General features: G+C 39.2%; 3 protein-coding genes across 6 annotated transcripts; 2 read left to right on the plus strand and 1 right to left on the minus strand.

Moving 5' to 3' along the window:
* Positions 1 to 12,688: 12,688 nt before the first annotated feature.
* Positions 12,689 to 18,427, plus strand: LOC140819029 (probable methyltransferase PMT28). The gene is made up of 8 exons (XM_073179034.1): positions 12,689 to 13,947; positions 14,012 to 14,161; positions 14,454 to 14,724; positions 14,819 to 14,911; positions 15,730 to 15,904; positions 16,661 to 16,903; positions 17,425 to 17,622; positions 17,939 to 18,427. Exons 1-8 carry the CDS (start codon positions 13,102 to 13,104, stop codon positions 18,135 to 18,137), a joined length of 2,175 nt encoding a protein of 724 aa, XP_073035135.1. The 5' UTR covers positions 12,689 to 13,101; the 3' UTR covers positions 18,138 to 18,427.
* A 29,464-nt stretch (positions 18,428 to 47,891) lies between these two features.
* Positions 47,892 to 51,797, plus strand: LOC140819004 (uncharacterized protein At1g01500). 4 transcript variants are annotated; one of them, XR_012115183.1, is made up of 4 exons: positions 47,892 to 48,511; positions 48,636 to 49,421; positions 51,030 to 51,576; positions 51,657 to 51,797. XR_012115183.1 is itself a non-coding variant. In XM_073178986.1 (4 exons), exons 3-4 carry the CDS (start codon positions 48,720 to 48,722, stop codon positions 51,252 to 51,254), a joined length of 927 nt encoding a protein of 308 aa, XP_073035087.1. In that variant the 5' UTR covers positions 47,892 to 48,157; positions 48,294 to 48,511; positions 48,636 to 48,719; the 3' UTR covers positions 51,255 to 51,309. The 4 variants fall into 4 exon arrangements, 3 of the variants coding, with proteins under 3 accessions (XP_073035087.1, XP_073035089.1, XP_073035088.1); XM_073178986.1 differs by lacking the exon at positions 51,657 to 51,797 and having other exon boundaries at positions 47,892 to 48,157; positions 48,294 to 48,511; positions 51,030 to 51,309; XM_073178988.1 differs by lacking the exon at positions 51,657 to 51,797 and having other exon boundaries at positions 47,892 to 48,157; positions 48,363 to 48,511; positions 51,030 to 51,309.
* Positions 51,798 to 52,026: 229 nt separating this feature from the next.
* On the minus strand, positions 52,027 to 54,930 carry LOC140819005 (uncharacterized). Its single transcript, XM_073178989.1, has 6 exons — positions 54,681 to 54,930; positions 53,794 to 53,877; positions 53,146 to 53,322; positions 52,870 to 52,968; positions 52,541 to 52,786; positions 52,027 to 52,446 (listed from the first exon to the last, which is right to left on the minus strand). The coding sequence occupies exons 2-6, from the start codon at positions 53,857 to 53,859 to the stop codon at positions 52,156 to 52,158; spliced, it is 879 nt and encodes a 292-aa protein (XP_073035090.1). The 5' UTR covers positions 53,860 to 53,877; positions 54,681 to 54,930; the 3' UTR covers positions 52,027 to 52,155.
* Between the last annotated feature and the right edge of the window lie 17,159 nt (positions 54,931 to 72,089).

Genomic DNA, 72,089 nt, shown 5'->3' on the forward strand with positions numbered 1-72,089 from the left:
CATGTTTATACTGGGATTTGTTCTCACCGGAGTTTCCGGCTGTTGTTATGTCTGTATGTGTGCATAACAACAGGTGGGGCAGGATCTGGGTCGAGACAGAGATGAGATCGTGATAGCGTGGTGACTTCGGGCGCAGCAGAGGACTAGTGGTTTCTACTAGCTTGTACTACTTGTAGATCGTAGTTGTTTTAAACACTAGTTTGTATGAATGTTTAATAACCAGACTTGTATTTACATTCGATGAAATAAAGTAGAAATACATGTTGTGCTTAGTTTTATTAACATTTGATGTAATGTTAAAAGCAAAAATTTGATCCACATTTTCTCATAGATCCACTTAATCCCAAGAAAAGAATTAGAGCCCGGGTCCCCACAACAGGTGGTATCAGAGCCGTAGGTTCTGTATACTGAGATAGGATAGAATGAGCGGGGTAGATCGAGTCTTCTTCCTTGCTTTTGATGTGCTAGCATGATTTATTGTTTTCCCTATTACATGTTGTTGTGTTATCAGAATTGATTTACAGCATGTATTCGCCAAGACTGAATCAGAACCGATTCTGGATCAGAGGTAAATGATCAGAGTAGGACTGAGACAGCTTGTATAGACTGTATACTAATCTGTCTGAATAGCAGATACATGCCTCCTAGAAGAGCAGCCGTGCCCTTACGACCACTAGCACCAGAACAGGGTAGCACATCCGGAGATCCGATGGATGTGACTGCGACTCCGATGGAGACTCTATTAAAACGATTCCAGTCCTTTCGACCGCCAACTCTAAGAGGTACAGAAAATGCAATCGAATGTGAAAGCTGGTTGGAAGATATTGAAATGTTATTCGAGTCTCTAGAATACAGTGATGAGAAAAGAGTGAAACTCATTGGCCATCAACTGCAAGACATGGCTAAGAATTGGTGGTTGAACATCAAAAGAGCATTCGAGCAGCGTGGCACAGAGATTACATGGAAAGTGTGCAAGACAGAGTTTTATCAGCGATTCTTTCCTGTATCCTACCGTAAAGATAAAGGCGCTGAGTTTGCAAACCTAAGGCAAGGGCAATTGAACATTGAAGAGTACGTTGCTAAATTTTCTTCCTTGCTTCGCTTTGCACCTCATGTTTCAAGTAGTGATGAGGCCGTAGCAGATCAGTTTATAAACGGCTTAAACCCCGATATCTTTACCTTGGTAAATACTGGGAGACCCAACAATTTCGCCGATGCATTGAACCGTGCCAAAGGAGCAGAAGCAGGATTGCTTAGGCAACGGAGTGTTCCGTATGTTGCTCCGAGTCCGAGACCACCATTACCTCCAGTGCAACCTCCTCCTCGATTCGATAGTGGTGGTAGCAGTAGTGGGCGAAAGGATCAGCTGAAAGCGAAAGGGAAACAATTTAAAAGACCCGGGAGCAGTTCGTCGAGCTCCAGCGGATCAGGACAGAGTGGTTTTGATCAGAGTGCAAGGTATACGGGTGTATACTGCAATTCTTGTGGGGGTAGACATGCGACAGAACAGTGCCAGAGAGTTACGGGGAGATGTAACATATGTAGACAACCAGGACATTTCGCCAAAGTCTGTCCTCAGAGGAGTGGTGTACCGAGATTTCAGGGTGCAGGGTCATCTGATCAGTGACTCAGCCTGAGAGGCAAGCTTCATCGGTTCATTCCTTTCAGCCGCCACCTACACCGACCCAGCCTCGAGCTAGAGGTGGTCAGACCGGGAGTCAGCAGACCCGACAACAGGCTCAAGTGTTTGCATTGACGGAAGAGCAAGCACAAGATGCACCAGACGTCATCGCAGGTAACTGTTCTCTTTGCGGTTATCCTGCTTATATATTGATAGATACAGGTGCATCGCATACATTCATCTCAGAACGATTTGCGTTATTGCATTCCTTGCCTGTTGAGTCTTTGTTGGATGTAGTGTCTATTACATCTCCGTTGGGAAGTGGTTTGATATCTGTAACTACGGTTAGACATTGCATCTTACAATTTGATGGTCATGAACTTGATCTAGATTGCATAGTACTTGGGCTAGCTGACTTTGATTGTATAGTGGGTATTGATATGTTAATGAAATACAGAGCTACCGTAGACTGTTTTCACAAGATTGTCAGATTCAGACCTGAAATGACAGAGGAATGGAAATTCTACGGTAAGGGTTCCAGATCTCGGATTCCCTTAATATCTATTTTAACTATGAATAGATTCTTGCAGAAAGGAGCATAAGGGTTCCTTATGTATTCTGTAGATCTATAGAAGTCGAGCCCGGCTTTGGCAGATTTGCCAGTAGTACGGGAATTTGCAGATGTGTTTCCAGAGGAGATCCCAGGGTTACCTCCAGTGCGAGAGATAGATTTCAGCATAGATCTTGTGCCAGGTACTGTTCCTATATCTCGAGCTCCGTATAGGATGGCGCCTGTTGAACTGAAAGAACTGAAAGCACAATTGGAAGATCTTCTAGCCAAGGGATATATCCGACCTAGTGTATCTCCTTGGGGCGCACCAGTGCTCTTTGTAAGAAAGAAAGATGGATCGATGCGATTGTGTATAGATTATCGGCAACTGAACAAAGCAACAATAAAGAACAAGTATCCTTTGCCTAGGATAGACGATTTATTTGATCAGTTGCAGGGATCATCGATTTATTCTAAGATCGATTTGTGATCCAGATATCATCAACTCAGAGTTCAAGATGTAGACATACCGAAAACAACATTTCGAACCAGATATGGACATTACGAATTTATTGTCATGCCTTTTGGGTTAACAAATGCTCCCGCAGTATTCATGAGTTTGATGAACCGAGTCTTTCAGAAGTACTTGGATGAGTTTGTGATTGTATTTATTGATGATATCTTGGTGTATTCTAAGAATTTGACTGAGCATGTCAATCATTTGAGAATTGTGTTGCAAACACTGAGAAATGAAAGACTGTATGCTAAATTGTCCAAGTGCGAATTTTGGTTGAGACAGGTTGTCTTCTTGGGTCATATTATATCTGGAGATGGTATTGCTGTAGATCCGAGTTAAGTGGAAGCTGTGATCAGTTGGCCGAGACCGACTTCTGTGCCAGAGATACGCAGTTTCAAGGGTCTGGCAGGATACTATAGACGATTTATTAAAGATTTCTCCAGTATTGCGAAGCCGATTACCCAGTTGACACAAAAGAATGCGCCATTTATATGGTCCGAGGATTGTGAGTCTGGCTTTGTGGAATTAAAGAAGAAGCTGACCAGTGCTCCAGTACTGACGATACCTTCAGGTACGGGTGATTTCGTTGTATATTGTGATGCCTCTCACCGAGGGTTAGGATGTGTTCTTATGTAGCTAGGTCATGTGGTCGCATACGCCTCGAGACAACTGAAGCCACATGAAGTTCGATACCCCATTCATGATCTTGAATTGGCGGCTATCGTATTTGCATTAAAGATCTGACGTCACTATCTCTACGGCGAGAAATTTGAGATTTACTCCAATCACAAGAGCCTGAAGTATCTATTTTCTCAATCAGAATTGAATATGCGACAGCGTAGATGGCTTGATCTGCTGAAAGACTTTGATTGCGAGATCAAATACTATCCAGGTAAGTCAAATGCAGCAGCGGGCGCCTTGAGTCGAAAGGTTTGTTCCCTATCCTTATCGACGATAGGTGTTACAAAGCTAGTTGAAAATTGATGTATGTCTGGATTAGAATTTGATACAGATAGTAGGCCACTACGACTTGCTACCATTCATGTTGAACCTAATTTGATTTGGAGGATTAAAGAAGCACAAAGAACCGATCAGAATGTGCAGAGATCGATTCAGATGGTCAGATCAGGGCATTTGTCAGAATACCAGGTACGTGATCATGTACTGTATGTGAATAACCATCTTGTCGTGCCAGATGTTTCAGATTTGAGACATCAGATTCTATCAGAAGCACACTGTAGTCGGTTTAGCATTCACCCTGGTGGCCGAAAGATGTACAATGACTTGAAGACGCAGTTCTGGTGGAAGCAGATGAAGTCAGATATCGCCGAATTTGTGTCAAAGTGTTTGAATTGCCAACAAGTGAAAGCGGAGAGAAAGAAGCCTGGAGGTTTACTTCAGAGTTTAGCCATTCCAGAATGGAAATGGGATCACATTTCCATGGATTTCGTGACGAAGTTACCTCGATCATCTAGAGACTGTGATGCGATTTGGGTCATTATTGACAGATTGACCAAATCAGCTTGTTTTATCCCGTACAGAATGACGTATCGACATGATCAGATGGCGGAGATATATGTCCGAGAGGTAGTCAGATTACATGGTGTGCCGAAGTCTATCGTATCAGATCGTGATCCACGATTCACTTCACACTTCTGGCACAGTTTACAGCAGGCTCTAGGTACGACATTGCACCTAAGCACTGCATATCATCCTCAGACAGACGGACAGTCAGAGCGGACTATCCAGACTCTAGAGGATATGCTGAGAGCCGTAGTGCTAGATTTTGACACTAGTTGGCAAGATTCTCTACCTCTTTGTGAATTCTCTTACAATAACAGCTATCAGACGAGCATTGAGATGAAACCGTTTGAAGCTTTATATGGCAAGAAGTGCAGATCTCAGCTGTACTGGGATGACGTCTCAGATTTCCAGAACTTGGGCCAGATATGATTCGTGACATGACTGAGAAGGTGAAAATCATTCAGAAGAGAATGAAGACAGCACAAGATAGGCAAGCCAAATACGCCAATATCAGACGTAGACCGTTGGTATTCGAGCAAAGAAACTGAGTATTTCTGAAGATTTCTCCATTTAGAGGCGTTGTCAGATTTGGCAAGAGTGGAAGTTGTCTCCCAGATACGTCGTTCCTTACGAGATCTTAGAGAAGATTGGCGACCGAGCCTTTCGACTTGCTCTTCCTCCTTCGTTATCCGGGATACATGATGTCTTTCATGTGTCAATATTGCGTAGATATATGCCGGATATTTCCCATGTCATTCAGCCTGACGAAGCGGAACTTGATCAGACCTTGAGCTATGTTGAACAACCGATACAGATCCTTGATCAGAAAGAGAGCGGCTCAGGACAAAGACTATTCCACTTGTGAAAGTTCAGTGGAGTCGTCATGGCATCAAGGAAGCGACTTGGGAGACAGAAACGAATATGAGACAGAGATATCCCGAGTTATTTCGATGATGTAAGTATTTATTCAGTTTTGATTATATATATCATTTGATAGATTAACTTCGATTTCGAGGACGAAATCATTTTTTAGAGAGGGAGAAATGTAAGGCTCGAGATTATTAGTCCTCATTGACGTAATACTCGGAATATATGAGTATGCATGATATATAATGAGGAGTGTTAATTGAGATGAGAATAGGAAATACATGGACAAGAAGAGAAAATATTCAAATTAGGACAGAACAGTTGGCGCACATGCGCGAAGATAAGTTGCGCATATGCACGACAATTCCAGTAGCATCGGTGCATATGCGCGGCATGAAGTGGCGCATATGCGCGACACCTCCAGTAGCTTTGGCGCATATGCGCGAGATGAAGTGGCGCATATGCGCGAGGGGCATTGCCGAGACCAGTAGGTCTCGCGCATATGCGCGGTTGATGTCGCGCATATGCGCGAGACGTGCAGCACAAAGAAAAAGCCAAGTGTCCTTGCCATGCAAATTTAAACGAGTTGTCTTCATTTCCTTGCCATTTCAGAAGCTAAGGACGAGAGAAAATTCTGAGAAGTCTTCAAATTTCTTCAAGGCTTCATAGTAAGATTTCTTAAGATTTAACCTTCTGATTTGTGTTCCGTGTTGAGATTCTAGCTCCTCTTGACAAGAGCTATCAAAGGATGTAAGTTTCATTCAAATCCAGCATGTTTTAATATATATATACATATACATATATATATACATATACATATATATATATATATATATATATATATATATATATATATGTATATATTTACGTTAGGAGAATGAAGAATTGAGCTCTATGCTATGTTCTTGAGAGTATTGATATTGTAAAAACACAACCGGAACGAAGAAATGATATCGTACTCAATTGTTATGATTTTTCAGCATGTTTATTGTTGAGTTATACAGATTTTTGAGAGTATGATGTTCTATGAGGTTGATTATGGATTGTGGAAATTAGATATTGATATATGTTGAAAGTTGGATTGATCGGTATCGAGAAACTACGCCGTTATGCCGTCAAATTGTGTTTAGATGTACTAGTGATTTGTAGAAGTGTTGAATTGGGTTAAGAATTAATAGAAGGTGTATTGATCATTGCCATTTCAGATTCATTGTGCCTCACTTCGACACCGAGACCTCGACATTGATACAGGTTTAACAACGAAAGGTATAATGCATGTTTTGTTTGGGGAGATACAACTCAAATGAGATCCCATTTGAGTTTCCCAACCAAAATCACATACTAGATTTATTGTTTATATTGTAATATGATTGTAATTTGTTTATAGACTTGTATTCAAATCTTTTGGAGATGATTATGCTTTGTTTACAGATTGTTGTTCATTGCATTTAAGATAGGGATTCTTGACAGAACAGTCAAACTTCTAGATGTTCGGTGATATCACAGCTTAGGGGAAGATCATTCTCCTATTGTAGATGTGGATACAGATCAGGCCGAAGTCTAGGAATAAGACGTACAGTCACCCCGATTGGGAGGGTAGGTGATAGATCGTCTTATTCACACCGGGATCCCTAGAGTTATAGTCGAGTCGAGTCCAGACATGGTTTGATTCGCATTGCATGTTTATATGGATGTCATTCATTATAGCATGTTTCATGTTTAGATTGAGTTTATGCATGTATACATGTTTATACTGGGATTTGTTCTCACCGGAGTTTCCGGCTGTTGTTATGTCTGTATGTGTGCATAACAACAGGTGGGGCAGGATCTGGGTCGAGACAGAGATGAGATCGTGATAGCGTGGTGACTTCGGGCGCAACAGAGGACTAGTGGTTTCTACTAGCTTGTACTACTTGTAGATCGTAGTTGTTTTAAACACTAGTTTGTATGAATGTTTAATAACCAGACTTGTATTTACATTCGATGAAATAAAGTAGAAATACATGTTGTGCTTAGTTTTATTAACATTTGATGTAATGTTAAAAGCAAAAATTTGACCCACATTTTCTCATAGATCCACTTAATCCCAAGAAAAGAATTAGAGCTCGGGTCCCCACACAAGATGCTGCCCAACTTGTTCAGAAATGCAAGGGTTGCCAACACCATTCTAATTTTCATAATCGTCCAGCTGCTAACATGCAACCTATCTCTATACCGTGTCCTTTTGATAAGTGGGGGTTGAATATCGTGGGGCCCTTCCTCATAGCCCGGGCACAGAAAAAATTCCTTCTTGTGGCTGTGGATTATTTCTCTAAATGAGTTGAGGCCGAGCCATTAGCTAAAATTACTGAAGAAGAGGTCATGAAATTTCTCTGAAAAATATTGTTTGCAGATTTGGCATCCCAAGAAGATTGATTTCAGATAATGGGAGGCAATTTCAGGGAAAGAAAATCACATCTTGGTGTCAAGAAATGAAGATTATTCAATCCTTCACATCAGTGGCCTACCCCCAAGCTATTGGCCAAACTGAAGTGACCAACAGAATCATTGTACAAGCAGTCGAAGCCCGACTTCATGGAAAAAGAAAGGACTGGGTTGAAGAATTACCGAGTATATTGTTGGCATATCGAACTACACCTCGAACAACTACTCGAGAAAATCCATACAGCTTAGTCTACGGTTCAAAAGCAGTCTTACCTGTGGAGATCGGACGATCTTCCACTCGGATAGAATCTTATCTGAGCAACAATGATCAGATCCGGGCCATTGAACTTGATTTGGTTGAAGAAAAAAGAGATCGAGCAGCCATTCGAATGGAAGCCTATTGAAGCCGAGTAATGAAATCCTACAATAAACATGTTCGAGCAAGAGATTTCCAGGTGGGAGACCTACTCATGAAAAAAGTGAAGCCAGTGGGTGATGTGGGAAATTAGAAGCATGGTGGGAATGACCTTTCAAAGTAATCCAAAGAGTCAGCTCGGGGGTAGCTTATTACTTGGAAGATTCTCAGGAACATGCCCTTAAAAGACCATGGAATACTTTTCATTTGAAGAAATATTATGTTTAAAATCTTTTGTAACTATTGTTTCTACATCAAATAAAGAAATTGTTCAAGGAAGTATCTACAAAGTCCAGGGACCCATACCTTGGCCCAGGGACCCGCACCCAGGTTATCCACAAAATCCAGGGACCCATACCCTAGCCCGGGGACCCGTACCTCGGTTATCTCCTAAGTCCAGGGACCCGTACCCCGGTCCGAGGACCTGTACCCCGGTTATCTACTAAGTCCAAGGACCCGTACTTTTGCCCGTGGACCCGTACCCCAGTTATCTCCTAAGTGTAGGGACCCGTATCCCAATTATCTACTAAGTCTAGGGACCCGTATCTTGGCCTGGGGACCCGTACCCTGGTTATCTCCTAAGTCCAATGACCCGTACCCCAGCCCGGGACCCGCACCCTGGTTATCCACCAAGTCCAGGGACCCGTACTCTGGACCGGGGATCCGCACACCGGTTATCTACCAAGTCCAAGGACCCGTACTCTGGCCCGAGAACCCACACCCCGGTTATCTACTAAGTCCAAGGACCCGTACCCTGGCCCGAGGACCCGCACCCCGGTCATTTATTAGAGTCCATGGACCCTTACCCCGAGGAATTGTGCTTCATACATAGGTTTGATGAAAATTCTACAATTTACAAGGATATTCAAATGATATTTGAAGAATTCAAAGCATTTACGTAAACCGTTATCAAATGCCAGGGAGCAAAATGATACTTCATTAAATAAATAGGAAATTACAAGGTGCCCAAAAGCCCGGAAAAAAAAAAAATACAAGATGAATGGGTCCTAGTCTACACGGGACCTTGTTGCTTTTGTTTTTCTTCTTCCTTTTCTTCCGGGAGGGAAGCTGCAGCTTTTTCTAGATCAGGGAAGTCTTCTCGATCGGAGGGAACCAGGCCTGCCTCCTGGAACTGCTCGAGATACTTAGCGAAGCCCAGGTCAAAATAGACGAAGGCCTTATCAGCTACCATATTTTTGAATTCCCGAGACTTCAGGAATTTAGCCATGTCGTCCTCTCGCGAAGCCCTTGCTTGTTCCAAAGCAGCCTGCGCCTCCTCAGCTCGAACTCGGGAAGACTCCGCTTCTGCCTTGGCTGTCTGCATCTCTAGCCATGCAACTTCTGATTGGGCATTAAGTATTTTTGAGCCTCGGCCAGTTCTGCTTGGGCTAGGTCCATTTGTTGTTGCCAACCAGCCCTCTCCCGGGCTAAAACATGTTCACGGAGCTCATTCAGCTGACCTACCTCCTCTTGGAGTTTGGCATGTGTCTCTCGGGTAGAGGTGGCTTGGGTGTTGGCTCTTTTTACAGCTTGAGCCACTTGCTCAAAGGCTGACATAAGCATTTGCAAGCCCTGAAGATGTAAAGAAGGTCAGAAAATCGATACGTAATTAAAGGATGGAACGAGTGAAGAAACTTACGGAGAAGGAACTGGCTACTCCCTCACACAACATCACGTTAGGGTGAAGTCCTTGGAGATGCACCACCTCGTCCGGGCACAGAAGACCCTGGATCATCTTGACTAGATCCGAGCTGATGTCATCCTCAAAGATATTGGGAAGGACCCAGGATCTCTCGCCCTGCGGACCAGCGGATGAACCGGGATGAGGTGGTTGAACAGTCTATTCGGTTTCATCCTCCACGATAATCGTTTCAGTAACCGGCTCTGTCACGGCTTTTCTCTTGCGCTGATAAAGAGGGGACATGTCCTCCTCATCGGCCAGGGAAGTGGTCTCTTCCCAGGTAAGGGCTGTCTCTTCCCGGGCCTTAGCCTCTGACTCAGCCCGGTGCTCCTCTGCTTCCCGGGCCTCTGCCTCCGCCCGGGCTCGGCGCTCCTCCTGTTCTTAAACTTCTCGGGCTCTCTTCTCTGCCCGGGCTTTTTTTTGCTCGGCCTTTTTGTTGGCAGCCGCTTCAAGAAGACTCGCTTTGATCATATCTTCTTCAGCTGCACCAGATATAAACAGTCAGATGATTAATACAAAATGTACTAAAAAGAGAAACTAAGAAGAATAATTTACCAGCCTGCGACATGTCCTGGTCGAACTCATCTATTATCTGATCCACAGGGTCTTTAGGACGAGACCCGATCCTATAATAAATTAAGTTGTCCCCTCCGATCAGTATTGAGGACAGGTAGGATTGCTTTTCTAAAGCATCCCGGGCATGGGTGAAAGTGGGGAGGAGTTTGAAGTCAGGAAGGAGTTCAGGTTGAGGGGGCATCGCAGACAGAAAACCTATTGAACAGGTCGGGAGAGTTAGGAGTTGTAAAAAGAAAAATTTTGTTTTTCACCCCTTCAAAGAAGAAGGGATGTCAATCAAGAACTGGTAATGCATCCGGACCATAAAAGAAAAGACCCCGTCATTGGACCGGCAGGAATACAAATAATGGAAGATGAAAGAGTTGATAGGAATGATCTTCATGCGGAATAAAACAAAAGTGGCCGCCATTATCCTAAATGAGTTAGGGTGAAGATGATTAATGGGGAGTCCGGCAACCCCTTCAAAAAAATGGTGAATAGGGAATCGAAACTCACTTTTAAGTTGTTCCACAAAAAAAGTGTCTTAGCCTGGGGGTGGGGTGTCCGGGTGGTCATTTGGCCCGGGAATTTTAATCTTACATGTGGAAGGGATCGATCCTAGAGACCTAATCTCATCAGATGCCCCGACACGAAGGGTGGAAGTTACTGTTGAGAACCACAAGGGCCCTGCAACTTTATCCTTCCCTTTACCCTGAGTACCTGCAGGTCGGGAAGAAGAGGCTTTGGGATGTTTTTCAGAGGGGAGTCGGGAGGAAGGGATTGGAATACCTATAGGGATATGAACAGAGTGTTCAGAAGAGGATGGCGAGTTATTCTCCAACTGTCCCGTGACATTCCTACCAGATGTTGAGGAAGTAGAGTTCGACATAACTAAGGAGGAATAAAGTTTAAAGAAACTTACTGCAAAGATAAGTGGAGGTGGTGACTGGTGACTGATAAACGTAGAAGTCTCCGGAAATACGATTTGTACGCCGGAAAGATTGAGAGAAAAATTTGCAAGGGTTTGGCCACTGAGTTGAATTTGCAATTGATTTTTCAAAAATCAGTGATCTACTATATATAGAGAAGAGGGTTGATCTACACCGTTAAACCAAATGAATCAGACAGATCAGATTGGCCTAGGAAATTTGGGGAGGGGGGGGGGGGGATATTTGAAAAGACATGCACGGGATTTGAGGCGCCATGCTTATCTATCTTCTCGGAATTCGAAGAGTTTCTGACAAGACTTTAATGCTAGGGCTTACGTCAGCAATGACAACGTAGTGACCACTTCGATTAACCCGAGAAATACTAAAACACAAATTGTTTCTCCTGACTGGACACACAAGACTAATCGAGACATCGAGTATGACTCTAGCCCGACTATTTAATGAGGGAGTGATGATATTTCGGGATGTTCCGGGACATGGATAACACCTGGGATGTCCCGGGTCATGGATCCGGGCCATGGGTAGTGCCCGAGTCAGGAGGATGAACTATTCCTGGGTCAACAAGGCAACGATTCTAATCAGAAGCCCAGACCTCAAGCCACCCGGGTCAATGAAGGTATAGTCCGAACACGGAGAATCTGTGAAGAGACCCGTCAAAGAGCCGGGCCGTTGAGCACTCGGAACATAACCTTCCCGGGTCATTGGATGCCCGGGCTCTCATATAATTTCCCGAGAGGCCGTGTACTCAAGCTACTTCGATATAAGCACCGCATTTAATTGCGCAGACGTAGTAAGGTGTGTGTAGCCGACCTATCTCTGACACCAATGCAAGTGGTTGAAAAAATCAGGTAGGCGGGATGTGACTGGTATAAGATTTGACATATCAGAACAATAGAGTATAATCAGCCGCCTTACTATAATTAAAGCTCAACACAAAAAACGAGGTCATCATTACATCTCTCACTATAAATATCAGGTTCCCTCCTTGCATTTACTCTCTCTTCAGATATTGAATACCCTCATTTATTGTGCATTTATCACTCACCTTCTACACCAATCTCACAACCATCACTTGGTTACATTAGTTTTTTGCTTGAGTTATTCACTGACTTAGGCATCAGAGTGGTTACGTCGGACACCCCTCCGGCGCTCATTCACGTGGTTACTCTCTTGATTGCAGATCTTCACATTTATTTCGGGAAGCAAGCTCTTGATCCAGACGTTCTGCTCTTATTTTTCCAAACATCGTGATAAGAGATCCGGTGGAGCACTCGACCCGGCTCATTCATTTCACGCGACTCGCATCAATTTACAAGGACGAATCAAGAAATTTAATATATTTTTTCCATTTCGTGTGCGAATTCTTCTGGCAACAGCCAAATATTTTCAAGAACTAACGAGTTATATATTCAAGTAGGTGGTAGTAATACTTATTATATTTCAAAAAGATTATATTTTTATGACCAAAAACTTTTTAGAATAGAATTTTTCTTTTATTAAAAGAAGAGAATTTTTCTTTTATTAAAAGAAGAGAATTTTTCTTTTATTAAAAGAAGAGAATTATTATTTTTAATTCGAGCTTCAAATGTCTTCGCTGTTTACCATGATCAGTGTAATGATCGGACCAAAACCAAATCCGTGATTCTTTGAATTTTTTACTACAATAATATGAGCTGAGATTCTCAAAAAGTTCGTAAAAACCAACCAACGAAAACAGAGTGTTTTACGGTATCCCGACTTGGGATTTTTTCATTTGTTTGAGAGTGATTTAGTTTAGCATTTAGTTAATTTAATGAATCGGAACAAATTTTCTTGGATCTTTCTTCGTATTTACTTTATGCAGTTAGAACTACATTGTCTGCTAATTATTACCATCCCAAGTACTCTACAGCCAAGTTAATGCTTTGTCTCGATGGTTATTAACTTGTTTTAGCTGAATCTGATCCAGAAGTTTGTATTTTTGGAAGGAAATTTCTGGGTTTGGGGATAGAATTGCGATGGCTATTGCAAGATTCGGTCGCCAGGTTAAACGCTCGTACCAGTCATATGGGTTCTGCGTGAAGTTGTCAGTAGTTGTAATCTTGGGTATGTGTTTTGTGTTCGTATGGTCTGCTTTTTCAAATTTCTCTGTTACTTCTCGAAGGGAGAGCTTTGATGATATTGTTGAGCCAGTGTCTGTATCTCGTGGGAAGGTGGGTAATTCACAGATCAATTCTGGACCGAAAAAAAGTCAAGAAAGTGACGAGCAGAGATTTAAGTCTGGATTGGATGATAAAGACAAGAAAAATGTTAATGGGTCTGTGGTCTTGAAGCCTGAGGAGAGGCCGGAGAAGGTGGAATCTGCGGGTGTGGAGAGAATAGATGATGGGAATTTGAAGCCGTCGAAAGGATCTGGCGAGGAGAAAAATGAAGAAAATGATGGATCTGAGGCGAAAGAGGTGGCAAAAGAGGAGGAGGAAGATGGAGGAAATGATAAAGAAGGTGAAGAGTTGGAGAGTGATGGCACTGAAACCGAGAAGGTGGAAGGGGATCCTGATTTGGTTAATGCAGAAAACTTGGATCAAGAAAATCTAGATGAAGAAATTGAAAGTTCAGTGAAGAAGAAGAAGAATAAGAATTTGGGTCCTCTATTTGATCCTAAAGCAAGATATACATGGAAATTATGCAACACTAGAAGCAAGTATAACTACATTCCTTGCATCGACATTGAAAGTGGTACGGGAAAAATACAGAGTTATCGGCATCATGAGAGGAGTTGTCCTAGATCAGCTGTTATGTGTCTCGTTCCGCTTCCCCGTGACGGTTACGGTGAGCCCGAGCACTGGCCGGAAAGCAAAATGAAGGTATATATTGTTCATACATGGTATAGGACATATATGGAATGTAGCTAATCTGTGTTGCTTGCAGATATTATATAAAAATGTGGCACATCCGAAATTAGCATCATATATTAAGTCCAAAGATTGGGTGGTGGAAGCTGGAGAATATCTTACTTTTCCGTTGAATCAATCTGTTTTCAAAGGTGGAATTCAGCATTACCTAGAATCAATAGAAGAGGTAATCTGTTCATTTTGGTCTGCACTGCTCTGAAGTGTGTCTGTATTGTGTCTCTCTATGTATAGACTTATAGGTGGCTAAAAATTGAAATGGTCAAAACTATCGAAGACGTAAATGTATAGATTCTTGAGAGTAAAGTAGATATGACCTTAATAAAACTAATGTTAACCATATTGTTATTTTTGGCTAATTGCCACCTCAAATTTGTTATATTTGATGATTTGGTTGCAATTCTTTCTATAACGGCATCTTTGCATATTTGAAGTTCAGTTGGATTTTGTGGACTTTATAGATGGTACCTGACATTGAGTGGGGAAAAAACATACGAATAGCGTTAGATATAGGCTGTCAGGATTCAAGCTTAGCAGCTTCTCTACTTGAGAAGGATGTTTTGACACTTACACTCGGGTTGAAAGATGACCTGGTGGACCTGACTCAAGTTGCCCTTGAACGTGGTTTCCCTGCGTTAATCAGTCCTTTTGCATCTCGGAGACTTCCTTTTCCCAGTGGAGTCTTTGATACAATTCATTGTGGTGATTGCAGTATTTCATGGCATTCAAATGGTTTGTGCCATCATCCTCAATTTTTTCGATAGTCATCTTTCTTCGTTTATTAATATCTAAATTCAGGACAGTATAAACCTCATTTAAATTTCAGGAGGTAAGCTTATCCTAGAAATTAATCGGATTTTGAGGCCGGGAGGGTATTTTATTTTGTCTACTAAACACAGCACTATTGAAGCTGAAGAAGGTTTGCTCACTCTTCCCATTCACAAGTGCAATTTTGTTTTCTGCTGTTGTTTGCATTGTTAGGTCAGTGCTTCATGCTGAAAATATCTGTTATGAATCCAGAACCAATGGGCCCAATTAGCTCTGAATCACTATGACCCATTGCTAATGTGAATGAAAGGCCCCGGCCCAAGATTGTAAATGTGTATTGTAGGCAGGGAAAAGGGGGAAGGAACACATGAGGGAGGATATAAGAAATGAGAGGGGTTGGGTAGAGGGAATCATATTCTGTTATTATTCTTGTTGAGTGAGTTACTAGCATTCTGCTAGGAAGAGGGATTGTAAGAGAGATTTAATACTGTGGGATTTTTCTTTATTAACTCAATGCAATATTACATTTCTGGTTCTCATTTTTACTTGCATAATTTGCTAGATCATAACAATATCTCCATCCTGAATGGAAAAAATATCCATGCACTTGTATTTCTTGTTTTGTAGTGTTACATGATCCAGTCGCTTCTTAATCGAAAATAGGCGACAGGTTCTTTCTACTTTGTTTTATCATGCTCAGCTTATTATGGCACATTGTAATGCATGCCACAGTTTATTTGCATTGAATCCCATGATGAGAATGTCTCAAATCCTTGTTGCTGTGCTTTCCTTGTTCTTGAAATTGATTAGTTTATTGTGATTTCTTTTGCATGATATGTCGATGAAATTTTAGTCCCAAATACCAAAAACACATGATTTCGCGCTATTTTGTAATCTCTACAAGCTTGTGTTTATCATGTGTCTCGCCATGCAAGGATGTAAAATTCCTCCGAATTTCTCCTCTACCAGCTTTGTCCACATTGACATCCTCGATCTGTTGGAATATCCTGGCTGATAAATCCGACGAGGTCAGTGACATAGGTGTCAAGATATATCAAAAACCGGAAACAAATGACATATATGAACTGAGGAGGAAAAAAGTTCCAGCTCTATGCAAGGAAAATGAGAACCCTGATGCTACCTGGTAAATCACACGAGATCAATTATTACATATATATGGCTTTTCTTAGATCACTTGTCAGACATCTAAATTTTCTCTGCATTCAAGTAAGATACATTTATGCTAAATTGAGAAAAATAAGTTTACAATCCGTGGCACTTGGTGGGAGTGATGGAGACGATCTAATGCACTGATCAATGGCGGAGCCGGGCAGGCAGGGGCCTCGCCCTTCCCTCTATTTCTAATTTTTCTGTAAATTTCTCCCAAATTTTTTGACTTGAAAGATTCAAATTGGAATTTAATTGTTCACTATTTAGCTGTTAAGAACAAAATTTAACGGCGCATTTTGAAGATCATCACACTCACCAAAATTTAATGATTAAAAAATTACAATATAAAATATGACAAATATTTTGATTTCATTTCAAAAAAGAAATAAAAGAATTCAGCAAGAATTTAAATGATATAATTCAAGTAGTTTAAACTTATCTAAATTAAGTTGGTAGGTATATTCGGGACCTTAAAACATAAGACGGATACGCAGTTCCGATTCAAGTTTCTTATTTTTAAGAGTGAATCTGTTTCTAGAAACTGGAACTAAACTACAAGTCTTCTTTTCTGGTTTCTGTTAACGGTTAGTAGAGAACCATAGTCGGGTCAACCTATTAGACTTGTATCACGTTCAGGATCTCAGGTTTGATTTGTAAAATATTCATATAATGTTGTTATTTTCCTAATCTGATTTTATTTATGTGAGAGCATGAATTGTACTTGATACAGGTATGTTCCATTGAAAACTTGCTTGCACACTATCCCTGAAGGAATCGAACAACGTGGGACAGAATGGCCTGCAGAATGGCCGAACAGGCTTAATGTATTTCCCGAATGGATGAACGATCGAGAGAAATTGATTGCTGACAGTGAGCACTGGAAAGCTATTGTGAACAATTCGTATCTTACAGGAATGGGCATCGACTGGTCGGTCATCCGCAATGTAATGGACATGAAAGCAATAAGTGGAGGGTAAGCAAAATAGGCTGTTAGATGTATCTCTGCTTGTATTTCACGAATCGAGCTCCAATAGCCTCCTAGGCATACTAGGCTAAGAAGAAACTCACCACTCGAACTCACTTTCAAACTCTGTATGGTGGTGAATTTCGAGTTGGAGCTTCATTTGATACTTTTCAGTTTCCTCGAGCTAGAGCTCAATTTTCAGTGTATCTATCGATCCGGGGCTCAGTGTTGGACAATGCCATGGTTAATTTTATTTTAAGAACAGTACTTAATGAACAAAATAAGGGTGAAATAATAAATTTATAAAGTTACAAAATAAGTATTATATCTGGAGTTCAAATAGTTCGAAGGGTGCTCGAGCTTAATTCAATCCAATAGTCGAGCTACTTGAGCTCATTTAAAACTGACTTGAGCCGAGTTTTAACTGATCAACGAGGTGCACAAAGTGCTTAATCTAATGTCAATCCACCCCCATACAATTGGTCGTCCAAATTCTATCTCAAACTTTTAATTTTCACTTTCAATAACAGATTTGCTGCTGCGCTTTCAGACGAGAAGATTTGGGTTATGAATGTTGTTCCTGTTCATGCACCCAATACACTTCCAATTATTTTCGAGCGAGGCCTTATTGGTGTTTACCATGACTGGTGTGAATCTTTTGGTTCTTACCCAAGATCTTATGACCTACTGCATGCTGATCATCTCTTCTCAAGGCTTAAGAATAACAGGTGCGACAAAAATTTCGAACTTCATTCAGCAGTTCACTTGAATTCTGATTATCATCTATGCAAAATATCATTTATCATGCTTGAATCTGGCTCTTGTCTTTGTATAAGTCCCATGATCATTAAATTTTTGAATTCAAAATAGTTTGCCTCATCTCTTTTAACACTTTTTGTGTTTGATTCTGAAGTTTTTGAAACCCGAAGGATTTTTCTCTTATTTCTTTTTGTGTCATTTACATGTCATATTATTCAATAAGAAGCTCTCTTACCTGAGTTTGTAAAATATTTTTTATGCTTTACCTTTCGCTGTCATTATCAGATGCAAGCAAACATTAACAATCATTGTTGAGATGGATCGACTGTTAAGGCCGAGTGGTTGGGTGATCATAAGGGACAGGGTAGAAATACTCAATCCGCTCGAAGATATTCTTAGAAGCTTGCACTGGGATATCCGGATGACGTTTGCACAAAACAAAGAAGGTATCCTTTGTGCCCAAAAAACCATTTGGCGACCCTGAGCAAGGGGCATCACTTCCTTCCTGAAAAAAATTTGAAATTTGTGTAATTTCTGAAAACTACTAACTTGGCCCTCCCTGCTAACTCTGAGTGTTGCCTTGGTGCTATAGTGTATATCATAGAGCCTTCATCGTCCTCTCCTCGCTACTATTAGTGATCGTTTTACAATGTATACAGATAAGTATTGTTTCGTGCCAATGTTCTATAATCAGATCATTGGATTTTCCGACTTCTTTTCCCCTTTTTTTAGGTTTCCTCACTAAAGTCGAATGGACGAATATTTTTAATTTTACATTCTTTTGTAGAGGCATTTGTGACATTCTTGAATAGCGAATTCGAGTTTGTACATCAAGGTCACGAGTTCATTTAACGGATTTCATAGTTAGTGAAATCATATTGGTGATTAACAGGGAGTAACTATAGAATGCTTATTTGTCCGTTCTTCTTAAGTCAATGCAGTTTGTTATTTGTGGGTTGAGCTTTTCAACAGTTTTCGATTGTAATTCATTATTCTAATATTCTATTTTTTATATTTCTATATAAATATAACATAGCATAAAATTTTCCACTTTAATTACTACTTTGAAAAGTAATATACAATGGAAATATTGATTTTCGTGAAAATTGTGAGGCCTATGGGGAGGTTGGATCTAATTTGGAAGCTCGGGTTGAACTTTCGAATCTGGAAGCACAAACAGGAATGTTAGAAAGGGGCTGAAGGTTGTTTCGACAAAGTTCTTCCGATACTCAAGTCAAAAAATAGGAAAATTGAGAGAGTATTTTATGTGTTCATAATGAATGAATATATGAATGAACAACCGGAACCTGTTATTTATAAGAGAAGAGTCCATGTGTGAATAGAGTTCTTTGATGACTAAAGCTCTTATGTTTGTAGAGTTCTTCGTCTGTTGGACTCTAAATTCTCAGAATCTTAGATAAGGTCAGCTTAAACCCCTGCAAGCTTTATTTCTGCGGATTACATATTGATATATCGGAGTGGGAGCTCATTGAGACATGAGCTCGTATGACGCGTACTGAATGAGTTCAAGCTTCCCATGGGAGCTCGGCTCGAGAGGACAGCTGAGACTTTCTCAATTGTTGCAATAATATATGCTGGGAGATCAGCCAAGACTTTGCTGGGAGGTTGGCCACACTTTGCTGATCGACGAGATTATGAAAGCAGGGAGGTGGGCTGTGGTGAGCTCCCAGATGACCTCCCAAAGAATCTAGGTTAATAGTGCCTAAGCTGGATCCGGGTGAATGAGGTGACATTCTGGTGAACCCTAGCCATTAAGATGATCTCCTGGAACTATCTAGATATTGGGCATGAATTCTCTCGAGCTACCGAGAGTGGGCCGAACCTATCTCCTAGTGTATCACGACTCCTTCCCTTAATTGAGCTGACATGTGAGACTAGAAGCTCGCTGTGGTCCTAGCTCTCGGAGTCCCGGGGGTGGTGCTGAGGTGTGAGACAGAGCTCTTAGCATTGTTTGTCTCTGCCTTGAATTTGAAACTTCTCTCTCATTTATTACCCTAACGGTTATTTTTATGTATTTCGAGACGATCTTGACAGTTCAATCAATTTGAAATCAACGGTCCGATCTCATTTTGGTCTCCTATAAATACTGGTGACCCCTCTGTATTCATACTTTACATTTCCATCATTTTCACGTCGGCTCCGACCTTAAGATTTTCCATCCCTTCCTAGCTTCCAACTTCCGACCTTTCCCTCCTTGGGTATGTTTTAAACTTATGACACCCCCCAATATATCCTCCAATTCGACCTTCCGAGGAGATCTTCCGTGAGGTGGATCAGTATGATCCTCGAGCTGATGTCCCTAGCGGGTCAGTGAGCACCTTGAAACCGAGGGGTCAGCTCCCGCCTCTCTACTGGTAATGATGGCCCAGTTCGGAACCACCTCAATTTTTATCACATCGAGGAACTAGTTTGCGGTGCCCCAAATCTCGTCACGTAATCATACAATATGTGAAGTCATATGCAACGACGTAATAATATAATACATATACGACAAAATAGTGCAATCATCACACTATCTACATCAGTGTAGCAGAAAACACTATAATAAATATACACATATAACTCAAACAAGACAATGAGCTATATTGTCTCTATCCACTATCAACTACAAGACTGTTTGACTAGACACACCTAGTCCTTCACCTCTATCATGTCTCACGGCATAGTCCTGTAACATATCAACAGAAACAACCCCCAAAAGGTGAGCATACACAACTCACTTCATCGAAATACATAACAGTTATATTAACAACATATAATATATCTGAAATCATAAAAAAAAATACTCCTTTTGCTGTTTCTATAAAATCAAACCACCAACAATATCAACAATATCACTCATATACTACTGCAACAACAATATCAACATCAACGATACGTCGTACCCCTACTTCGACGATAGCAATATCGTCGATCAAACAACATCAATGATATGTCGCACCCCTACTCCGACGACAGCAATATCGTCGATCGATACGTTGCTCCCCTACTACTATGACAAACAACATCATCGATACGTCTCCCAATAAACGACAGCCAACAACATCAACAATAATAAACAACAGATATAATATCAAATCACTCATTCCCGGTGATTTACCATCGTTCAACACAATAGTATTTATCAATATTAAACAATAACGACATATGCTTGTATGTCAACACGTACCTGATAATCGAGTATATATAAAATCTGGCTATTTCTTTGATCCCGATGCTTGTGATGTATCTAAATAATTCAACAGCAATTATCAGATCATTTTCACCGTATCAACACAATTATAATAACATCAATATATAACATCAAATAGCCAAACAACAATTATTTCAACAAAATATAAAACTCGTCTATACATCTTCATCGTTCAACAATCAATATTCTGGTGTATATAGTTATCAATACCAACATCAAATACACCATAATGAATTAACTTCAATTAATAGGCTATATAAAAACACCCGCTAAACTACAACATTTCATATCAACACACAACCTATACTCTGTAGACTCCGAATATATAATCAAAATTAATAACGGCTGACAAACAACTCCCCAATTTCAATCCAACTATTAAAATATCTAATTATAATAAATTGAGAATAATTCAAAATAACACCACTATAATCTTATCTTCTTCGTTAAAATCATACACTATTCAACAATCTTCAATTTCTGTATAATTTAACAATTTATCGGATTTATTTTAGAAATCGACAAATTTCAAACATCACCAAAAATATAAAATTATACCTCAAATCGAAGATCTCGTGCCAATGATTGCATAACTAAAATCGGTTTGTCGATTAGATAAACCAATAAATCACAAGATCGAAAAAAAATTCGAAATTGTATTATTTCTTTTCTCTCCTCTCTGCCTCACCTCTTTGTTCAAATGTCTTTTGTTGCGGTGGCCTCCATTTTCTTTCTTTTTTATATTATATTATATTATATTATATTAATAAAATAATATAATATAAAATATTTAACATTTTCAACGTGGATATTTCCGTTTGGACCAGTCAAACGATCAAATTTATCAAAACTCAAATCATGAAACTTCTATATCTTTGAATTTTCTAAGTATATCCAAATTTCAAATCATTTCAAATTCCGATTTGATACTTAAATAATCCATTTTGAACATGGCAGAACAAATAATCCGGATGAGCACTATATGATCCAGTCTTGAGTAGGGGTGTTCAAACTTCGAATAAAACCGAAAAAACCAAAAATCCAAACCGAAAAAACCGAACACCGAACCCAACCGAACCGAAAGCCGAATTTTGTAATTCGGATATAAATGTTAAAACCGAAGTTTATTTGGTTCGGTTTTGGATTATATATGTCAAAACCGAAAACACCGAAATTTCATTAAATTATTAATTTTTTTATATTTTTATTTATATTATATATTTTGATGTGATATTTAGTGAATGAAAAACCATTTTGAACAATTTTTTAGCTGAATGTTGTTTGTTTAATTAATTTAGACCTTATATTTAAATATTTTACTAAGAAAATATATATAAATTTAACATATTATATTTTACAATATATCTATATTATTAATTTAAATAATTATACCAAAACCGAATTAACCGAGCCGTTTTGGTAGAAAACCGAATCGAACCGAAGAAAAATAGTTCGGATATCGGATTATATATTTCTAAAACCGAAAAACCGAAATAAAAAACCAAAAACAGAACCGAACCGATCGATTAACACCTCTAATCTTGAGTAGTCTGTTTCTAGAATGAAATGTGTTGGACTTCTTGAACACCGGTCCTGTACCTACAATATAGGGAAAGGTGGTTGGATCCTATTACAATTAAGTATTATCAAATGAGATCACCTCACGAATCAATTTTTCGACGCAGATCTCTGACTCGACCCTAGACTCATGAAAAAATATTTGTTTTATGTCAAAAGTATTACTTTTCACTATAGATATGAATCGAGTCGACCCGTCTCATGGATACAGATCTATGAGACTATCTCACAATATAAATATTTATTTTATATATCAAACAATAATATCAAAGTCCAGAAATTAGTTTTAAAAAATATGTGAAAGGGCAATGGAACATGTCTCAATTGTTGGCAAATGTATGTGGCAGACATGCAATAAATGAAGGGAGCAGTCAAATAAAATAAAAAAACGTGGTGGACATTTGCATAGCATTCAATAAGGCTGACAGCAAAATTTGAAACGGTTTCAAACGCAGTTTCACACTGACAGGAAGCTCTATAAATAGAGCTCATCCCTTCATTCTGAAATCATCCCTTCTTCGAGTTTTTTTCCTCATCTTATAAACATTTTAGTGCTTAGTTCTATAATATTTGTGAGGTGTTTTGTTCTCCTGTATTAAGAGAGTGTGTATTCTCTTTGGAAACACAGTGAGTGAGTTGTACATCACAAAATATTATAGTGGAAATTCTTTTCATCTTGTCCGTGGTTTTTACCTTAATAATTTTTAGGAGTTTTCCACGTAAATTTCGGTGTCCAGTTTATTCTTTATTTTCGGGTTTTACTATCTCAAATTCCGCACGTGGGACCAACAAGTGGTATCAGAGCCTTGTTTAAAATTTCTTAAAATTCTGAGTATGCTCTGTGGTTGCAGCCTAGACTGATCTTCCACATCAGAAAAGATTTTTCGAGATTTTTTATTTAAGGCGGGATTATTTTGTCCAGTCTATAAAATTGTTGTAGACATAATGGCGGGAAGGTACGAGATAACAAAGTTCAATGGAAGAAATTTTATGCTGTGGAAAATAAAGATACAAGCAGTTTTAAGAAAGGATAATTGCTTGGCGGCTATTGGAGATAGACCGGTGGAGATTACAGATGATGGAAATTGGAACGAGATGAATGATAATATTGTTGCCAATTTACACTTGGCTATAGCTGACGAAGTTTTGTCAAGTATCTCTGAGATTAAAACAACCAAAGTTATCTGGGATACTCTGACAAAGATGTACGAGGTCAAGTCATTACACAACATGATTTTCCTAAAGAGAAGGCTTTATACTCTTCGGATGGCGGAATCCTCATCGATGACCGACCATATCAACACACTAAATATTCTATTTGCCCAACTCACTTCCATGGGGCACAAAATAGGGGAAAATGTACGTGCAGAGCTTCTACTTCAAAGTCTACCAGATTCATATGATCAACTTATCATCAACATTTCCAACAATATTCTTATGGGCTTTCTAAGATTCGACGATGTCTTAACTGCGGTTCTTGGAGAAGAAAGCCGGCGCAAGAATAAGGAAAGTAGACAGAGGCTTTGCCGATGATAAGAGGAAGATTCATGGACCGTGACTCCAGTGGGAGCCAAAGACGAGGTAGATCAAAGCCAAGAAGTAAGAAGAAAAATATTTACTGCTTTAAATGTGGCGATAAAGGGCACTTCAAGAAAGAGTGTACGAGTATTGATAAAAGTTCTCAAGGAAATGTGGCCAGTACTTCAGGCAGTGGTGAAATATTATTCAGCGAGGTAGCAACTGTTGCAGAAGGCAGACACAAATTTTGTGACAGATGGATTATGGATTCAGGAGCGACGTGGCACATGACATCTCGAAGAGAATGGTTTGATCATTATGAACCAGTCTCAGGAGGATCTGTATTCATGGGAAATGATCATGTCTTGGAAATCGCTGGGGTCGGTACTATCAAAATTAAAATGTTTGATGGCACCATTCGCACTATAAAGGAGGTACAACATGTTAAAGGACTGGCGAAAAATCTTTTGTCCTGTGGCAATTGGATGACATCAGGTGCAAAACTCGGATCGAGAACGGGATGATGAAAATTGTCAAGTGCGCGCTTGTGGTTATGAAGGCGGAAAAAGTTGCTGCAAATCTGTATGTTCTTTTGGGAGAAACACACAAAGAGGCAGAACTAGCTGTTGCATTAAATAGTTCAGGAGAATAATTAACAGTGTTATGGCATAAAAAGCTCGGGCATATGTCAGAACGAGGGTTGAAAATTCTTTCAGAACGGAAGCTGTTGTCGGGACTTACAAAAGTGTCACTACCCTTTTGTGAGAACTGTGTTACCAGTAAACAACACAGATTAAAGTTTGGCACTTCTACTGCCAGGAGCAAAAGTATATTGCAGCTGGTTCATTCGGATGTTTGGCAAGCACCAGTTGTATCTCTAGGAGGAGCGAGATACTTTGTCTCGTTCATTGATGATTTCTCTAGGAGATGTTGGGTGTATCCAATCAAGAAGAAATCATATGTTTTCCAAGTCTTCAAAGAATTCAAAGCGCGGGTTGAACTTGATTCTGAAAATAAAATCAAGTGTCTGAGGACTGACAATGGAGGAGAATATACCAGTGACGAGTTTGATGCATTTTGTCAACATGAGGGCATCAAAAGACAATTCACGACGGCTTACACACCTCAACAGAATGGAGTGGCGGAGCGGATGAACAGGACCATGTTGGACAGAATGTTGAGTGTTTTCACTACCGCAAGTGTACGGTGTCAAGTTTTAGTACTGGTTAGAGTACAAATATCGATCCCACGAGGAGTCTGTATAAAAATATATATCAGTGCTCGTAATTAAAATAGTCTCAACCTTATTTAGAAGAATCAAATAAAAGGTTAGTTTGTTTGATCGAATTAATTGAAAACAATGAATTAATTAAATCACCGAATTGAGAAATAATAATGAGAGAAAATATCTAGAGAAATGATTTCACAAAATTTCCACGATAAATATTCACAGTTGAATTTATATTCCTGAATTCCAATTATTTAATGGCCAAGAACACTTAGATTATTTTATTCCTTCTTTCCCAAGTGACGAATACTGTATCTATCAACTTCGATTCAATTATTCCTAATTAGAATCTAAGTTTCATAGATAATACGAACAATGTTCTTACTAAGCCTCGCTAAATTTATACGCCTTCCGAACGCTATAAACATTTAACGATGTGTTCTAATGATCTATAATCCTAGTCCCTCTCCCGAGTTGTAGAATTAATCAAACAACAAACAATTTATGGCCAGTAAATTGCAGTGCAATAAACACAGAGAAACACAAGTAAACATGAAATAGAATTCAATCTAATAAATAACCACGTCAAATCATCGTGTCCACTAAGCTACATCATTCTCTAGAATGAGAGATTAGTTCATCACGAAATCGAAATAAAAACGACGCATATTCAAAGTTTTAGACATTGACATATGAGAAAATAGAAATGCAAAATACAGATAACAAATCCGAAGTGTCGTCTATGTCCCCAGATTCGTCGCTCTTCGTCTTTGCAATCGATCTTCGCATGTCTTGCCTCCGTCTCGCCTTCGCTCCGAGACTTCCCTCTGTATTTTCGTCCAAAACGGCGTGTCCTCTCAGATTGACCTACTCGCACCTTCTATATTATTCTGAGACGCGGCGCGCACGCGGTGGCGGTGGAAATGGAGCGGTGGCGCGCGAGCTGCTGTGTCTGGCCGTGCATGTGTGCGCGCGGTAGCGCGAGAACTAGCGCGTAGGCGTCTGGTCATTCACTTGTATGGGTGCGCGCGGGTGCGCGAGAGTTGGCACGATGGCGCGCGATGTTCTGCTCGGGTGACTCATTTTTGCGCGCGCGGCGGCGCGTGATGTGGCGCGACCGCGCGCCCACTTCTGTCGATCATCTTGGTTTCATGCAATGGCGCGATCGCGCGCGCACCACTGTCTGTTGGTGTGCTCTCGGTTGCGCAGTATGTCGTTTTCTTGGTCCACTTGACTTCGTGTCGCTATTTTCTCCATTCCTGAAAAGACAATCAAAACAAACCAAAACGCATAATTCTGTTCGAAACAAGCATAATTCAAAAATGGCATGATCCGTGAGAGAATAAACGATGCCCAACTGCGTGGATCACGGAGTAAGTCAGACTTCTTCAGAGTGACCGGGGAGCCCTGATTCAAGCGCCACTCTGCACCCTCGATGCATAAGGTCCTGATAATCTCATCGTAGTTCACATCCCCAGTGATCAACTCAATGTACCCGTCATTTTCAAAATCCGGCAGATTGTAGATTGCATTAATGATGGCCGAATCAAAATAGACGAGTTGCCCTCGCACCAAAACTCCGTATTCCTCATGTTTGATTCTCAAATTCGCATAAAATTCACGGACCACGGATATCACGGCGTTTGGCGGAGACTGTGTTATATCTACCCATCCCCTTCGCACAACTTCCTCGATTATATCGCAATCAAGGTCGCTCATATCTATCCATCTTTCCTTGATTAAACATCGAGACATAGTGCTCTCATACACCTTAGAGGCTTCCTCGTTCCAAAATTTGTGAGGATCGTAGGAACGAGACGAGGAAGCCCCATCCTTTGATCTTTTTCTAGGCGGCATAATTTTCACTTCTTGTCCACACCAATAATTAACAAATATAGAGCACAAACCCACCAACAATTGCTTGAAATCTGAAAATTATCCCAAACAATAATAATGTATAAGAAACGGTACCCTTGAGTGTAGATAATTAACCGGAGATGACGCTCGGCGGTAGCTAGTGGCGGCGTCGAGGGGCGGTGACGGCGGCGGCGTGCCCGAGCGGAGACGGAGGCGGCTGCTGTTGAGTGGAGGAGTGGTGGTGGTTGTGGCTTGTAGGTGGTTGTAGGAGATGAGTTGTGTGAAGGTTGTTTGTGTGAGAAGGAGTTGGATGGAAGTTGTGGAGGAGAGGAATAGTTGAGAGGAGAGTTTGTGTGGAGAAGATTTGAGGGAGGCGGCTGTTTTGAGGGGAGGAGAAGTTGTGTTTGTATAAAATGGGAGATAGGGTTTTAAATGGGGGGTAGGGACGCGTCGCGCGCGGTCGTGCGAGAAGTGGTGTGGCCGCGTGCTGGCTTCTGGCTTCTCCAAATAATTGAGAGCGCGCTATCGCGCGAGATATGGCACGGCCGCGCGCGCGCCTCGGGTTTCCTTCGTTAATGATTTGCGCGCTGTCACGCGAGAACTCGCACTGGGGCGCGTGGACTTCTGTACTTTATGGTTGATGGAGTGCGCGCGGACTTCTGTACTTCTGTCAATATTCCTCACTTCAGTTCCATAGTATGCCTTAACCCGCTGTCCATTGACCTTGAAAGTTCGTCCATCACTGTACTTCAACTCGATAGCCCCATGAGGATATACTGTTTCCACTACAAATGGCCCTGACCAACGTGATTTCAGTTTACCAGGAAACAATTTCAGACGAGAGTTGAATAGTAGTACTTGTTGTCCTGGTTTGAGCTCCCTTCGGACAATGATTTTTTCATGCCACTTCTTAGTTTGATCCTTGTAGATCTTGGCATTTTCATAAGCGTCATTTCGGAATTCATCCATCTCACTTAACTGCAGTTTTCTGACATCGCCAGAAGCTTTCAGGTCGAAGTTCAACTTTTTAACTGCCCAAAATGCTCGGTGCTCCAGTTCTAGTGGCAAGTGGCATGCTTTCCCAAATACTAGCCTATAGGGAGACATCCCAATAGGCGTCTTGAATGCGGTCCGATAAGCCCATAACGCATCATCCAACTTCATAGCCCAATCCCTCCGGTTGGTGTTGACAGTCTTTTCCAGTATTTGCTTAATTTCCCGGTTGGATACTTCAGCTTGTCCATTCGACTGAGGATGATATGCTAGTGCCACTTTGTGCTTCACATTGTATTTAGCCAAAAGTGAGTTGAAAATTCTATTGCAAAAATGCGTACCTTCGTCACTTATGATGGCTCTCGGCGTTCCAAACCTGGTGAAGATGTTTTTATGCACAAATTTCACTACAACATGAGAGTCATTAGTATTGGTGGCGATTGCTTCCACCCATTTCGACACATAATCAACAGCTAATAGAATGTAAGAATTACCAAAAGAAGGAGGAAAAGGTCCCATGAAGTCTATACCCCAAACGTCAAAAAGTTCCACTTCCAAAACATTTGTCAGTGGTAATTCGTGACGCCTAGAGATGTTTCCTAACCTCTGGCATCTATCACATGATTTTACTAAGGTATAACTATCTTTAAACAAACTAGGCCAATAGAAACCAGATTGCAATACCTTAGCTGCTGTTCGTGACGCTCCAAAGTGTCCACCATATGGTGAAGAATGACATTTCTCCAAAATTTGTTGGGCTTCGAGACCCTCCACGCATCTCCTAATCACTTGATCAGCACACCTCTTGTACACAAATGGGTCATCCAAATAATAAAACTTGATATCATGGACAAAATTCTTCTTCTGATGATAGCTCAAATCTGGAGGAAGGGTACCACAGGACAAAAAATTTGCAATATCAGCAAACCAAGGAATTACAGTGTTTACCTCAAAGAGTTTCTCATCCGGAAAAGTTTCCTGTATAGCTCCCTCTTCTTTCTTTTCCTCCAGCTCAAGCCTCGACAAATGATCAGCTACCTGATTCTCACTACCTTTTTTATCCTTGACCTCAAAGTCAAATTCTTGTAATAGCAAAATCCACCTTATCAAGCGTGGTTTTGCATCTTTCTTGGCGACAAGGAAGCGAATAGCTGCATGGTCAGTGAAAACGATTACCTTTGTGCCAATCCAATAAGGCCTGAATTTGTCAAAGGCAAATACTACTGCAAGCATCTCCTTCTCGGTCGTAGTGTAATTCTGCTGAGCAGCATCCATCGTGCGGCTTGCGTAGTAAATCGCCCTAAACATCTTGTCCCTTCTTTGGCCTAAGACAGCGCCCACTGCATAATCACTTGCATCACACATTAGCTCAAATGGCTCCTTCCAGTCTGGCACTATCATGATCAGTGCGGTCACCAATGTCATTTTGATCTTCTCAAATGCCTGCAAACAATCATCATCAAATATAAAAGTCGATTATTTTTCAAGTAAATTACATAGGGGTTTAGTGATCTTAGAAAAATCTTTAATAAATCTACGATAAAACCCTGCATGTCCTAAGAAGCTCCTTATTCCCTTGATGCTCTTTGGTGGAGGAAGTTTTTCACTGGTAACCACCTTGGCTCTGTCTACCTCTAATCCCCGAGAAGACACTTTATGTCCAAAAACAATGCCCTCTTGGACCATAAAATGGCATTTCTCCCAGTTAAGAACTAAGTTCTTTTCTTGGCATCTCTGCAAAACAAGGGATAGGTTATGCAAACAATGATCAAACGACGAACCGAATACCGAAAAGTCGTCCATGAAGACTTCCATTATTTCCTCTACCATATCTGCAAAAATGGCCATCATGCACCTCTGGAAAGTGGCAGGTGCATTGCATAGCCCAAACGGCATTCTCCAAAAAGCAAACGTGCCATAGGGACACGTGAAAGTAGTCTTCTCCTGATCTTCTGGGACTATAGCAATTTGGTTATAACCTGAATAGCCATCTAAAAAGCAATAATGACAATAACAGCAAGTCTATCTAGCATCTGATCAATAAAAGGCAGTGGAAAATGATCCTTACGTGTGTCATTGTTTAACTTTCTATAATCAATACATACTCTCCAACCGGTAACAGTGCGAGTAGATATCAGTTCATCATTTTCGTTTCTAACCACAGTTATTCCACCCTTTTTCGGTACAACTTGAACAGGAGACACCCAACTACTATCAGAAATGGCATAAATCACACCAGCATTTAGTAATTTCAGTACCTCATTTTTCACAACATCTTTCATTGCTGGATTCAATCGCCTCTGGTGATCCACAGAAGGAGTATATGACTCCTCCATCAAAATTTTATGCATGCATATAGTGGGGCTAATTCCCCTAATATCAGAAATCGACCATCCTAAAGCAGTTTTAAATTTCCTCAATACTCTCAATAATTTATCTTTTTCAGTACAAGTAAGAGAGGAAGAGATGATTACCGGATATGTCGACTTTTTACCTAAAAATGCATAACATAAATGGCTTGGCAGTTCCTTCAAGTCAGGCGAAGGTGCTTTTACCTCAATTTTCTCATTTATATCCAACTCCTCAGGCGGTGCATCTATTTTTCTTTCCTTCTGAGATGCTTCAAGAGCCAACAGCTGTTCTTTCACTTCCCAATTGTCTTCATCAACAGATCCTGCAGTGCTTGTCAAACAACACTCCAAACGATCCCTAGTTCCTGCACAATTAAGGGACATACATGATTCTAAAATATCAATGCTTTTACAGGTGCTTACCTCATTTGATCCCGTCATGGCGTGATAGATATTAAAAATGACTGCTTCTCCGCCAACTCGCAGGGTAAGTTCACCCTTGTGCACATCTATCAATGCCCTTCCAGTTGCCAGAAACGGTCTCCCAAAGATTAATGGAGCATCATGATCCTCTTCCATATCTAAAATCACAAGTCAACAGGAAAAATAAATTTATCCATTTTTACCAGTACATCTTCGACGATCTCATGTGGGTACGTGAGACTTCTGTCCGCAAGCTGTAAGGTGATAGTGGTAGGTTTGACTTCTCCGAGCTCCAGATACCTGTAAATAGAAAATGACATCAAATTAATACTTTCTCCTAAATCACATAAAGCTTTACTACATTTAGAACCACCAATAAAGCAAGGAATAGTAAAACTCCCTGGATCTTTTAATTTCTGTGGTAGCTTCTTCTGCAATATGGCGCTACACTCTGTAGTAAGGTTCACAGTTTCAAACTCCTGTAGCTTCCTCTTCTTAGACATCACATCTTTAATAAACTTTGCATAATTCGGAATTTGCTCCAAAGCATTAGCAAATGGTATGTTGATGTGTATCTTCTTAAAAATCTCCAAAAATTTTGCAAACTGATCATCCAATTTCTTCTTTTTTAATCTCTGAGCGTATGGTAGGGTCGGCTTATATACTGGAGGTCGTTCTACTTCAACTTCTGTCTTGGATTCATTAGTTTTACTTTCTTCAACTATATTTTCACTTTCCACTTTCTCTTTAGGAATTTGTACCTCCAACTCCTTTCACTCCTCAAAGTGACTGCCTTGCACTGCTCTTTAGGATTAACCTCGGTGTTACTAGGAAATTGACCCCTATTCTGATCTCTCAATGCGGTAGCCAACTGTCCAATTTGAGTTTCCAAATATTTCATTGTGGCACCTATATTTCCCATGTGAGTCTCCATATTGTCAAGGCGAGATTCAGTCCGTGCCATCCTCTTGCCGGACTCAGCAACAAATGTTCCTACTAAATCCTCAAACGAAGGCTTTCCTTCCCCCTTTGATGTATTGAACCCCGGTGGAGGATTTAACACATTTTTATTATTTGCATAAGAAAAATTTTCATGATTTCTTAATCCTGGATGATAAGTATTAGGGGGAGGGTTACCTCAATATCCTCCAAAGTTTCTGTTGTTGATGTACTGAGCTTCTTCAGGAATAGATTGTTCTTCAGCAACAGTTGATGGACTCTCAGTTTCTGATGTGCTCACTTTGTTCATCGCTGCTATTTGAGTGGTCAATGCAGATACCTGAGCAGTGAGTGACGTAATAGGATCCACAGCATAAACTCCAGCTGTCCTTTTTACTCCTGCCCTTTCTGACGGCCACTGGTAGCTATTTATCGTCATCTGTTCGAGCAAGTCATAAGCTTCCTTAGGAGATTTGGCAAAGATCGTGCCACCAGCTGCAGAATCCACTGTTCCTCTTGTTTGCCCATTTAGACCGTTGTAGAATAACTCAATCTGCACCCAGTCTTCGAAGCCAGGGTTTGGGCACTTTCTCAACAGCTCCTTGTATCTTTCCCATGCCTCATACAGTTGCTCAAAATCAGTCTTCCTGAACGTGCTAATCTCAATTTTCAACTGTGCAGACTTTGCAGGGGGAAAGTACTTTGCCAGAAATTTTGTCACCAGCTCCTGCCATGTCGTGATACTTCCCAAGGGAAGTGATTGGAGCCATCCTCTAGCTTGATCCCTAAGAGAAAACGGAAACAAACGTAGTCTAATAATATCATCAGGAACATTATTAATCTTTACCGTATTCGTTATCTCCAAGAAGGTCCTCAAATGAACATGAGGATCAGAGGTGGCTGTTCTAGCAAACTGGTTTTGCTGAACCATATTGATTAGAGCAGGATTCAATTCAAAATTATTGGCGTTGATTGTCCCTCTTGCAATACCAGAGTAATGATTGTTGATCACTGGTCGGAAGTGATCTCTTATAGGAATCGCCTCTGGCTGGGCGTGTCTGTCATTCTCTCTGTTCTCAGCCATTGCTTGGATCTCTTCTCTTCTTGCTTTTCTTAATCTTCTCGCAGTTCTTTCGATCTCCGGATCAAAAATAAACAAGTCAGGTGTAATGCCTGAAATAAATATCACAAGTTGTTGATTTAGTAATATGAGATTACTAAATAATTAATGATTTTTAAAGAATGAAATATGACATAGTTTGGTCATATGAAATCCAAATGAGTTGAAATTTGGATATAACGTAGAAAACTCAAAGATATAGAAGTTTCATGTTTTGAGTTTTAGAAAATTTGATCGTTGGCTGGTCCAAAGAGTTATACCGGTGTTAAAATCTTAAATATATTATATTATATTATATTATTTTATTAATATAATATAATATAATATTTTAAAAAAAAAAGAAAGAAAGATTGTGGCGGTGGAATTGATAAAAAAAATCAATTCCACCAACATAAGAAACGGAGGAACAGTGCTACGAGAGAGGAGAGAAAAACAAATAGCATTTCAATTTTCTTTTCGATCGTGCGGCTTATCGGTTTATCCAATCGACGAACCGACTTTAGTTCTGGGATCGTTGACACGAGGTCTTCGATTTGAGGTATAAATTTAATAGTTTTGATGATGTTTGAAATTCGTCGATTTCTGGAATAAATCCGATAAATTGTTAAATCATACTGAAATTGAAGATTGTTGACTAGTGTATGATTTTAACGAAGTAGAGAAGATTATAGTGGTGTTATTTTGAATTATTTCTAATTTATTTTAATTAGAGATTTTTAATCGTTGGACTGGGATTGGAGAGTTGTTTGTTAGTTGTTATTAAATCTGATTATATATTCGGAGTCTACGAAGTATAGGCTACACGTTGATATAAAGTTTTCGTAATTTGACGGATGTTGTAAAATAGCCTATTATTTGAAGTTAATTAATTAGGGTGTATTTGATGATAGTATTGTGAATTAAATACACCAGATTATTAAATTGTTGAACAATACGAATTTATAATCGAGTTTTATATTTTGTTGAATTAATTGTTGTTGGGCTATTTGATGTTGTATATTGAGGCTGTTATAACTGTGTTGATACGGTGACAGTGATCTGATAATTATTGTTGAATTATTTAGATACGTCACAAGCCTCGGGATCAAAGAAATAGCCAGATTATATATATACTCGATTATCAGGTACGTGTTGACGTACGAGCATATGTTGTTATTGTTTAGTATTGATGAATACTATTGCGTTGAACGATGATAAATCACCGGAATTGAGTGATTTGATATTATATTTGTTGTTGTTTATTATTGTTGATATTGTTGACTATCGTTGGGAGACTTCTCGTTGATGTTGGCACGTTGATGTTGTTCGTTCAACGATATTGCTGTCGCCGGTGTTGGGGTGCGACGTATCGTTGATGTTGTTATTCGTTCGACGATATTGCTGTCGCCGGTGTTGGGGTGCGACGTATCGTCGATGTTGTTGTTCGTTCGACGATATTGCTGTCGCCGATGTTGGGGTGCGACGTATCGTCGATGTTGTTGTTCGTTCGACGATATTGCTATCGCCGGAGTTGGGGTGCGACGTATCGTCGATGTTATTGTTGCAGTGTGATGTTGTTGAGGTTGTTGATGGCTGATTGTCCAGAAACGGCAAAAGGGGTATTTCTGTTATCATTTCAGTTATATCTTATGTTGTTGTTAATATAACTGTTAAGTATTACGATGATGATTGTTGTATATGCTCACCCTTTGAGGGCTGTTTCTGTTGGACAGGTTACAGGACTATGCTGTGAGACATGATAGTGGTGAAGGACGAGGTGTGTCTAGTCAAACAGTCCTGTAGTTGATAGTAGATAGAGGCGGTATAGTTTATTGTCTTATTTGAGTTGTATGTGTGTATTTATTATACTGTTTCTGCTGCATTGACGTAAATAGTGTGGTGATTGCACTATTTTGTCGTATATGCATTATATTATTACGTCGTCGAAAAGGAAAATTTTTATGCATATTACGTCACATGTTGTATGATTACGTGGCGAGGTTTGGGGCGCCACATTTGGTGGTATCAGAGCATATGTTAGATGTCTGGGATGGTTAGGAGTTGGGTTTGTGATGAGTGAGTTGGATGACGATATTATTTGCGTGTGTCTGTGCATTTGAGTTGGTCTTGATATGATTGATTGTTCTTTAGTTGCATGTGCTTTCGTGCGAAAGGTGTGATGATGATGAGTACTGGATTGTAATTGTTAAATGTTATGATTAACAATTTGATTTCCAGTGATGGCAGCTAGAGAACAGGTACATCCACGCGAAGAAACGAACGAGGTTGACAGTGGGTTTGGTCAGATGAATCCATTGCCACCTCCTCCTATGGGACAGGCACCTGCAGATCAGCCTTTATTACCTGGTGAGTTGACTTTGGCACAGTTCAGCAGTTATTTTCCGCCGAGATTTGATAGTTCTGAGACTGGTGAGCAAGCAGAGGAGTGGATTGAGAGGATAGAGCAGATATTTGTGACCGCTCCGTGTGCTAGGTCTGCTTGGTTACGATTGGCTACATTTCAGCTTTCGAGGAATGTACTATTGTGGTGGCAGACGACTGAGGCCGGATTGAGAGCTCAGGGCCGTACTGTTGATTGGGATGTGTTTCGATCTCGTTTTCTTGATAAATATTTTTCTATAGCAGCCAGACAAAAGAAAGAGAAAGAATTTGAGGATTTGAGACGGGGTAGTATGTCTGTTGCTGAGTATGAGACCCGATATTCTGCATTGCTGAAATATGTACCACATGTTGCTACGAATGTTCATGCTAAGATGAGGCACTTCTTGAAAGGGTTGAAGTTAGAGTTATTTGATCGTGTGCAATCAAATAACCCAGTATCATTTGAGGATGCAGTGACGAGGGCTGAGATGGCTGAGTTGGTTATACAGGAGTATGGGTCTCAGGGACGATTATCAGAGCCGACTAGGGAGTCATTGCGACCGCAGGGACAGTCTTTTAAATATCAGAAGGGTTCATCTTCTTCTTCAGCATCATCTGGGAAGCGTCGATTTGATTCACGACGTGTTGAGAGTCGTGGGAGCAGTTCTCAGTCTGTTCAGGGGCAGAGAGGGGAGTCCAGAGCAGTGAGATGTTTTCGTTGTGGGGGACCTCATCTGATTAGAGATTGTACGCAGACCGAGATCACCTGTTTTGAGTGTGGCGGTGTTGGTCATTTGGCGAGACAGTGACCTAGTCGTGAGGGACGGCGAGAGCCCAGTAGTGATAAAGGCAGATCCTCAGGGAGAGGAGGACGGCAGCCTCAGCAGTCTATACCGCGACCTTCTGGAGGACAGCCACGTATGCAGAGAGCTGGTCCGCCTCAGGCACATGTGTATGCTTTGACACGAGAGCAGGCAGAGGAGGCACGAGAGGAGATGATAGCGGGTAAGTGTTATTTATGTTCTTATCCTGCTTATATTCTTATTGATACTGGTGCCTCGCATACTTTCATATCGAAGAGGTTTGTGGTTGAGCATCATATGCGCTCGTCTCCATTGTCTATGTCTCTTTCTGTTTCGACACCTTCTGGAGTTGATATATCAGTTGTATCTATGATATCAGATGGCATCATTTCTTATGAGGGCTATGAGCTGAGATCTGATATGATTATTCTAGAGATGACTGATTTTGATTGTATTGTGGGAATTAATGTGCTGAGGAGATATTGTGCGACAGTTGATTGTTATCAGCGGGTGGTATATTTTTATACAGATGAGAAAGAACGTTGGACATTTTATGGGAAGGGTTCTCGTCCCCGTGTTCCGTTGGTATCTGCCATCCGGATGTCTCGGTTATTGGAGCATGAACATGAGGGATATCTTATTTATGCTGTAGATGTGACAGAGAAGAAGAAAGAGGTGGGAATAGAGGACATACCTATAGTTGCTGAGTTTGCCGATGTATTTCTTGATGAGATTCCAGGCTTCCCACCAGCTCGTGAGGTGGAGTTTGGGATCGAGTTGATGCCAGGTACTTCCCCTATTTCTCGTACTCCTTACAGAATGGCACCAGCAGAGTTGAGAGAGTTGAAAGCCCAGTTGCAGGACTTGCTGGACAAGGGATACATTCGCCCTAGTGTATCGCCTTGGGGTGCACCAGTCTTATTTGTGAGAAAGAAAGATGGAACGATGCGGCTTTGTATTGACTATCGACAGCTGAATAAGGTAACGATTAAGAATAAATATCCCCTCCCTCGTATTGATGATTTGTTTGATCAGTTACAGGGAACCTCGGTATATTCGAAGATTGATTTGAGGTCAGGATATCATCAGATACGGGTTAGAGAGGAGGATATTCAGAAGACAGCATTCAGGACCAGATATGGGCATTATGAGTTTTTAGTTATGCCGTTTGGGTTGACGAATGCTCCAGCTGTGTTCATGAGTTTGATGAATAGGGTATTTCAGCCTTATCTCGATCGATTTGTTATTGTGTTTATTGATGATATATTCCAGGAGTGAAGCTGAGCATGCAGGACACTTGCGTTCAGTGTTACAGGTGTTGCGAGATAGACATGCCAAACTCAGTAAGTGTGAGTTTTGGTTGGATCGAGTGGTCTTCTTGGGTCATGTTATATCGAGAGATGGGATTTCTGTTGATCCAACGAAGGTCGAAGCCGTGTTACAGTGGTCTTCACCTATATCTGTACCTGAGATTCGTAGTTTCTTGGGTTTAGCAGGTTATTATCGTCGATTTATCGAGGGATTTTCAAAGATTGCTAGACCTTTGACACAGTTGACCCAGAAAGGTGTGCGATTTCAGTGGTCTGAAGCATGTGAGTGGAGTTTTCAGGAGTTGAAGCACCGACTGATGACTGCACCGGTGTTGTCAATCCCTACAGAAAATGAGAGGTTTGTTGTTTATACTGATGCATCATTACATGGTTTGGGATGTGTTTTGATGCAGGATCGACATGTTGTGGCATATGCTTCGAGACAACTGAAACCACACGAAACAAGGTACCCCGTGCATGACTTGGAGTTGGCAGCCATTATCTTCGCCTTGAAGATATGGCGACATTATTTATACGGTACCTCGTTTACGATTTATACTGATCATAAGAGCTTGAGATTTTTGTTTACTCAGACAGAGTTGAATATGAGACAGAGGCGATGGTTAGATTTGCTGAAGGATTATGATTGTGAGATTGAATATCATCCTGGTCGAGCCAATCTTACAGCTGATGCATTGAGCCGTAAAGTGAGTTGTACTGCAGAGGATGTCAGTCGCTTATCAGCTATGATGATGTCTTGTTGTTCCTTGGGATATGATTTTGATATCTCGACGACTCCTATCCAGGTATCTACCTTATTAGCTGAACCTGATATATATGGTTGTATTCGTGATGCACAGATGAGAGAGTTCAGCGATGGAGGGAGTTAGTGTCTCAGAAACAAGATAATCGTTTTAGAGTGGCTGATGATGGCAGTTTGAGGATGAATGATAGATGGGTAGTTCCTGATATATCTGAGTTGCGCCAGGGCCTATTGCGGCGTGCACATTGTAGTCGATATTCTATCCACCCTGGTGGCAAGAAGATGTATAAGGATCTACGTTCCCAGTTTTGGTGGAAGGGAATGAAACGTGATGTGATTGATTTTGTATGTCGATGTCTCATTTGTCAACAGATCAAAGCTGAGAGGAGAAGGCCCGGAGGTGAATTGAGAAGGTTAGAAGTACCGACTTGGAAATGGGAGCACATATCGATGGATTTTGTGACTCATTTGCCAAGAAGCACTGGAACTATTGATGCTATTTGGGTGATTGTTGATCGATTGACGAAAGTTGCACATTTTATACTCTGTAGCATGAGTAGTACGTACTTGACGATGGCACAGTTGTATATACGAGAGATCGTACGGTTGCATGGGATTCCAGTGTCTATTATTTCTGATAGAGATCCTCGATTTACTTCTCATTTTTGGGAAGGATTGCAGACTGCGATGGGGACAGAGTTGAGATTGAGTACAGCTTATCATCCTCAGACAGATGGTCAGACTGAGCGTACTATTCAGACTCTGGAGGATATGTTGCGTGCTTATGTTATGGATTTTAAATCTGTTTGGCAGTCATCTATTCCATTGGTAGAGTTTGCGTATAACAATAGTTATCAGAGTAGTATTCAGATGGCTCCATTTGAGGCATTGTATGGGAGACGTTGTAGATATCCGTTATACTGGGATGATGTTGATCGAGCTGCAGTTACCGGTCCTGATATGATTCATGAGATGGAACAGAAAGTAAAGTTGATACAGCAACGATTGAAAGCAGCTCAAGATAGACAGGCCGCCTATGCCAATAAAAGACGAAGACCTTTAGAGTTTCAGCAGGGCGATCGAGTATTTTTGAAAGTTTCTCCTTTTCGTGGCACAGTGCGATTCGGTATGAAAGGAAAGTTGGCACCGAGGTATGTTGGCCCGTATGAATTATTGCAGCGGATAGGCACGTTGGCTTATCGATTGGCTCTACCTCCATCTTTATCTGGTATTCATGATGTATTTCATGTGTCGATGTTGCGGAAGTATGAGCCGGATCCTTCACATGTATTGAATATTTCTGAGGTTCAGTTAGATCCTGACGTGTCTTATGTTGAGAGACCAGTTTGTATTTTGGATCGATCTGAACGGAAGCTTCGTAGTAAGATTATACCGATGGTGAAGGTTCAGTGGGAGCATAGAGGTGTCGAAGAGGCCACTTGGGAGACAGAGCGGCATATGAGGGAGCTCTACCCCTACTTATTCTGATGGTATGACGTATCTTTATTTATGCATATCATTACTGTTGTTGCTTAATTTCGGGGTCGAAATTCATTTAAGGGGGGTATAAATGTAATGCCTGAAATAAATATCACAAGTTGTTGATTTAGTAATATGAGATTACTAAATAATTAATGATTTTTAAAGAATGAAATATGACATAGTTTGGTCATATGAAATCCAAATGAGTTGAAATTTGGATATAACGTAGAAAACTCAAAGATATAGAAGTTTCATGTTTTGAGTTTTAGAAAATTTGATCGTTGGCTGGTCCAAAGAGTTATACCGGTGTTAAAATCTTAAATATATTATATTATATTATATTATTTTATTAATATAATATAATATAATATTTAAAAAAAAAAAAAAGAAAGATTGTGGCGGTGGAATTGATAAAAAAAATCAATTCCACCAACATAAGAAACGGAGGAACAGTGCTACGAGAGAGGAGAGAAAAACAAATAGCATTTCAATTTTCTTTTCGATCGTGCGGCTTATCGGTTTATCCAATCGACGAACCGACTTTAGTTCTGGGATCGTTGACACGAGGTCTTCGATTTGAGGTATAAATTTAATAGTTTTGATGATGTTTGAAATTCGTCGATTTCTGGAATAAATCCGATAAATTGTTAAATCATACTGAAATTGAAGATTGTTGACTAGTGTATGATTTTAACGAAGTAGAGAAGATTATAGTGGTGTTATTTTGAATTATTTCTAATTTATTTTAATTAGAGATTTTTAATCGTTGGACTGGGATTGGAGAGTTGTTTGTTAGTTGTTATTAAATCTGATTATATATTCGGAGTCTACGAAGTATAGGCTACACGTTGATATAAAGTTTTCGTAATTTGACGGATGTTGTAAAATAGCCTATTATTTGAAGTTAATTAATTAGGGTGTATTTGATGGTAGTATTGTGAATTAAATACACCAGATTATTAAATTGTTGAACAATACGAATTTATAATCGAGTTTTATATTTTGTTGAATTAATTGTTGTTGGGCTATTTGATGTTGTATATTGAGGCTGTTATAACTGTGTTGATACGGTGACAGTGATCTGATAATTATTGTTGAATTATTTAGATACGTCACAAGCCTCGGGATCAAAGAAATAGCCAGATTATATATATACTTGATTATCAGGTACGTGTTGACGTACGAGCATATGTTGTTATTGTTTAGTATTGATGAATACTATTGCGTTGAACGATGATAAATCACCGGAATTGAGTGATTTGATATTATATTTGTTGTTGTTTATTATTGTTGATATTGTTGACTATCGTTGGGAGACTTCTCGTTGATGTTGGCACGTTGATGTTGTTCGTTCAACGATATTGCTGTCGCCGGTGTTGGGGTGCGACGTATCGTTGATGTTGTTATTCGTTCGACGATATTGCTGTCGCCGGTGTTGGGGTGCGACGTATCGTCGATGTTGTTGTTCGTTCGACGATATTGCTGTCGCCGGAGTTGGGGTGCGACGTATCGTCGATGTTATTGTTGCAGTGTGATGTTGTTGAGGTTGTTGATGGCTGATTGTCCAGAAACGGCAAAAGGGGTATTTCTGTTATCATTTCAGTTATATCTTATGTTGTTGTTAATATAACTGTTAAGTATTACGATGATGATTGTTGTATATGCTCACCCTTTGAGGGCTGTTTCTGTTGGACAGGTTACAGGACTATGCTGTGAGACATGATAGTGGTGAAGGACTAGGTGTGTCTAGTCAAACAGTCCTGTAGTTGATAGTAGATAGAGGCTGTATAGTTTATTGTCTTATTTGAGTTGTATGTGTGTATTTATTATACTGTTTCTGCTGCATTGACGTAAATAGTGTGGTGATTGCACTATTTTGTCGTATATGCATTATATTATTACGTCGTCGAAAAGGAAAATTTTTATGCATATTACGTCACATGTTGTATGATTACGTGGCGAGGTTTGGGGCGCCACATCAGGGCTTTGCGATCTTAGCATACACTGTCAAGCAGAAAAAATGAAAAACTCAATCAATATAAAATAAAATAAAAAATGAAAACTCTAAATTAAAATCTAGAGTAATTGGTAACAATACTGATATAAATTCAAATTTGACACTCCCCGGCAACGGCGCCGAAAACTTGTTGAGTGTTTTCAGTACCGCAAGTGTACGGTGTCAAGTTTTAGTACTGGTTAGAGTACAGATATCGATCCCACGAGGAGTGTGTATAAAAATGTATATCAGTGCCCGTAATTAAAATAGTCTCAACTTTATTTAGAAGAATCAAATAAAAGGTTAGTTTGTTTGAACGAATTAATTGAAAACAATGAATTAATTAAATCACCGAATTGAGAAATAAGAATGAGAGAAAATATCTAGAGAAATGATTTCACAAAATTTCCACGATAAATATTCACAGTTGAATTTATATTCCTGAATTCCAATTATTTAATGGCCAAGAACACTTAGATTATTTTATTCCCCCTTTCCCAAGTGATGAATACTGTATCTATCAACTTCGATTCAATTATTCCTAATTAGAATCTAAGTTTCATAGATAAATGCGAACAATGTTCTTACTAAACCTCGCTGAATTTATACGTCTTCTGAACGCTATAAACATTTAACGATGTGTTCTAATGATCTATAATCCTAGTCCCTCTCCCGAGTTGTAGAATTAATCAAACAACAAACAATTTATGGCAAGTAAATTGCAGTGCAATAAACACAGAGAAACACAAGTAAACATGAAATAGAATTCAATCTAATAAATAACCACGTCAAATCATCGTGTCCACCAAGCTACATAATTCTCTAGAATGAGAGATTAGTTCATCACGAAATCGAAATAAAAACGACGCATATTCAAAGTTTTAGACATTGACATATGAGAAAATAGAAATGCAAAATACAGATAACAAATCCGAAGTGTCGTCTATGTCCCCAGATTCGTCGCTCTTCGTCTTTGCAATCGATCTTCGCGTATCTTGCCTCCGTCTCGCCTTCGCTCCGAGTCTTCCCTCAATTTTCGTCCAAAACGGCGTGTCCTCTTAGATTGACCTACTCGCACCTTCTATATTATTCTGAGACGCGGCGCGCGCGCGGTGGCGGTGGAAATGGCGCGGTGGCGCGCGAGCTGCTGTGTCTGGCCGTGCATGTGTGCGCGCGGTAGCGCGAGAACTGGCGCGTAGGCGTCTGGTCATTCACTTGTATGGGTGCGCGCGAGTTGGCGCGATGGCGCGCGATGTTCTGCTCGGGTGACTCATCTTTGCGCGCGCGGTTGCGCGTGATGTGGCGCGACCGCGTGCGCACCTCTGTCGATCAGCTTGGTTTCATGCAATGGCGCGATCGCGCGCGCACCACTGTCCGTTGGTGTGCTCTCGGTTGCGCGGTATGTCGTTTTCTTGGTCCACTTGACTTCGTGTCGCTATTTTCTCCATTCCTGAAAAGACAATCAAAACAAACCAAAACGCATAATTCTGTTCGAAACAAGCATAATTCAAAAATGGAATTTAATATAAAATAAGTGCAAATCTTGCACTTATCACAGAACAAGAGCTATGTCGAGGACTGCGGGTCTAGACAAGTCATTTTGGGCAGAAGAAGTCAAAAACGCTTGTTATATTATCAATCGTTCTCCTTCAGTGGCGATTGATCCGAAGACTCCGATGGAGATGTGGACTGGGAAGTCGATAGATTATTCTCATTGGCATACATTTGGAAGTCCGGTGTACGTTCTGTACAATGAGCAAGAAAGATCAAAGTTGGATTCGAAATCCAGAAAATGTATCTTCTTGGGATATGCTGATGGAGTAAAGGGGTTTCGCTTGTAGGATCTTACTGTTCACATGCTTGTCATCAGCAGGGATGTTATCTTCGAGGAAGATAAAGTAAAGGGAGACAAAGGCACACCGAGATCAGAAACTGCTATTTTTCAGGTGGAAAATATGACGGACGAAGGTCAAGTTTCTTGTGAAGCAGTACCAGAGCACGAAGAACAAGAACATATTGAGTCTGAAGTTTCCAATGTGAGGCAGTCAACTTGAGACAGAAGACCACCAGGTTGGCTTTCAGATTATGTCATTGAAAGCAACATTGCATATTATCTATTATCTGAGGATGGTGAGCCATCGAGTTTCCACGAGGCTACTCAAAGCTCGGATGTATCTTTATGGATGATAGCAATGCAAGAAGAGTTGGAGACATTAGACAGAAATAAAACTTGGAATCTTGTTACACTACCACGAGGAAGGAAAGCCATTGGAAACAGATAGGTCTATAAGATCAAGCGTGATGGCAATAACCAAGTGGAGCGGTATCGTGCTAGATTGGTGGTAAAAGGATATGCTCAGAAAGAAGGCATTGACTTCATGAGATATTTTCTCCTGTGGTTCGGCTTACAACAGTCAGAGTGGTGTTGGAATTGTGTGCGGTGTTTGACCTACATCTAGAACAGCTAGATGTGAAAACGGCGTTTCTTCATGGAGATCTTGAAGAAGAAATTTATATGCTCCAGCCAGAAGGTTTTGCGGAAAAAGGCAAAGAGAACTTAGTTTGCAGGTTGAACAAATCTCTGTACGGTCTCAAACAGGCGCCGAGGTGTTGGTACAAGAGATTTGATTCCTATATCATGGGATACAACAGATTGAGTGCAGACCCTTATGCGTAATTCAAGAGGTCTGGTGATGATTATATCGTTTTGCTGTTGTATGTGGACGACATGTTGGTAGCAGGCCCCAACAAAGATCAGGTCAGAGGATTGAAGGCACAATTGGCGAGGGAATTTGATATGAAGGACTAGGGACCAGCAAACAAGATTCTAGGGATGCAAGTTCACCGAGATAGAAGTAACAGAAAGATTTGGCTTTCCCAGAAAAATTATTTGAAGAAAATCTTACAACGCTTCAACATGCAAGATAGTAAGTCAATATCGACCCCTCTTCCTGTTAACTTCAAGTTATCCTTTGAGATGTGTCCTAGCAGTGAAGCAGAGAGGATAGAGATGTCTCGTGTACCATATGCATCAGCAGTGGGAAGTTTGATGTTCGCCATGATCTGTACAAGACCGGACATTTCTCAAGCAGTGGGAGCAGTTAGTCAGTATATGACGAATCCTGGACGAGAGCATTGGAGCACTGTTAAGAGGATCCTTAGATATATTAAGGGTACCTCGAATGCTGCATTATGTTATGGAGGATCAGTTTTTACACTCAGAGGCTATGTCGATTCAGATTATGCAGGTGATCTTGATAAGAGAAAATCTATTACTGGTTATGTGTTTACGCTTGCAGGGGGAGCAGTAAGCTGGGTTTCAAAACTGCAGACAGTTGTGGCATTATCTACAACAGAAGCAGAATATATGACAGCTACTCAAGCTTGCAAGGAGGCAATATGGATTAAAAGGTTATTGGAGGAGATCGAACACAAACAAGAGAATGTTCCTTTGTTTTGTGATAGTCAGAGCGCCTTGCACATCGCAAGGAATCCAGCCTTTCATTCCAGGACGAAGCACATTGGAGTTCAATTTCACTTTGTGCGGGAAGTAGTAGAGGAAGGAAGTGTGGATATTCAGAAGATCCATACAAAGGACAACATAGCTGATTTTCTGACCAAGCAAGTGAACACTGATAAGTTTGAGTGGTGTAGATCCTCAAGTGGTCTAGCAGAAACGTAAGCAGCAGGGAATGGCAAGATTGAAAGGATGTGTGGAGATGTGTTTGATTGTCAATCAAATCTCCAAGTGGGAGAAACGTTGGCAAATGCATGTGGCAGACATGCAATAAATGAAGGGAGCAGTCAAAGAAAATAAAAAAACGTGGTGGACATTTGCATAGCATTCAATAAGGCTGGCAGCAAAATTTGAAACGGAATAGGTACGCGTTTCAAACGCGGTTTCACACTGACAGGAAACTCTATAAATAGAGCTCATCCCTTCATTCTGAAATCATCCCTTCTTCGAGTTTTTTCTCTCATTTTATAAGCATTTTAGTGCTTAGTTCTATAATATTTGTCAGTGTCAAACGCGGTTTTACACTGACAGGAAGCTCTATAAATAGAGCTCATCCCTTCATTCTGAAATCATCCCTTCTTCGAGTTTTTTCTCTCATCTTATAAGCATTTTAGTGCTTAGTTCTATAATATTTGTGAGGTATTTTGTTCTCCTGTATTAAGAGAGTGTGTGTTCTCTTTGGAAACACAGTGAGTGAGTTGTACATCACAAAATATTATAGTGGAAATTCTTTTCATCTTGTCCGTGGTTTTTACCCTAATAATTTTTAGGAGTTTTCTACATAAATCTCGGTGTCCAGTTTATTCTTTATTTTCGGGTTTTACTATCTCAAATTCTGCACGCGGGACCAACATCAATTAGATAGTCAACCAATCAAGTCGGTTTGCAAATTTTTTCAATCGACTCAAAAAATATTAAATTTTTTTATGAAATTATCAAATTTTAGCCGATCTCAAATATATTCGAACTTGTTTTTTGAGTCGATCGAACTCAAGACCAAATTATTTTATTAAATAGTTCACGAGTTGCTCAAAATTTTTAATATTTTATTTATATATTAAAATCATATACTAAATAAAATATTTCAAACCACGAACAATAGTTCAAATATTTCGAGACAAACAAGATTAGAGAAAAAATATTTAAGCTTTTTGAGCTTCTGATCGAGTTTGAGCTCGAATTCGATAACTCGAATTGAGTATGTGGTCAGACAATTCTTGATTTTTTCCAAGCTAGCATTCCTGCATCTCTTTCATCAAGATACCATGCTGGCCTCACAAATATAAACCCCTTAGGATAAGATCAACCAACACAAATCTCTATCTTCCCATCTCCATCAACATATACTATTCTTTGTTTATTTTTTTGGACATAATCAACCAAATAGCGCAGCAATACACACTTGTCTGCACAAGATTAAAGCACCAATCGATGTTTATGTATAAATACTGTACATAAAATGATGAAAATGCCAATGATGTGGTTTATGTTCTTGCAAGAAAAGTCAACAATCCTCGTAATCAAGATCAAGAACTTTGGTGGGCTATAGCCGTAATGTAATCTTGGGACACAAGGCTGCTTGGAAGAAAGCTACATTACGGATCAAACGGTGATAGGATTCCATTTCTTGATTATAGACTATGGGAAAGTATTTCAACCCATTAATTTCTTGCTTTTGTCACACTTTTTGAAGTTTGTTGTTAGGGGTGGCAATGAAGCGGGGTAGGTTTGTCATCCTCGTTTCCGTCCCCCAATTCCATTCTTATCTCCTTATTCGTCCCGATTTCAGTTTTTTCGGGTTCGGGGAACCCGCGGGAATCAAATCATCATCTACACCCTCATTTTCGTTTCAAAAATATTAATTAGGCAAGATGAGGGTAGTCACGGGTTTCCCCCTAAATCAAAATTTATTATTATATATTATTATTATTATTATTATTATTATTGTTATTAATGATAATATTAATAAAATAATTGAATCGGTAACTACTAATTGCTAGGACATGCATATCAACCCATTTGGCGAAAAGAGTATCGTTAATCCTACTCCATTGTTGTTCTTCTATGTATCTTCTACATGAGTTTCTAAATTCACAAATAAAAATAAATTTACACAAAATAATTATGATAAAAAAAATGGGAAAACGTACCAATTTAGTGTATGTATATGCCGAAATGATAACCATAAATAAATTAGGAAAAAGAACCTACTATATAAAAAATAAAATAGTTTGAAAATTGGAAAGTTGAGAACAAAAATGCCTCTAGACTTGTCAATGCAGGCGGATTGGCCCCACCTGCCAATAAAATTTATCGGTTTGGATGGAGAAAATCTCAACCTTTTAAAAGTCGGGTCGAGTCGAGTTGACCCTTGGTTCGGATATTTTTTTTAAAAAGTATATATATTTTATAGTGAAAGTTGTATAATTTTTTGTAATAAATACTTTGAATAACCTGTACAAATGTTAAATTATGGATGACAGTTTAGAAAATTTAAAAGATATTCTTCTCATTTTATAGCTTTACAATCCCTTCTATTTCACTAAAATTTTGATGCGTGTCGGGATCCCAGAATATATTTCTGTCTTCGTCCATTTAAAGACTTGATGTGGTGGAAGAACTGTAGGCCGTTGAGAATGAAGGGAGAACAAATGTAAGAAATCGAGTCCTCTGCTTCAATTCATAATAATAATAATAATAATAATAATAATAAAGCATGGAGTGAAAATAATATTTTATATCACACAAAAGTTTGGAGTGAAAACGTTGAAACTTGAAATGAGTTAGATGAAAGTATTTCTGAAAGGCAAAGTCAAACATTAACTTCAACGGATAAAGCATTCTCTTCTATGTTATAATTCTTTTATTGGGATTTTGTCTTAGTTTTCCTGAGTTTTTTGGAGCTGGCTAGGTTCTGGGACGTGTCTTTTTTGCCACAGGCTGGCTTTCTGTGACACCATTCACTTTCTTTTTTCTTGATCGAAGAGTTTGTTGTATTTGATAGAATATTCTATTTATATAGTGAGTGATTTCTTGTTCATGGGTCTTCCGGTAAGTTTCTTGATTCTCTGAAGATTACTGAGTTTTTGCTGTCTTGATGAATTATCCTCTCCTTTTCAAGATTTATTTTTTGTACCCTTTTATGGTGCTGATTTCTGTTCTATTGTTTATGTGGTAAAATTTCTAGGATTTGGGTTTGAGTTGACGAGATTATTGCTACGTGGAATGAATCTTTGAACTTTCTCTGGTTAGCTAGGAAATAGGGGTGGCAGTTATGATCTTGTCTTCCTCTTCCCTTGTATAGAGGTTTTCAGTTCCAAAAATTAGCATTTCCATCACTCGCGTTGTTTTATCATCAAAGATGTGAGTTTGGGAAAAAAAAAACAACGTACTTTGTTTACAGAGGTAATTGCGATAAATTTGAGATTTTGGATTGTCAAAACATGATTTTTTTGTATTCATGATTTATTTGGTTTCCTCGATCTTGTTTTTTTGTCGAGAGATTGATACAGATGTTATTCTTGAACAGGGTTCGGGTTCTCCGGCTTCATTCATCTTGGTGGTTCATCAACGTTCTTGAAGGAATCTGGTGAAAACTTTAAGCTCTTGAAAGATGGAGAATTCCCACGAATCACATAGCAATGGATACCTTCATGATCCGGGCCTGCAAATTATCAGGAATTCATCATACCAATCCCCTGGCAGATTGTCGTTGTCCTGGTTTGATATAAGAGTTTTCTATGCGAGAATCAGCAATTTCGTGGTTGACGATTCGACCCCAGAGTCTCTTACTCTCAATCACATGTCCCTGAGCCCAGAGACACTTCTTGAAGTTAATGGAGTAAGATGTACAGTTGATTCAGGAGTTTCTTGCTCCCTTCGAAGGGACAGAATGGATAAGAAAACTGAAGAGGCTACCTTTGTCAGCACAGATAGCATAAGATTAACTGGTAGCGTTAAATTCGAGATTTTCGATAAAGAGGAACCTGTGATATCTGGGATTTTAGAAATGTCACATGCTAATGGTTATGTTGGGGAGGTAAATCAGCCAGCTCGAAGGTGGAACATGAATTGTGACACGGTAATCAGTGCTGGCACGGGATTTCTGAAAGGGAAACAAATCGTGGACTCGGAATCCTCATCGCCGACAATTGAAGTTTATATTGCAGGTTGTTTCTCAGGAACACCAATCATATTAACCAAGACTATGCAACTTAAACATCGCAATAAGCATAGAATGGGTACTCTAAATTCCATTCCAGAGTATGATGCGTCTGAATCCCATGAAGATCTTACGTTTGGACATGATCTGCAGGTAGTTTCTCGTCCAAATACTCAGTTCTTGACATTTGCAACTTTCTGTTGTCATCCATTCTATTTGCTTGTGCCGACACAATTGTTTCGTCTTGGCCGTGTTCATTGATCCATGCCTACTAATGACTTAATCATCTCATCTCTATTGTAGGTCAGAGCTAGACTTCTAGACCGAATAGTTGTCTGAACGAGGAGAAAAATCTATTTAGTCTATGTCTATGCTCTATTTTGCTTCATTAATTGAGCCCATGAACTAGTATATCACATAAAAAAGTTCTGGAACATCATGGATCCCAGTTCTTCGCAGTTGCCTTATGCTACGAATGTCGGATAATTTCCATAGTTTTATGTAACTTCATTCTTGATTTTGTTAGTAGTTCTTCTATTTGTTTGAATGGATCAAGTTCCCTTCTCCTCTAGATTAAGTATGAGCCTGGAGTAAGCTAACACTAACCTTTTCCCATTTCATATTTAGTGTACGTGTTTACCAACTACATCGGCTAGATGCACTCTTGGTGTTGTTATATACATCAAATGAATTCTCATCACTTGCCGCATTTTCGATATAACCGGATAGTTGTACTAGCGGGGGAGCAACAAGAGGGTTGGCATGTGTGGTCTGGCTACTTCCTTCCTTCCTTCAATTGAAAATATTGAATTTTCTCCCCTTACTTTATCGAGTACTGGTCTGATTTGCACTCATGCTGATGTGTATCCTTCGACTATGTGCCTGCTTGCTTCCTCACGTGAAGCATGTCCCCTTGTCACAAAAGGACCAGTCCCATCTTATCTATAAAAATATCATGGGGGTATGGGCAGGCACAGGTATTTAAAAAGATAAAGGTGATAACATCTTTCTGTTCTCTCTTGCATTGCCCATATAATACTGCTTCCAACTTGCATTCTTGGTCCCATCATCTCCCACTGTGTCTGGATAGGAAGGATTTTGAAGTATGGGATTTCAAATTATTAATGAAATTCCACTCAACTTATATGTGCCAAAACTTCAAAAACAGATCTTGTTTTTTTTGAAATTATAATGTTAAACCCACTTTTAGATGACATTCTTTTCAGCAGGATATGTTGTGACCATAACTCAGTTTGTTTGAAGGATTTTTTATAAGATACTTTCAGAGTTATAACTTGGCTGGCCTTAAGCGTCCCGCTTCGTTTATCCTACTAGTTTCTTTTTCATTTCAATAATCCATTGTGGGATTTGTTATTTTGCTGCACTCGATGATTATCTTGAAAGATCACCACAAACATGAGTTGAACATCTGAAATAAAGACGGACATATCAATCTGGGTGTTGCTCTCCTGAACCGTGAATGTGTGAAAACTAGTCCCTTGTTTGTTATTTGCATCAAAGTACATGATTAAGGACGACGTTTTATGTTGCGAAACTTATCGTATATGGTGCTTTTCTTTTGTATGGTTTACATATTTGGGCTTAAATGATGAGATATCAGAACATGCATGTCCTAACATGTTGCAAGTTACTGCTACATGTGATCTGAATATCTTGGTGTTCCACAATAAGAATCATCTTAAATCTAAGAGTGTAAGATAAAGGAGGACCTTATCCGAGAGAGATATATATTGTATTCAGGTTGCAGAATATAAACCAGAAAGCGAGGAAGACAGCGACAGCTCGTACTGGAGACGAACGAAATACATTGAAGGCGAAGATGGGGAGCTTTCGTGGTTCAACGCCGGAGTTAGAGTTGGTGTAGGCATTGGCCTTGGAATTTGCTTGGGCATTGGTATCGGGGTCGGTTTGTTGGTTCGTAGTTACCACACCACCACCCGGACGTTTAGAAGGCGGCTCTTCTAATGATTAAGCAATGTAATCTATTTGCCTTGTCGTGATGTGATGTGGAACAGCCATTTGGTTGTGGGTTGCAATTTTCTTCAGTTTATCTAAGCTTCTGGAATGTTGATAAAGGAAAGAAGAAAAAAAGTCCATACATGGCTAAGACTAGTGTCGAAGCCGAGCCGAGCTGCTCTCAACTGTCTGATAAAAGATCGAGTTGAGCGCCATTTCGAGCTGCTTTGAGTCGAGAGCTCGTGTAGTCGATTGCGAATCTTATTTTTATCCTAAATTTATCATTAACTATATGATTCAAACTCCAAATTTGTAAAAAATTTAATAATTAGTATTCGAGTTTGAGCAAGTCGTTGCTTTGAGTGAAGATGGCTTTGTAATTTAATCTCGACTTGCACCCTTGGCTCATAGTACAATCTTGGATTCTGCATGTTAGTCCTCATCTGCTGCTATTTGTTTACGGGTAGATAGGTTTATGTTTGCAAATTCTGTGGGTTGTATAAATTTGTGATATTAGCAATCCCACATGGAAATGAAAAACTTGCTTACTTATTTCGAATTTTTCGAGGTTAAGCTCATTGTTTCGTGATGGAATCGCCGCATCCGATAGCGTCGGAGTCCGGTCAACCATCAATGAAACGATGAGCCTAATGAATCTATATAGTACCTTGCTACTTAACCTGGATAGTGGATTCTAATTACCAGTAGCTAGCATCTTTAGTACATGATGGGGTAATATTCCTTGAAATGAGTTGGTTACAAAGTATCCAATGCACGAATATAAAAGCCTGAAAAAGAATTTTTTTTGCATTTTAAAGACAAGGAGATCCATGGTTACAGTTATGTTATATTTGGATAAATCCAAATATTATTGAGTTTGTAATATATTTATTTCAACATCTCATGCGATTCAACTTACTGATGAAGCGACGCAACCGGGTTCTGGAGCAACCTCGGCACCTGCAAAGCCGTTCGATAGGTTCTTGTCGAGGCCCCATAACTTAGAAGTTTTGACATCATCCAGTGCCATTTGCCTTGAGAACTCCTCGTGATCATACTGCAGAGTGGCTTTGCCTCCAAACTCGGTTGGGAGGTTGTCCACATCAAAATACGACCTCATAAGCTCAACGCTATCTTTGTTCTTCGGGTACACAAATTTCACCTTCTGGAATGTCTTGGAATCTAAAAAGTATTTAACCACCTGCAAATGTTTGAATAACAATGAATGCAAACACAAACAAGAAAGATATAGGCGACAATGACAATTGTCGTGTCAAGAATGATGTATCACCGACCTTCCAAAATGCTTCAAATATACGAGGGGGATTGTACAGAAATGCTACGGCTAATCTCTCTGGATAATGATTTTGTAATATATTGACTGTATCTCGAGCCGACTTGATAGGGACGTTGGTGCTCATAGACCAACCCGTAAAGTCTATCAACCATGCCATCTGCTCCTGCCCTTCTGGGAGATTAAGTATGGCGTTCTCGATGAGATAAACAAGGTGTTTAATCTGGTTATCAAGTGATGTAGTATTCTGTAAACATACAAAACCTCAGTTTAGGTAGGAAAATGTTGAAATTTAACTAACTCGCAATGTCAGTGAGCTTGTTCATTAACCTGCAATCCTGGTCTTAATATAAGAACGGTCCTACCATGACGATCATGAAAATTTGCACGGAACACCTTGCCAGTCTCGCCTTCTATTGCAATTTCAGGCTGAGAATTAAAGAGGAGATAGATTGTTGACCAATGATGACAAGTATAAAACAAAATCAATAACATTATACCAGGCGTATAAGATACATCGCAATTTACATCCATGATACTCCATGCTTTTAAGTTTAACCATCATTAAAAAATGACATGATCGTAGATTTTTTGAGCTTTTCTTACCCAGCGGATATCTTCTGGTTTATAGCTCGATCGCCATCTCAATGACTCTTCCAACATTTTCTTCGACCTATCGACATTCCAATTCCGAGCTTCCAAATACCTCTTCAAACAAGCATCACTGCAATACTGCAGGTTACGACCTGAAAGTGGTCCCAGGGAAGCCTTTAGCTCAGTGACCTGAAAGTAGGCAGATAATATACTTGAGTTAGGACAAATATACCAACTCCATAAATTTCAAGTCTTCGTAATTTGCCAAATGTCCAATAAAAAGATCAAGGAAACATTGTTAGGACATTTAGTCCAAACACAAAAGGTATGCCATTGAGTCCAACTGCTAAAGATTAAGCTTTCAACCTGGGAGAACCTCCCAAATTTATTAGCCAATCCATAATTTCTTGTGTGATCATAACACTCATCCGATTGTAAACATTTCCCATATCACCCAAGAGGACGACCAAAACCGAAAAGACTAGTCTTTCAGGTCGGAGAGCCTCCATAATTTATTAGTCACTCCAAAATTTCTTGTCGAACCGATATGAGATTATAACAAGGTGTTCATTGTGAAAAAGACAGAGAAAATTACATCAACTGGAAAGTAAACAACCCAATCTCATATATTATCTTTAAAGCCAAAATGTAGAAAGTTACCTTGCGCTCATGCTGCAGTTCGATACTCTCGTCATCATGAGAAGAATTACTCCTCCGGCGAAACATTGTCTTTGCTGGATTTACCTTATGTATTAGAAAACAACATAATACTTATTAACCAATCAACAGAAAAGGAGAATATGCATACAGATAATGAGACCACAAAAAAATTCAATATATGTGTTCATAACATCTTAATTAACATCATATAAATGCTTCAGACAGTTCAATCAAGAGTTCAGACATGAACAATTTTAGGCTTTAGAAACATGAAAATCCAAGATTCGTGGTATAAAACATAATACTTCAAAAACTCGGCACAAACTGTAATGATTAAATCAAAGGGAAATTAATTTCAGATGAAATGAGTCAGAGATCAACATCAAGTCAACAAATTCAGTCAAACATCAGTTCTGGGAAAATGGAGAGGAGAATTTAAATTACGATCACAACTCTCAGAAGTTCATAATCATTGTTTGATGATCGTCAAACAAAAACTTCCAATTTCTTAAACTTGACAAATCAAACCATTCAAGAAAAAGATAGTGTTTTCCAATCAACCACAAAAGATCAGAGCTTTGATTTCCATATCAAGCCATAAAGATTCAAGAAACCACACAAAAGATGGTCAAACTTTCACTTACCCAATAATCAAAAACCAAAGATCGGATTAAGTCACACAAAAAAAAAAATCCCCAAAATCCCCAAAATCCCAAAACAGATCCAATCCAAGAAACAAAATCAGGCAAGAAAACCAAAATCCCACTTCCCATATCGTAAAGCAAGCATAGATATACAAACCAAGTGGGAAAAAATATCAGAATAAAAAGAATCCCAAACCCATTAAAAATAAAAAGAAAGGACAGGAAAAAGAACAAATTTGTCACCTGGAGATTTTATCACACGCCGGGAAAAGAAAGAAGACTCAAGATCAAGATACTGGTGTCCTGTTAGCCTCAAGAAAAAGTCATGCAAACTCTTCCGCGAGCTAGACAAGTTGAAACAGGGAAAAATGCTCGAATTCACGCACTAAAACACTCGAAAAACAAGCTGTGATCAACTCCGCGAACTGTGTGTATGCGTGTTTGTATATATAATAGTAATTAACATTTGGTGGAGCGAATCTGATTTTCTTGGTTCCGTTTATTCTTGGGTGGGGGCCGTCACGCGTACGGCGTCGTTTACCGCAATCACACAATACCTGCCCACCCATAAAATATCCTATAAAAATATTAGGTTTGAAAAAGGATAATTTGTTTTTGAAAATATACATAAACCCAACTAAATTTTAAAGAGTGAGTCTCATGTGATATCGTCTCACGGATCATAATCTGTGAGACGGGTCGATCCTACCCATATTCATAATAAAAAGTAATAATACTCTTAGCATAAAAAGTTATACTTTTTCATGAGTGACCCAAATAAGAGATCTGTCTCACAAATACGACCCGTGAGACCGTCTCACACAAGTTTTTGCCAATTTTAAATTCATTTTATGTACTAAAAACTTTGTTTCCACCCCCAAAAGTATTTAAAAATACAAAAATACCCTTATTTGTTCTTATATGTGATAAAATTCAATTGATTGATTTTCTGGGCGTCTTACACATTTTGATTTTCTGGGCGTTACTTTGTCCAGCGTTTTGTACAGTATGTCTTTTGCTACATTGTCCAGATTTGCTTTTCGTTTGTCCTCAGCAGTCCACTTGTCTCTGGGCTTTTCAATTCTATGAGGTGCCCCATCTGTGATTGCAACTGATGTATTAGCTTTCAGAATCTTCATTGGTCCGTCAGTGATGACGTACCACATATCATCGCCTTGTGCAGCTAAGTGAGCATGTATCCTGATTTTCCAATCATCAAAGTCCTCTCTGGAAAATATTGGGATCTTGTTGAAGGAAGACATGATCAATAGTTTGAGTAGAAATATTTTTAGACAAGAAACAACCGCTCTGATACCACTTGAAAGGATCGGTTACAAAGGTGATAAGTGTTTAGAAGAGGGGGGGTTGAATAAACACTCACGGATTATGTATTCTTTTCGAATAGATGGTTCAGTTTCTTTACAAACTGACACTCGGTATCTCGTCAGTCGATAACAATCAGTTTAACTGGTTAACAGTTGCGGAAGTAAACTGAATGAAAGATAGAATAACTGAAAGTAACTGAAATGAAAAACACACGATATATTTCTGGCTATTCGGAGAATAGAATAACTCTTACGTCACCCCTTCTATCACGAAGATAGGATATTCACTAAAAGACTTTGATCGAATACAAACGTCGTACTAACCCACTTCAGTTTGGTCTTAACACTGCCAAACTGAAACTCTTAGTTCACAAAATCTTTTACAGTGCGACTGAATACAACACAACTTGAGTATGAATCTAACAAAGATTTCAAGGTGCTAACAAGCTCGTAAGGTAGCCTTGATTGCTACTGATAATTCTTATAAAAGTAAGCTTTGATATCTGAATGCGAGTTGTGATTTTAGCAGAGTAACAGCAAGCTTGAATAGAATAGTAGTTCGCGTGTTCTATTTCTCAGCTGCTCTCTTCACCTATTTATAGGCTTCCCTCTCAACGGTACAATTAAATATCATTTGAATCTTTATATCCGTTGATAGCCACGTCGATATTCTCTGACAATCGTACACTGCAATCTCTGAAATGCTGTGTTCCACTACTAGTTGCAGTCTGTTGTACTATTTGTCGGTTGTCGTTCTTAGCTGATGATGTGTACAGCTTAGGGATCAACTGAAAGATACTTTGCAGCAAAACTCATAACTGATTTTTTCCAACTGATCAGTTCCCAACTGATCAGTCAGTTAGATTTCTGCTTCAACTGATGACGTGTATAATATTTAGATGGTACACATTAATCTTCAGCTAGTGGCAACTATCAGTTGTAATTTCTTTGATCAGCTATTCAAATATGTTTCGAAGCTTAGTTTGTCAAATCACTGAAATTAAGTTTCCAAAAATCTTTTTCCCTTCCAGTTCAACTGGAAGTCAGTATGGAAGACGTGCCATAGATGACACATGAGGTAACAGAGGTTTCTGACCGAACTTTGGTGATATTTGATCGATCTACCAAGGAACAGGAACCAGGGCCGTCTGGACCATTATCTCTTCATCCATCATCAGACATGGATTTGGTCCTTGGAGAAATTCAGGACATTCAACTCAACATGTACAAAATAATGCAAGAAATAAAAGAGATTCAAAGCACTCAGCTTTCTCATTCTCTAAAGTTGAACTCCTCCAGTGAATTTAATTCAAACAAACTGAAATCCATTCAAACAGCTGTGACTTCCATCATCTTTGCAATCGACGAGCTCAAAAAGAACATAGGCCTAGCTGAAAGTCTTTCTGTTACTCAAGACTCAATCAGCAAGAGAGTTGAATCTATGGAACTATCTTTTTCAAAGAAAATCGATTTGCTGCAGACTACCGTATTGACTGCTGTCAAAGACATTGCAGCTGATGTTAGGATTCTATCTCTCAAGGTTGATGTGCTTGACAAAAAGGGGGAAGCAGCTAGGTTAATGAAAGAATAAGAGATGATACAGCTGAAGAGAGATTCTTTTGTCAGTTATTAGTTGAAGATTATTTGTTTTCTTTGTACGAATCTGTACATTAAAAATTATTTTATCTACATTGATTCAAAGAATTCTAATACTTCGAATGATCAGCTTATCATATTCTGAGTTTTCTCAATCACCAAAAAGGGGGAAATTGTTGGAAACTAAATTTCGGTGATTTGACAAACTAAGCTTCGAAACGTATTTGAATAACTGATCTGATCAAAGGCAACGAGCTTAACTGACTCAAATAATTACAACTGATAGTTGTCTCTAGCTGAAGATTAATGCGTACCAGCTAAATATTATACACGTCATCAGTTGAAGCAGAAATCTAACTGACTGATCAGTTAAAACAAATCAGTTATGAGTTTTCCAGAAAAGTATCTTTCAGCTGATCCCTCAGCTGTACACGTCATCAGTTGAGAACGACAACCGACAAATAGTACAACAGACTGCAACTAGTAGTGAAACGCCACATTTCAGAGATTGCAGCATTTCAGAGATTGCAGTGTACGATTGTCAGAGAATATCGACGTGGCTATCAACGGATATAAAGATTCAAATGATATTTAATATTACCGTTGAGAGGGAATCATATAAATAGGTGAAGAGAACAGCTGAGAAAATAACACGCGAACTACTATTCTATTCAAGCATGCTGTTACTCTGCTAAAATCACAACTCGCACTCAGATATCAAAGCTCACTCTTATCAAATTTATCAGTAGCAATCAAGGCTACCTTTACGAGCTTGTTTACACCTTGAAATCTTTGTTAGATTTATACTCAAGTTGTGTTATATTTAGTCGCACTGTAAAAGCGTTTGTGAACTAAGAGTTTCAGTTTGGCAGTGTTAAGTCCAAACTGAAGTGGGTCAGTACAACGTGTGTATTTGATCAAAGTCTTTTAGTGATAATCCTATCTTCGTGATAGAAGGGGTGACGTAGAAGTTATTCTATTCTCCGAACATCCAGAAACATATCGTGTGTTTTTCATTTCAGTCACTTTCAGTTATTCTATCTTTCAGTCAGTTTACTTCCGCAACTGTTTTCCACTTAAACTGATTGTTATCGACTGACGAGATACCGAGTGTCAGTTTGTAACTAAACTGAACTCTTTATTCGTAAAGAATACATAATCAGTGAGTGTTTATTCAACCTCCTTCTAAACAATTATCACCTTTTTAACCGATCTTGATTATAATCAAATAACATAATAAGGTAATCTTTGTTAATTTTTTTTTAATTTCGGTGGTTTATTATATTTTTGTGAATTCATGCACGTTGTTTGTAACATATCATATGTATTTATTAAATAACTCAAGGGAAAAAAAATAGTCTTCTATATTTTCTTCTTTGCGAATTTGGTATTTTATATTATTAAATTTCAGTTTTAGTCCACTGAGATTATTTTTTTTCTTTTTGCAATTTACTTATTTTCTGACGTGGCGTTGATGATCAGCTGATGTGGTGCTGATATATGTAATCGAGCATCAATATTTTCAATGAAAAATGACTAAAATTACCAAAAAATGAAAGATAAATGACTAATATTGAAATTTGATAACATAGATTACCAAAATCACAAAGAAAAAAATATAAAGACCAAAAATTCAACTTTTACTCTAACTAATAATTTAAGAGAATGTATGGGAATCATAAAGAAAAAAGTAATATATGATTTATTAAACTTTTTTTATGATTTATTAAACTTGAATATTATGTATTATTAATTTTGGGAAATACATATTACTAAAAATTGAAGGATATTTAATAATTAAAAAATACCGAGAGAATAAAGATATTTTGACACATTATTTGGATAATCCATTTTTTAAATATATATTTTTTGAATAATGTACTAAATCCATTTTTTTAATAGAAATTTTTTACTTCAATTGTAAAAGTGAGTCAAACGATGACAAAATCAAAGGAAATGTGGAGATGCATTATCTAGAAGACATTCGTGGCATTAAGCATAAAAGTCATATATCTTAGTATGCATTAATTGACCTCATTTTCTCACCCCACTTTACTTTTATTATTATATTATATTAATATTATAATTATAAATAATTTTCTCACCCCACTTTACTTTACTTTTATTATATTATATTATATTATATTTATAATTAATTTTCTCACACCACTTCACTTTTATTATTATAATATTATATTATTAATTTTCTCACCCCACTTTACTTATATTACATTATATTATTATTACAGCATCATTGTTATCCATTATATCTAAATGTTTCTCGAAGGAATTTCATTCAACAATTTAGCCCTCGTCGGCTCTAAAGGTATGAATATAGAAGGTGAAATTTAGAAAATTCAAGTTTTTGCTCGCCAAATTTAATTTTCTCACTAGAAAACGCTAAGACTCTATCTACCGATAATAACACAACACATTCCAACCATGTTCACAGATCGAGCTGAGACTAAGACATGGACCATGTCCCTGCATCGTGGCCACTACTCGAATATCACGAGATTATCATCGACCTTGGTATCCTATAAATTGACTCATTAGAGGTAAAATTATGGAGTTCACTTAGAGATTGACAATTATTCTTAATACTCATTTTCTCAAAATATTTTATTTCCTTCACATGAATATTTGATTGATTTAGTGTCGAGTGACCACGCCGAAAACTTTTCTAGTGTCCCACTAAATTTTTTTGTTTGAGTGTGTGCAGACCCCTCAACCCAGACACATTCTACCCGATCAGGAGTATTCGAACAAGGAAGAGAGATCCTATCGGGTATGTTTCCCATCCGAGATCATCCAACTTTCTTGGATTTCATCATTAGTGTCGTCCGTAAAAATTCAGATCTATAGACATAGATATGATTTTCACCATAAAACTATTTCCTTTAGAAAAATTTGTTTTTTTGCAAAATATTTGTCGATATCTCCTATTGTTTAACTATTGCTTCTTTTCTTTGATTTGTTTTTTTCTTGTAACCAGAAAAAAATTTAAAATCATTATTAATTAATTATATCTCAAAAAATTTAAAATATTTATTACAACACATGTAGGCAAAAATTAAATGGATGAAAGAGACATTTAATGACACGTTTTTGTAAGCTTTAAGTTGGAAAATTTGTCGAATAAAATTTGAAGAGGAGAAAACGTGTTTTTATACGCGTTTTCACACAGACAAGAGGCTCTATAAATAGAGCTCCCCATTTATTCTGAAATCATCCCTTCTTTGAGTATTCTCTCATTCTATAGCATTTGAGTGCTTAGTTCTATAATATTTGTGAAGTGTTTGTTTGTTCTCCTGTATTAAGAGAGAATGTGTTCTCTTTGGAACTACAGTGAGTGAGTTGTACACCACAAAATATTATAGTATAATTTTTTTCATCTAGCCCGTATTTTTTACCCTAATAATTTTTAGGGGTTTTCCACGTATATCTCGGTGTCCAGTTTATTTTTATTTTCTGATTTATTATCTCAAATTATCGCAAGTGGGACCAACAAGTGGTATCAGAGCCTTGGTTTAAAATTTCTTAAAATTCTGATTATGCTTTGTGGTTGTAGCCTAGACTGATCTTCTACATCAGAAAATATTTTTTGAGATTTTTTATTTAAGACGGGATTATTTTTTCCAGTTTACTAAAATTGTTGTAGACTTATTGGCGGGCATGTACGAAATAGCAAAATTCAATGGAAGCAAGTTTATGATGTGGAAAATAAAGATACAAGCAGTTTTAAGAAAGGAGAATTGCTTGGCTGCTATTGAAGATAGACCAGTGGAAATTACGGATGATGGAAAGTGGAATGAGATGAATGATAATGATGTTGCCAATTTACACTTGGCTATAGCAGACGAAGTTTTTTCAAGTATCTCTGAAATAAAATCAGCCTAAGTTGTCTGGGATACTCTGACAAAGATTTACGAGGTCAAGTTATTACACAATATGATTTTCCTAAAGAGAAGCCTTTATACTCTTCGGATGGAGGAATCATCATCGATGACCGATCATATCAATACACTGAATATTTTATTTGCCCAACTCACTTCCATGGGGCATGAAATATGGGAAAATGAACGTGCGGAGGTTCTACTTCAAAGTCTACAAGATTCATATGATCAACTTATCATCAACATTACCGACAATATTCTTATGGGCTTTCTAAAATTCGACGAGGTTCTACTTCAAAGTCTCGGAGAAGAAAGCCGGCGCAAGAATAAGGAAGATGGGTTGGTAACTTCGAAGTAGGCAGAGGTTTTACCAATGATAAGAGGAAGATTTATCGACCGTGACTCAAATGGGAGCCAAAGACGAGGTAGATCAAATTCAAGAAGTAAGAAGAAAAATATTTACTGCTTTAAATGTGGCGGTAAAAGGCACTTAAAAAAATAGTATGCGAATATCGATAAAAAATTCTCAAGGAAATGTAGCCAGTACTTCATACAGTGGTGAAATATTATTCAGCGAAGCGGCAACAGTCGCTGAAGGCAGACACAAATTTTGTGACACAGGGATTATGGATTTAGGAGCGACATGGCACATGACGTCTCGGAGAGAATGGTTTGATCATTATGAACCAGTCTTAGGAGGATTTGTATTCATGGGAAATGATCATGCCTTGGAAATCGTTGGGGTCGGTACTATCAAAATTAAAATGTTTGATGGAACCATTCGCATCATACAGGAAGTACGACATGTAAAAGAACTGACGAAAAATCTTTTGTCCTTGGGGCAATTGGATGACATCGGGTGTAAAACCCGTATCGAGAAATGGATCATGAAAATTGTGAGGGCGCGCTTGTGGTTATGAAGGTGGAAAAGGTTGCTACAAATCTGTATGTACTTTTGGTAGAAACACACAAAGAGGCAGAACTAGCTGTTGTATCAATTGGTTCAGGAAAAAAATTAATAGTGTTATGGCATAGAAAGCTCGGGCATATGTCATAACGAGAGTTGAAAATTCTCTCAGAACGAAAGCTGCTGCCGGGACTTACAAAAGTGTCACTACTTTTTTGTTAGCATTGTGTTGCCAGTAAACAACACAGATTAAAGTTTGCACTTCAACTGCGAGGAGAAAAAATATATTGGAGCTGATTCATTCGGATGTTTGGCAAGCACCGGTTGTATCCCTAGGAGGAGCGATATATTTTGTCTCGTTCATTGATTATTTCTCTAGGAGATGTTGGGTGTATCCAATCAAGAAGAAATCAGATGTTTTCCAGATCTTCAAAGATTTCAAAACACGGGTTGAACTTGATTCTGAAAATAAAATCAAGTGTTTGAGGACTGACAATGGAGGAGAATATACCAATGACGAATTTGATGCATACTGTCAACATGAAGGCATCAAAAGACAATTCACGACCGCCTATGCACCTCAATAGAATGGAGTGGCAGAGCGGATGAACAAAACCTTGTTCGACAGAACAAGAGCTATGTTGAGGACTGCAGGTCTAGAAAAGTCATTTTGGGTAGAAGCAGTCAAAACCGCTTGTTATATTATCAATCGTTCTCCTTCAGTGGCAGTTGATCTGAAGACTCATATAGAGATGTGGACTGGGAAGCCAACAGATTATTCTCATTTGCATACATTTGGAAGTCCTGTGTACGTTTTGTACAATGAGCAAGAAAGATCGAAGTTGGATTCGAAATCCTGAAAATGTATCTTCTTGGGTTATGCAGATAGAGTAAAGGGGTTTCGCTTGTGGGATCCTACTGTTCACAAGCTTGTTATCAGCAAGGATATTATCTTCGAGGAAGATAAAGTAATGGGAGACAAAAACACATTGAATTCAGAAACTACTATATTTCAGGTGAAAAATAAGATGGTTGAAGGTCAAGTTTCTTGTGGAGCAGTACAATAGCACGAAGAACAAGAACATGTTAAGTCTGAAGTTTCCAATGTGAGGCAGTCAACTCGAGACAGAAGACCACCGGGCTGGCTTTCAGATTATGTCACTGAAAAGAATATTGCATATTGTCTATTATCAGAGGATGGTGAGCCATCGAGTTTCCACGAGGCTACTCAAAGCTCGTATATATCCTTGCAGATGATAGCATTGCAAGAAGAGTTGGAGGCTTTAGACATGAATAAAACTTGGGATCTCGTTACACTATCACGAGGGAGGAAACCCATTGGAAACAGATGGGTCTATAAGATCAAGCGTGATGGCAATAACCAAGTGGAGCGGTATCGTGCTAGGTTGGTGGTAAAAGGATAGCTCCGAAAGAAGGCATTGACTTCAATGAGATATTTTCTCCTGTGGTTCGGCTTACAACAATCAAAGCAGTGTTGGTATTGTGTGCGGTGTTTGACCTACATCTAAAACAGCTAGATGTGAAAACGTCATTTCTTAATGGAGATCTTGAAGAAGAAATCTATATGCTCCAGCTAGAAGGTTTTGTGGAAAAAAGACAAAGAGAACTTGGTTTGCAGGTTGAACAAATCTCTGTACGGTCTCAAACAGGCGCCGAGGTGTTGGTACAATAGATTTGATTCCTATATCACGAGTCTTGAATACAACAGATTGAGTGCAGACCCTTGTACATATTTCAAGAGGTCTGATGATGATTATATTATTTTGCTGTTGTATGTGGACGACATGTTGGTAGCAGGCCCCAAGAAAGATCTGGTCCAAGGATTGAAGGCATAGTTGGCTAGGGAATTTGAAATGAAGGACTTGAGACCAGCAAACAAGGTTCTAGGGTTGCAAGCTCACCGAGACAGAAGTAACAGAAAGATTTGGCTTTCCCAGAAAAATTATTTGAAGAAAGTCTTGCAACGCTTCAACGTGCAAGATAGCAAGCCAATCTCGACCCCTCTTACTATTAACTTCAAGTTATCCTCCGAGATGTGTCCAAGCAGTGAAGCACAGAGGATGAAGATGTCTCAAGTACCATATGGATCAGCAGTGGGAAGTTTGATGTTCGTCATGATCTGTACAAGACCGGACATTGATCAAGCAGTGGGAGTAGTTAGTCGGTATATGACGAATTCTGGACAAGAGCATTGGTGCACTGTTAAAAGGATCCTTAGATACATTAAGGGTACCTCGAATGCTGCATTATGTTATGGAGGATCAGATTTTACACTCGGAGGCTATGTCGATTCAGATTATGCAGGTGATCCTGATAAGAAGAAATCTACTACTGGTTGTGTGTTCACACTTGCGAGAGACCAGTAAGCTGGGTTTCAAAAACTGCAGGCAGTTGCGGCGTTCTACAACAGAGGCAGAATACATGACAACTAATCAAGCTTGCTAGGAGGCAATGTGGATTAAAAGGTTATTGGAAGAGATCGGACACAAACAAGATAATGTTCCTTTGTTTTGTGACAATCAGATTGCCTTACACATCGCAAGGAATCCAGTCTTTCATTCTAGGACGAAACACATTGGAGTTCAATTTCAATTTGTGCGGGAAGTAGTAGAAGAAGGAAGTGTGGATATGCAGAAGATTCATACAAAGGATAACATAGCTGATTTTCTGACCAATCCAGTGAATACTGATAAGTTTGAGTGGTGTAGATCCTCAAGTGGTCTAGCGGAAACGTAAGCAGCAGGGAATGGCAAGATTGAAAAGATGTGTTTGATTCTCAATCAAATCTCCAAGTGGGAGAAATGTCGGCAAAAATTAAATGGATGAAAGGGACATTTAATGACATGCTTTTGCAGGCTTTAAGTTGGCAAATTTGATGAATAAAATTTGAAGAGGAGAAAACGGGTTTTTATACGTATTTTCACACGGACAAGAGGCTCTATAAATAGATCTCCCCCCTTCATTCTGAAATCATCACTTCTTCGAGTTTTCTCTCATTCTATAGCATTTGAGTGCTTAGTTCTATATTATTTATAAAGTGTTTGTTCTCCTGTATTAAGAGAATGTTTGTTTTCTTTGGAAATACAGTGAGTGAGTTGTACACCACAAAATATTATAGTGGAATTCTTTTATCTTGCTCATGGTTTTTACCCTAATAATTTTTTGGAGTTTTTCACATAAATCTCGGTGTCCAGTTAATTCTTTATTTTCGAGTTTATTATCTCAAATTACCGCAAATGGGACCAACAATACATTCATATATAACTGGCAAAACATGAATTATATATCTTCAATTATTTAAATTTGAGTTAAATTGTTCATCTTAAATAAAAGTAAATAATCTCTATTATAAAGAAATACTTTTTTACTGTAATGCACATCATTAATGTTATGATAATATTATTTGATACCCTGTGGATAGGCCCAGGTATTCTCCTATAAATACCAGGTTTTAGTATTCACTTAATTCATTCACTATATTATTTTCAGCAGCATCCTTAGATGCTCCTCCCATATATCATCAGTATCTGTCGTGAGCGTCGGAGGGGCTACGCCGGAACACCCTCCCGGCCCCCTTCTAACGATCTTATTCGTGATTTCAGGCTCAGGACAATTTGAAAACATGTGTCTGGACTAGTGACACTTGCTGGAAACGGACCCTAACGCCTAGCGGAGAAGTCAGAGGATGAGGTGGTTGAAGTATGATTTTTTCTGCTAAGGTCTGACTTAGCAGAGGATTTTGAGAAGATGAGGTGAGAGTTTGATTTTTCTTGCTAAGGCCTAGCTTAGCAGAGGAGTTACGAGATGATGAGTTGAGAATTTGATTTTTCCTGCTAAGGATTATTTTAGCAGAGGAGTGAAAGGCGCGGGGAAGTGGAAATTATTTTCCTTCAAAAACTTATTCCTTGAAGATGGGTGCGACGAGAGCATACTGGTTAGACAAATTTAGTTGGTTTGTCGATAACGAACGATGTTGGCCACTGCAAAAATTACGGGGAGTGGGCGAGGCTGCGCAGGGCGAGCGCTCGACGTGTTGGGCAAGGCTGTGCTTGGGCGAGGAAGGGCGAGGAGGGGTGAGGAAGGGCGAGGAGTGGCGAGGGCGTGCTTGGGCGAGGGGTGAGCGCGCTGGGCAGGCGTGCGGGCAGGGCGTCCGCGCGAGGTGGCGGAAGAAGGTGCACTGGGCGAGCATGCAGGCACGGCGTCCGGGCGAGCTCGCGAAGGAAGGCGCACTGGGCGAGGGCGAGGGCGCGCATGGAGGAGGTGGGCATGCAGGCAGGACGTCTGCGCGAGCTGGCAGAGTATGGCGCACAAGGCGACGGGCGAGCTGGTGAAGTAAGGCGCGTTGGGCGAGGGCGCCCAGGGCGGAGGCGAGCGTGTGGGCGAGCTGGCGGAGGAAGGCGCACTGGGCGAGTGTGCGCAGGCCGAGGGGCGAGCTCGCGGAGGAAGGTGCACTGGGCGATGGCGCGCAGGGCGGAGGCGAGCGTGCAGGCAGGGCGAGGGGCGAGCTGGTGGAGGAAAGCGTTTGGGGCGATGGGTGTGCAAGGCGAGGTCGAGCTCAGAGTTGCACGGGCAGGAGGCGAGCGGGGAGGGAGAAGGGCGAGGCTAGCATGCAGGCGAGTGCATAGGGTTGCATGGGCAAGGCGTGAAAGAGGTTGGCAGGCGGCTTCGTGAGGGAGGAGATGGACGGGGGGTGTGCGAGGTGGCTAGGGCACGCGAGGGAAGGTCGGAGCGTGAGCGTGGGTGAAAAATTCTATGTGAGATAAGTGAGAATGAAATGACGAGGGATCTCTATCTATGGGGGAGATCCACAGGAGATCTGGCCGTTGAGGAGGGGAAGGTGATTTAATTTGTTTCCAAATTTTTGGAGACTATGAGCGGTAGGAGGAGAATACTCAACCCCCATGTTGCAAACCAAGGACAACAGAATTAATCGAACTTCGAACCTATGATTCAGTTCGACTCGGGAGGAAGACACTGGTGATACCTCGTGGATGGGCCCACTACCCATGGCCCATCCCTAGCCCAAATGGAAGACTCAAGGGCCCAGGTATTCTCCTATAAATATCAGATTTGAGTGTTCAGTTAATTCATTCATTATATTATTTTCAGCAGCACCCTTAGCTGCTCCCCCTATATATCCTCAGTTTCTGACTTGAGGGTCGGATGGGCTACGTCGGGACACCCTCTCGGCCCCCTTCTAATGATCTTATTCGTGATTTTAGGCTCAGGGCAATTTCAAAACCTGTTTCTGGACTAGTGACACTTTCTGGAAGCGGACCCTAAATTTTCCGTGAGTATCAGAGTTTTTTTGTATTAGAAGAGTAAATTCGGATGATATAAAAATACTTATATATTTGGGGATACGATTTCTTTTTAAAATTTTCTAATATATTTTTCTAAATTTTACAATCTGCGCACCAAAAACGCTATAGATGAAATTTTACAATCTCAGAATAATTCTCCCAAAAGTCATTATCTATTAAATCTAAATCAAATTATAATATACTAAACTATTTATCCAAATTTTATTTAAAGAAATAACTATATTAAATAAAATGATGATAACAACTAGCATATATATTGTGTATGAAATGGATGAAAATTTTATTAACTTAAATTTAGTTTTTCGATCTAACCGGCATCGAATTATTTTAAAAACTCAATTGTTTAAAAGGCCATCTTATGTATCATATAGCAAATAACATTAATTATTTGTATACATATTAAAACGGGTTAGCTAAGTGCGTCGGCATACAAATTTGGCAGATCAGAAAATCATCAATCCAACCTACTTATTTTATATGGCATGACGGGTTGGCAGTAACCCGCCATTAGGCAAGGTGGGTCAGGTTATTATCAAACCAAATTAGCTATTTTATGTGGTGAGACATGGCAGGCCGAGACACCAAATTCATTTTACCAACTCTAATTATTTGAGAAGAGACAGTAAATAGCATTAACTATTAGAGATATATGAAAAGACAAATTACATATTTTGGTGTTTACTATAAATTTTTGTGGGGCCTGCCAAACACTAAAATGCATGTGTCAAAATGTGAAATATGAAAGCTAACTCCTAAAACAAGTGAAAATTGACACCGAAAGAATTGCAATCGTGTTATGTCCGAAAAAAGTAATCTTGATTTTGATGATAATAAAACTTTGTTATTGTGTTTTTAATATAATTCATTCAGTATGTGGTTGAAAGAAGAATTCACAAACGAGAAACTGTTAGGATTGATTTGATAGGTCAAAGTGTTTAGAAGAGGGGTTGAATAAACACTTGGTGATTTTTGACTCTTTTCAAAATATGAATCATTTTGGTTATAAACTGAATTCAAGAATCTTTTTGTCGATATATGTCAGTTAACTAGTTTGAAGTGCGAAAATAAACTAACTGATAGATTGAATACTCAAGTAATAAATCAAACACTGAACACAACGATTTTTTGGATGTTCGGATACTTCAAACGCTCTTACATCACCCCGTCTATCACAATGATAAATCTTCACTAAAAGACTTTGATTGATTAGTGAAATTGTAATAACACACTTCAGTTTGGACTTAAACATTGCCAAACTGAAATTCTTAGTTTCTAACAACTTATCAGTACACAAACTGATTATTTTTCATAAAACAACTGATCTCAAAAAATCGAATATGACAATGTAATGTGCTAATGTTTTTGCTCAAATAATAGTCTGACTGCTATGAATATGACTTTGAGATGTGAGCCTTTTGTTTGTGCAAATATCGCAACTGATCTTGAGCAATAGGATCTTTCAAGTGTTACTCAAATCTCTTCTTACTGAACTCCTCAACTATTTATAGGATTTGCTTCCAACGGTAACATTGAATACATTAATTAATACATATCCATTGATTCGTCCTTTCTGAGTGTGTCAACATTCTTCAGACAATAGTACGATGTAGTCTGTTGTGCGGCACTCCTTCTGTTAGTTGCAATCTGATTATTATGACTTGTCGGTTTAAAGATGTATTAACTGATGATGTGTCGAACTGATTTGGAGTTAGACTATTTGACTGATCAGTTGGATTCATTTAAACTTCCTAGTCAGTTCTAACTGATAGTTCAATTGAATTTACCGATTCAGTTAAATTTGTTCTGTTCAATTGCATCCGATCATTTATCTCGTTAATTTTCAGTTCAGATGACTTCAGTGGTCCATCTTATATGATTAGTTATATGTAATTCCAGTTTAGCTTGATGAGTTCTGCAAGTATCAATTCTTTATTTGTCAAACTCCGAAACCTTTATATCTAACAATTTCCATTTATCGGTGTTTGAAAAAACTTAGATTTTGTGAACTGATATAACTGATAGTAGATAAAATAATCTTCAATAGAAATGTACAGATTCATACATAATAAGAATAAAGATCGAATGAACTGCTAAACTATCAAACTGATCGGACTGTGCATCATTTCTTATCTTTCTAATCAGCTGGTCTTTGATCAGTTGGACGTTCAATTCTTTTCTTCAAAGGTCCCTTTGTCCTTGACTTTATTCTTTCTCCCTTTTTTTGTCAACACCGGTGACGTGAGAGAGAAGGCGGAGTTCTGAACTGACTTGAGATACTTCATTAAGCATTTATTCTTGCATTAAGTCCATTCTCTTGGACGTACTTGTATTCAAAAATTCAATTCTGTTGATGAGCATGTCTTGGGTTTGGAACAAAGCTGGAACCAAAACTCTTTCTTTCTTTAGTTGATCAACGGCAAGAAACCGAGAAGTTATGTCTTTGGTGATCTTCTTGAGATCCTTCATTGTATGTTCTTTGATGGAATCAAATCTCAAAGTGTTCATCAGTTGAGTATATTTGACTTCGGAAACTGTAGACATAAGGTTGTGCAAACTTGACTGAATTTCTTCAATCATAATATCAGTTGCAACTAGTATTCAGGAGATAAGGCTTCAGTTATTGTTGGTGCTTTGCCTTTTTCCTTCTCACTGAAAGTCATGATTGTTAGGTCTTCAGTTCCAGCAGCACTTGGATTGTCCAATTCAGTAGCAACTTCTTCAACTGCATCTTTTTGTTGATCGGAGGCTGAGAGATGGGGCAGAGAAGCAGCTAAACTGAAGGTTCATCAGTGGGTTTCTTCATGTCCAGTAATTTCTTCTAAGATGCTTCAGATATGTAAAAAGATTTAGAAATTACCATTGAAGGAATTGACTCGGTTAAAATTGATGGTCCTAGAACTGACTTGAATCAAAAATTATTTGTTCAGTTTGCAACTAAACTGCTTCATATTTTTGTTCAGTCCGAACTACTGACTGAATCTGTGAGGCACGGGGCCGAAGAGGGTGGGGGGTGATCGTTGATGCCATGAGGGATTAAAAGATTTGATATGTACTACTCATATCAAGAAGGTGTATATTATTTTCGATTGCTCATCGCATGAGAACTCCAAAGTTAAGCGTGCTTGACTTGAGGCAATTTTGGGATGAGTGACCTCTTGAGAAGTTTCCTAGGGTGCTGTGAGTGAGGACATAAGCACTCTAAAAAGATCCGTTTTGATATAGTGAGGACAATCGTCAAATCTGAGGCGATACAGAATTTCTTCTTCAATTGTTTTTGCCATAGCCTCGAGGGCTATTTGTTCCGAGGAGTTGGATTCTGCACCCTGATCCTATGTTTGAACATGTTCTAACTCCTGCTGAATATCAGAAGTAACTGATCTGACCACTTCATCAACGTTGGCTAGTGATAGATCAACATCAGTATAGAAACTCTGTTCAGCTGGTGCAGGTGCAAAAGATGTGATTAGTTGGATGACCTCATGAACAGATTCAGTCAGTTGCTCAGAACTTTGTTCAGCAACTTTCTCCTTGATTTGTTCAGACTGAGCTTCTATTGGCTAAACATGCTCGGCTGACTGAGTACTGCTGGTCTCAACTGGTATATACAACTGCAGATCCATCTCCGAGAGTTTTATCTTCATTTGAAGAGAGATAAGATCTGAATCCAGTTGCAGAAAAACCGATATGTCTTCATATACAGTATGACCAGTTGGATTGTAGTTTAGTTTAAGTTCAAAAGTCACTTCAGCTAGCCTCTTCATCCTCGTGATATCAAAGAAATAAGCTCTTCTTTCTAGAGCTTGAGCGATTGTGATGTCTTTACTGCTTTCAAAACTGCAGACTCCAAAGCAATATATTTATGTAGAACTGATTTCTTTTTTAGATGCTTCGTAAAGACTACACTTCTGAATCAAACCTATTCATCAAAATTCTCTAACTCTAGTTCAGGAAACTCGTTAATGTCACTCCAAATGAGATCAATTTGAGTCTGAGTGAAGTTTGTTGGCCTGAGTTCTTCAATCAACTTGCCCTTACCTTTGGGATTAATTAGAGCATGAGATATTCAGCCCTGAAGCAGTTTTATCCACTCTTTCACGAATCACGAAGCCCTTGGGTCACGTGATTGCAAATAACGTAGGATGAATCACTGTAGTGGGAGGTGCGCCGAGACCAACTAGTCTTAAAACTTCACCAGAGTCGGTGATGATCTTCGGCGGATGATCAGCTGATTTCTAACAACTAATTTGGGAACTTGGACTGATTGGAGTGAGATGGAACGAATATTTGACTCAGCTGCAATAGTTGTCATTTCAAACTTTGAAACTGCTCCTGGAGCAGCAGCTGGTTTTCTTCTGAGACCTTGGTTGCTTCAAAATTTGCAGAGAAGGGATTTTCTCCGAATCACTGTCACGGACAACCAGTTTCCTTTTGGTTGTCAGTTGACGAGCCACAGCCTTGGCTTTTGAGTCTTTGCTGATTTCGAAGCTGCTACAATTTCGATTTCCTTTTTACTTTCAGAACTTTGGCTGGGGATATGTTCAGTTTGGTTATGGTGATTTGAACATTCTTGGCGCTGAACACCT

Source organism: Primulina eburnea, chromosome 18 (assembly GCF_022965805.1).
Source record: "Primulina eburnea isolate SZY01 chromosome 18, ASM2296580v1, whole genome shotgun sequence".
In the NCBI taxonomy this organism is placed as follows: Eukaryota; Viridiplantae; Streptophyta; class Magnoliopsida; order Lamiales; family Gesneriaceae; genus Primulina; species Primulina eburnea.

Coding starts and splice junctions, on each gene's coding strand:
- LOC140819029 (XM_073179034.1), top strand. CDS start 13,102: ATGGCTATTGCAAGATTCGGTCGCCAGGTTAAACGCTCGTACCAGTCA. Junction 14,162..14,453: donor ACCTAGAATCAATAGAAGAG/GTAATCTGTTCA, acceptor TGGACTTTATAG/ATGGTACCTGACATTGAGTG. Junction 14,912..15,729: donor CACTATTGAAGCTGAAGAAG/GTTTGCTCACTC, acceptor CTCCTCTACCAG/CTTTGTCCACATTGACATCC.
- LOC140819004 (XM_073178986.1), top strand. CDS start 48,720: ATGGAGAATTCCCACGAATCACATAGCAATGGATACCTTCATGATCCG. Junction 49,422..51,029: donor CGTTTGGACATGATCTGCAG/GTAGTTTCTCGT, acceptor TATTGTATTCAG/GTTGCAGAATATAAACCAGA.
- LOC140819005 (XM_073178989.1), bottom strand. CDS start 53,859: ATGTTTCGCCGGAGGAGTAATTCTTCTCATGATGACGAGAGTATCGAA. Junction 53,323..53,793: donor AACTGCAGCATGAGCGCAAG/GTAACTTTCTAC, acceptor GCCTACTTTCAG/GTCACTGAGCTAAAGGCTTC. Junction 52,447..52,540: donor TATTTGAAGCATTTTGGAAG/GTCGGTGATACA, acceptor AAACATTTGCAG/GTGGTTAAATACTTTTTAGA.